Below are 58,446 nucleotides of genomic sequence, written 5' to 3'. Positions count from 1 at the left end.
CACGTACGTTTACGAAATTCGGTACATACATGTAAGGACCTAATACCTACAAAAAAGTCTCTTGGAGCGTAGCCCTAAACACAACAGGAAGTCAGCCATTTTCAACTTCCTCTCAGATTTTTGTGCAGTTTTTGCCATTTTCATGCCTCGTACTTTAACGAACTCCTCCTACAGTTTTAATCTGATCATCTTCAAATTTGGTGAGTGTAATCTTAAGGCCTTTGCGACGTTAAATTGCGAAGATCTTGAGTTTTCGTCGAAGGGCGGGTCCTCGGCGGCCTGACAAATTTCGATGTTTCGCCATGAAACAGGAAGTTGCTGAAACTCAGGCATGGAATGTCCAATCTGCCCCAAACTTCACACGTTTGATAAGTGTTCTGTCCTGAACACACGACCATGCTCATATTCAGTTACAGTCATAGCGCCACCTGCTGGCAACAGGAAGTGACATGTTTAACACTGTTGTGAACTCCTGATAACATATAAAAAAGTGCCAGCAAGTGCTAAGCATGCTAACAACATACTAGACACATGCTAAAACATGCTAGCAAACACTTAGCTAATTGCTAAAGCATGCTATTACTGCAATTAAATAGGAATTTGCTGTAACTCAGGCACGGAATGTCCAATCTGCCCCAAACTTCACACGTTTGATAAGAGTCATGGCCTGAACACATCTACATGAGAATATTCAGTTATAGTAATAGCGCCACCTACTGGTAACAGGAAGTGTCATGTTTAACACGTTGATGCCGTTCTAGCAACATGTTAAAAATGCCATTGACTTCTAAACATGCTAGAAACATGTTAAAACATGCTAGCAAAACTTAGCTAACTGCTAAAGCATGTTAATTCAATGAAACAGGATGTTGTTGTTACTCAAGAAGGCAATGTCCAATCTGCGCCAAACTTCACACTTTTGATAAGCGTTCTGTCCTGAACACATGACCATGCTCATATTCAGTTACAGTCATAGCGCCACCTGCTGGCAACAGGAAGTGACATGTTAAACACTGTTGTGGACTCCTAATAACATATAAAAAAGTTCCAGCATGTGCTAAACATGCTAACAACATACTAGAAACATGTCAAAACATGCTAGCAAACACTTAGCTTAGTGCTAAAGCATGCTAATACTGCAATTAAATAGGAATTTGCTGTAACACAGGCACGGAATGTCCAGTCTGCCCCAAACTTCACACGTTTGATAAGAGTCATGGCCTGAACACATCTACATGAGAATATTCAGTTATAGTAATAGCGCCACCTACTGGTAACAGGAAGTGTCATGTTTAACACGTTAATGCCGTTCTAGCAACATGTTAAAAATACCATTGACTTCTAAACATGCTAGAAACATGTTAAAACATGCTAGCAATACTAAGCTAAGTGCTAAAGCATGCTAATATAATGAAACAGGATGTTGTTGTTACTCAAGAAGGCAATGTCCAATCTGCGCCAAACGTCACACTTTTGATAAGCGTTCTGTCTTGAACACATGACAATGCTCATATTCAGTTACAGTCAAAGCGCCACCTGCTGGCAACAGGAAGTGACATGTTAAACACTGTTGTGGATTCCTAATAACATATAAAAAAGTGCCAGCAAGTGCTAAACATGCTAACAACATTCTAGAAACATGTTAAAACATGCTAGCAACACATAGCTAAGTTCTAAAGCATGTTAGAAATGCTAAAGGAAGTTGTTGTAACTCAAACATACAATATCCAATATGCCCCAAACTTCACATACTTCATAAAAGTCCTGCACTGAACACATCTACAAAGCAATATTCAGATATATAACCCCACCTACTGCCAACAGAAACTGAACTGGTTAACACAGTAATGCAGTACTAACTACATACCTATTGTGTACTAAGCATGCTAAAAACATACTAAACATGCTAGCAACTACTATATACTGTATACCTCCTTAAATGCACATTGCCCAACCATGCTCTGTCTTCCTAAAGCCAACGAGTGACGATGGCACGGGTGCGAGGGCCCTTTCATCGCTGCTTGCAGCTTTAATTTTTTTATTTTTTTTGCAACATGGATAATTTTTATCATTGACAGCTATATATAAGGACAGAGGAAAAGGCCTCAGGACATTTGAATAAATTAGTTAAAACAACAAACCAGAAAAGTGACTCTACCTTTAGACTAAACACGTGATATGCATGTGTACGGCGTCACTGTTTTCACAGATTCACGTTTTTGAAGTTTACACGAAGATGATAACGTTTTCAAATTTTCTCAAAACTTGCACCTTGGAACCTATTTCATAGTTTGCGTTCTCGAGCCACCAAACACTGTTGTCGTGCAAATGAACGGCCAAAACGCATTAAAAGTTTTCTGTTTTCAGTTAAAACAGTGTCATGTAAGTGGCCCCTAACTTAATAACTAATGATCTTTGCAACGAAAGTGAATCAATCAAAAACATACTTTAGCTGGACAATAACTTCATTCTAGACCTGTTGTAAAGCCAAAACAATCTCTGTTACTTTAATTTCCTATTATCACTGTAAAGCTGCTTTGAAACAATCATTGTTAAAATCGCTTTATAAATGACTTGACTTTTTATATATATTAATTACCCCAAAAGTATCATTCATTTACAGCGTTACTGTCTCTTGAGAGTTTGTGTATAATTGAGGGTTATCACATAATTTCAGGATAAAAATGTCTATTTACATCTCCACTCGTCTCCACCGAACAATCTCACACAATAAAGAAACTTTAGCATATTCCCGGTAGATGTCAATCAATTGCTTAATTCAGAACCACATACTAGCATATTACTCTTACTAGTTCTGCCATAGAAAAATTTAGCAAAATTAGTAAGAGTAATATACTTGTATGCAGTTTCTATTTAGTTCAATGTTCTTGAACAACACCAGGTCAGGCAAAGATATAGACTCTTTTCCAGGGCATGAAAAATCCATCTTTAATAAGTTGAGGAAATGTGAAACAACTGTGAATCTGTACTAATGTCCCGATTCCAAATTCGATTCCATGAACACCAAATTCTGGGACCATAGATAGACCACCAGTTAGCATGTGCACACTTGGCAGACAGTAAGAAAGTTTTGCTAAAAACTGTGAAAAAAAAGTGAGAATCATGCTTTTATTGAAAGGCCACAAGCAGAGTGAAATGAGATTAATAGAAAAAATAGTTACATCATGAGTCATGTTGAGTTTTGAATCAAAGTATGCTTTTTTTTTCACATTTAAGTTATTGTTGAATTATTCTTTATATTGTATGATTAGACTTTGATTTTTTTTTTATTCTTACGCTTACAATAGACACTTTTCATTCAATTCATTGCAGATCGGTTTGCGTTGGTCTGCATGGCTGGACTCTTCCAGGTCCTGTCGATGATACGCTTTTCATTTGATTATCTTGGTAGCGTATCAACGTTTCTTCACCTCCGTTTGTTATGTCTCTTGTTAGTGATGTCTAGAAAGCTTGAGGATCTGGTTCAGTTTTTCAGTCTGTGAGATTTGATGTTTGATGTTGTAGCAGCCAAACTGGAAATGCACTGTATAGGGGAGAGCGGGGCACAAAGTAACGCTTTTTGACTTTCTCAGTTTGTGTAAATCTACTTATGGTTCAGAGTATTTATTTTTTCCCACATTAATTTCCCACATGTCTAGTACAATTATGTGTTTTTGTTTTATTAATACAGTATATACTTTTTTCTTGACATACCCCGGAAGAATGGAAGTGAAATGTGACAACATGCCCCATAGGTTGGGTACATTGTAACATGTGTGGGGCACATTGAAACATAACATATGACAGCTTAAAATGTTATCTGATCTAATAAAAAAAATATACAAAACAAACTAAAATATTTTCTAAATAAAATACAATTAAAAAAACTTTTTCATATAAAATAATGGCAATTTTTAATAATTAAATATAAACTCATTTTTGAGTTTTGACTACGAACACATGAACACACAGCTATACAACATAGTTCAAAACAAATAAATAATTAGTAATTTCTGAACATTGACTCTCAGTCTTTATTCACCTTTTTCTCACGTTTTCTCAATAAAATTAATAAAAGTATAGAATATAATAGCATATTTCTAATAGGGGCACATTGTAACGCAGTGTTACAACATGCCCCCGCCTGCACAACGGGGGTTTAAACCCTGCTAGTGTCTTCTGCTAGTTAGCGAAGCATTAAATAACTATCTCAACTGTTAAATAACATCTTGGAGATTAAAATAATATCAGATTTGTCTTATTTTAAATAAACACAAAAAATAGAGATGAAAAAATAACTTAAGTAAGAAATTTACTTTTGCTATGGTTTAATAAATGTCTATGGATATCTTCCAATCAAAAATTTTTTTTTTCTATATAGTGTTGATATGGCAACTAGTAAATACACAAAGTTTTGTCATCCAAGCATGTGCGGAAGTATTTAAAACAAGCGTGTTACAACTAGCCCCGCGTTAGGTTGTGCCCCGCGCTCCCCTACTCTTTGTTCCCTGATCTCTGAGAGCATGTGATCATTATCTAATATCTCTAATGCTTCTTCAGTCAGATAGAAGCAGATTTGTTGCAGGCAATACTGTTACAGTTTGTGTTTAATTTAAGATTCATTCTGTTAACTTCCCTTACAATTGGATTATTTAATTCATCATCAAACTCATAAAACAAACTAGTCCTTCTATCCCCTCAGTTTTTAATGCAAAAGTGTGTAAAGTGTTACATAAAAAGTAACAATGTTTTTAAAATGAGTTATTTGTATCAGCAGTAAAACAGTAATGTAACGAGTAAGATTCCTCATGACAATAAAAAGTAAAACATTAAATATTCATCAGAACTTTGTTCACAGTTAACTAACAGGTCAATTTATCCCAAATGTTATGTGACTAAAGTAGATTTATTTTTATTTTACTAAAATGTTTTATTTTGTTTCAGATTTCCCACGTGTCAATGTTTTGTACCTGTTTGGAGCAGTAGTTCTTGTTCTAGTGAATTCTACTGGACTGATGACAGAACTGATCCTTCAAGCAGGTGATGAGATGATTTACCCGTGGATCAGAATAGAAAGAGAGTAATGTCACAAGACCGGGAGTGACACGGATTCTACTACAGGCCCTTGTTTGATTTTTAGGTTTCTTAGCTGTAAAAGAATCAGACTGAATACAGTATGTTCCAACATAGCAGTCAAGTTGATGAAGCCTAAATATGGTTGTTTTCACTGTTATTGTATGTCTGTTCTTAGTAAACGGTAAACGTGCAATTGAAGATCTGAGGATGGTCGTTTTCCCCTCTGAATGCCTCTTTATCTTAATTGGCATGGCTGTAGAGATATTCACTTTCTGTGAGTATAAACTGGCTTTGTCACTTCAGTTTTATTTGAATGACACTTGTATGTGTTCATTTGCTGTTGCGCCTTTCAAGTTAGAAAGCTTTTTACTCCAGCTTTATGTATGTGGCCATTAGCATGTAAGTGTCCCCAGGAAATAACATGAAGAAACATTAAATTCTGTTATTCTGAATGACAACTTGCAGAGGAATTAAATGATGCACTGAACTATCAATCTAAACATATTAAAGCAACACTAAAGACAATTTTTTACCTTAAAATAATTTTTCCAAAATCGTGTCAGTGGTTCATCAAGTCGTAACAGGGTGAAAGGCACTTCTGGATTCGCTTTGCGTCCCTATATCTGCTATAACCACACCATACAAGTTTGCCAAACCGGGTCGCGTTTCTGTAGTTCCAATGAGACATAAGAAAATTACAAATTTGACTTGCTTTACGTCAAGCGTTACAATAGTCATTATTTCGTTTTCCTTCGTTTCTGATGTCGCAATACATCATACTTTCATGAAATCATGCAAGTATCTACCTTGTCTGTGGACATCGATCATTCCAAAGCTGGTGTTAGATAAACGGCGAGCGTGCGTGCGACAGTAGGCTGCGGGTGGCAAAATTATTTACGACAGCGTTAATGGACAATTCCGCTTCCAACCTGTAGGGCGACCGAAGAGGAAAAGTTCCTTAGTGTTGCTTTAAATGACTACAACCACAGAATGTATCACATGACCACAGAGTTAAAAGTGAGTTTAGTCCCATTCTGACTGATTATCTAAATCACATTTTCTCTCTTTCTGCTCCTGTCACACAGTGAGGTCTATCAGCAAACAGTAAGTCCTAATATTCAAGATGTTCTTCTGTAATTCTTGCACTAAACACTTGATTGCATTAATTTGGTTGTTAATAGTTACATCATTCATGTCTTTAAACAATCTTGCGGTAATACTTGTGGTAAATTGTGTGTATAAAAAGTCTTTATTTTTCTTAAATTGTTACTTTTGTTCTCAACACAGAATGAAGCAAAAGAAAAACAAAGATGAGAAATACAGAAATAAACTAGAACCTCAGGTAAGACGTCACATGGATTTAAAAATTACGACACTGAAACAAATGTTTTTTTTCTGTCTTTGTGTAATTACAGTCATTTAAAATGTTAAATGATGTCTTAAACAGAAAACAACAGAGTTTTGTGAAATGGACACTCTGCGTGTATGTGACTGTGACGCGTCACAAAACTACCAGTAATATCAGAGACAGCCTCTGTTAGATTCATCTCATACAGCTTTATTTGTTGTAAATGTGTAATTAGTATTCAGAAGCATTCAGAATAAGTGTCTTTTGCATAACAGAAAACGTTCATCTGTCTCTGATCATGGACAGATTCCAGCTGAGAAAATCTTTGAATGTCATAAATCTGATTCTATATAGCCTATATCATAATTTATAGTGTCATATTTCTATCCAGTAATTTGCTGTGAAATTATGAGCTAACAGCAGACAGGACTAATACTTACCTTTGAGTATGAGGTGTCATTTACATAAATCATGCACTTGCAAAGAGATTTTATTTTGACCAGATGCTCTGTTTTTGTTTATGTGCTGTAGTTGTATATATATATATATTTTTTTTGTTCGACAGAAACAATATTTTGATATTCTGTGTTACCATTTTAATTTTTTTGTTGTTGCTTTTTTAATGAATGTTATGTAATGTGTGACAACATGCCCCACTAAAAAAATGTATAGCCAAGGCTTCCAGGCATGCACAGAAATGAGATTTTTAAGAATAAACTCACCTTAAGAAATATGTACTGAACTAGCCCAAGTTCTGTTGTATTAATACAGCTTATCTGGTATGGAAGAAAAATAATGTCAAATGTTTTTGAAATAAAAAGCCTGTTGAATTTCACTACTTGAAAAAAAATATATAGGCCTTTTATTAACCATGCTTGCATTTTAATGCATTGTATTTTTAGGGCTTGCACTTTTATGGGCTGAAATTCAACATGGCTGAATATTTAAGCTGTGAATATTTTAATTAAAAACATTTCAAACACATTTTCATGATTAAAAAATCAATAATCCATATTCACCTTTCATATTTCACTTCCAAAATATTCAAACTCTTTAAAAATACAACCTATTCAACAGGCATTTTTCGGTCCATTTTATTTAAATAAAATAAAATGGACCGATAAAAGTGCAAGCCCTAAAAATACAATGCATCAACATGCAAGCATGGTTAATGTAAGGCCTATTTTTTTTCAAGTAGTGCAATTCAACAGGCTTTTTATTTCAAAAAACATTTGACATAATTTTTCTTCCATAATCTGGGAATTGTTCCGTTTTGTATGTCTTTGAAGTTTAAAACAAATAAAATGATTAAATTATTGAAATGTATTTAGTTGTGTCCAATGAGAGGTAAGCAAAAATGGAAAAATAACAGATGAGCTGCAGAGAGATTTAACTTTCGTTGCTTTAGAAATATGAGGAAATACACACAATAACCCCCAATGAAACCTGCATCTGTTTACATTTCTGACAGTCATTCAACTGAGTCAAAAATCCAGAGCAGCTTGATGCCTTTAACCAATTTCTTTTTAGAAACAAAGTGTATGTTGTAGATAAAACATGTCTTTACACAGGTTTTTTTTTTTTTTTTTTTTTTTTTTTGTGCAGTTTCATATAACTCCCATTAGAGATGCTTTTTTCCCCCCCTCCATGGTGATGTTTTTTTGGCTTAATCAGAACTGGTAGCTGGATAGCTGCTGCTCAACAGCACTCTTTCTCAAAGGAAGAAAATAAAACATATTTTAAACATATTGCTTTCAAGCACCAGATCTTTCATAGCACAGATTCTTCAGCCAAAACCTTTACATCCTTTGTTTGTACTTTCTCTCTCTTTAAACACACAGTTGTGATCAGCCGGGCCCAATGGAGGTAGTGGAAGTGATTTGTAAGCGTTGTTCACTGACCCATAACACGAATCTAGTTTTTTTATTCCATCTGGTTGGGCAGGTGACGTATTGATAATAGTGTGTAAGTGCTTTTTTCAGCGACACGTTAAAATCGCCCAATATAAAACTCGGTGCTTCAGGTGAAATCAACTGTAGTTTTTGCACCACTTCAAAAATGGTACTAGCAACAGAAATGGCACCTGCCTTTCAGTCCAAATGAAACAGTGTTCCAAATCCTTCAATGCAGTCCTTACCCCTGCAGTTCATCCATTTTGTTCCTCAGGGAACAAAGGATCACCGAGGGCAGAGGAATCTGGGTCACCCGCTGTTTTCCCCGCTTCCTTCTCCTTCCCCTTGTTTTTTCAGATTTTTCGTAATGTTGTCTCAAAATAAAGCCCGGGAGCTGTGAGACAAAATCCACCAAATGCGTGGGCGCGTGGTTCAGCAGCCAGAGAGAGGCAAGAGACGAGGTCAAGTGCAAAATGACAAAAACACCTGTGTCTCGTTGCAGTAATCGGCGTGGGGAGACCCGATAAAGCCACCTTGAAACGGGAAGCGAGGGAGAGAAAGAGTTGAGGACTCGTGTGTGTGTGTGGATTGCCATGGACTGAGAACACTGAGTTTATTTTTGATCTGAGAAAAGAGTCTGATGCGCGCAGAGCACAAGTGCCTTGCATTATTATTGTTGAATAAAACACAGTCTAGCAAGCCGAACCTGTCTTCTTTCTTCCAAATACTTTGAACATTTTTGTTTTGTTTTGTTTTTTTGGACGGTTTGGACAACTTGCATGTTTTTTTCTTTTTTTTTTCTTTCAGGTTTCTTTGCTCAACACAAAAGTGTTGATTCTCTGTTTTGCAGCATGTGTATCTCTACTTTCACTCTGCATTATGATCAACGGTAATTCATAAAATACAGGTATGTTCAAAAGGTACTTATTCAATGTATGATCCTCATAAATAGAGTTTTTTATTGAGCTTTGACAATATAAATCAACCATAAAACCATCAACAGTTGAGCCTGCGCATTTGGGATTTGAACCCAAGACCTTGGCGTTGCTAGCGTTGTGCTGTTTGAGCTACATGAAATGATAAAACAAAAAAAGTTTCTGAATGCAGTACATCACTTCGGACAAAAGCATCTGCCAAATGTGTAAATGTAAACAAACAAGTGTCACAAAAATCCTTTAACATTACAACGTTGGATGAGTGAAAATATCTATGTGATGACTCGATATTTGTGAACAAGAACAACAAACACAATAAAATAAAATAATGTTTGCATGGTAATGAAATAAATAGATAAATATATATATTTTTTAAATAGTCAAGACAACAGTTATTACTAAAAATAATTGATCAAAGGTGTCTCAGGACTCTTGGGTTTATTCATGTTTCTTCCAAATATTTGGATTTTTCATTTGGGGTCTTACAGAAGGTGTGTGATTCAAATCTATTGATCTCACAGTTATAAATATTAAATATAGAAATTATTAAACGGGTTCAGGGCTGCCCATGTTGTGTGTCTCAGTGTATTGTGTCTTGATTAGTCAGATTGATAAATCAGAATTATTTTCTCTGGTTATTTTCTTAATAATCAGATTTTGTTTCAGGATTTTTTTTTTTTAAATGAGATGGCCTTTGCTGTTCTCTTTATAGTGCGATGTATCTGATGTTGATTTATTTTGCACCATCTTTACTTTACCATACTTTAGTTGTTAAGTATGGATTTTTATTGTTATTATTATTTTTATTTTATACATAGCTTTGTATAAATGAATCCAGGTCATAATTCTTTGATATTTAAAACACATATGAAAACATTTCTATTTACAAAGTCACATCTTCTGTCTGAATTTGGCTTTTTAATGATAACTTATTTTTCAGTTTAATTTAATGTAAACATTCCACCATAGTCAGCGATCATGTGGATTATCATGCTGTCAATTATGCTCATTAATAGTTGGCTAACATTATCAAAAATGTTAGATTAATATCTGAATCTTCCGATTGTTACAGATCAGCCAGGCTCTCCCACCAGCCAATCACAGCGCACTCCCTCACCTGAGTACTAATCACACCTGCACCTCATCATCACTACCACTATAAACACACACTCCTCACCTCTGCTCACCGTCTGATCTCGTTCATTCGAAGGTTTAACCTGATCTCTCTCCCCGACAAGTCTCCAGTCTCCAGTCTCCAGTCTCGTTCCTTCCCCAACGTTTCGTCTCCAGTTCTCAATCTCCAGCGTCTTCTGTGTTCCACGTTCCAAATATTGTACATTATGCAGAGTCTGACAGAGCTGCAATAATGTTTGTGATCATGTGCTCTTTGTCATGGAGATCATGGTCTGTAAGCGTTTCTGTCTGTTTTTATTTGTAGAGAGTGCTGTACCAGGTTTGCAATCTTGCTAAGTATCCATTTGGCAGGCAGGCTTTCTGAATTTAAGAGATTTCTTGGATCTCGACCAGGGTCAGATAAGCTAAACATTTGAAATGCGCTTGCAAGATGAGGTTTGCGATATACAAACCCAATCTCTTGAATAGTCATCTGGCTGTGAGCGACTGACTTGATCTTCTCTCGTTGTTCCAGCTGAACTCCTGGGAAATAACAAAAAGAAAACTGAGTTTGACAACAGTATTCTCAGGTAAGTTTGTAGTTATCCCTCTGGGGTCTAAGGGGTTTTTGGGGTCCTTGAGATGTTTTGACATGCCCTGACATTTGTTCTTTTTTCAGTTGCTTATAAACATATGAATGGCAAAGGTGTCATTACACTCTATTCAGCACAAACAGGGCTACCATAATATAGAATAGAATAAAATAGAATAGAATATACTTTATTTGTCATGGACTCAAAAGTGCATGGTGCATAGAAGCATCTGCCATTACAGACAATAGATACACATTTAAAAAGTACAAATAACAGCTGAAAAAAACGTACACATAGGCTACATACACACAGAAAAAATACAGAACGCCGAGTTATTGCACACTTCTCAGGCCTATCTATTACAAATCGTACAAATCTATTTAAAATTTTGATTTAGAATTTTGATGGAGACTGGTACGAAGGAGTATTTAAAATGGTTCAGTTTAATTTTAGGGATTCATACCTTCTGCCAGAAGGCAAGAGCTCATATTCCGTTTGAAGAATGTGGGACGGGTCTAACAATACTCTCCGCGCCTGCCTAAGTACAGATTGCTCATAGATGGCCTGAAGGGAGAGCTTTTCAGTCCTCCCCATCACCTTCATAGCAGTCTGTACCAGGCGCTGCAACTTTGACTTGGACTGCGTGGAGAGATTGCCGAACCACACCGTCATCCCATACCTGATAATACTCTCCATCACTGCCTGATAAAATAAAAACATGATGTTCTGGCTGACGCCAAACACAAAGCAGCTTGTTGACCGGGTTGTCCACCCAGGTTGTGATCCTCAGACATCATAGATTTAATTTTTATATGACAACCTTTTACAGCAGTCTTTGCTGTAAACGGGAACATACATAATCTACATGGTCACTCCAGCTTATGCAAAGGGGGTTTAGCAGACATGGGCTGCTATAAAAGGTGGTCATATAAAAATGAAATGATGTCTGAGGATCACAACCTGGGTGGACAACCCGGTCAACAAGCTGCTGGAAACTTGTAATTAGGGTCAAAACAATGCTACCTCAAATTCTGCTTTAACCCCTTAAACCCTGAAGGCATTTTTAGAGTTGTTTTGTCTGAGTGACACACACAAAACTAAAGACTCATAACTCCAAAACTATAACAAGGAGAGTCAAAAGGTGGGTATCGTTTGATAGAACTCTTTTCAAATTTTTTGAAAATATAAATTACATTACATTTGGAAATTCTCCTACCGAGAAACTGCTGATAAATACAAACATATATATATAATTTTTATTATGATTTTGCATATCTCTCTTGTTTGACATGCAATAACTTGGGAAGGAAATACGGTGGTGGAAAAATTATTTTTGGGGAAGTACCCCTAAATGTGAGCTGCATCTGGATACAATTTTGTGGTGATCAGATAAAGTAATCAAAAGTTACAGCATTTGGAACCAATATAGCCTTTTTGTTGAGACCTTGACGCCCCCTCATGGGCATTTTTTAAATTGTTTCACCATGAAGAATATCTTGTCATAAAAGCAATAGATTAAGTTCATTTTGGGCTAATTTTAATTGTATTAATATGCTGTAAAAAATGAAGTGCCATTTTCAACGATTTTTGAATGTTTCATGAGATGTATGATGTTTTTAACACATTGCAGTACATAGTACAAAAAAGTATTTTATAGATTATAAAAAAAAAATATATTCTATCTATCAGCAAATAACTCGGCAATACTTAGGAGTTTTTCAAATTGGCTACATTCACTGTAAAGTTCAGACTCTAAGCTTTCAAATGACACCAATTTTGTTTGAATCAAGGCAATATTTTTGAACAATATGATAATGAATATTTTCGCAGAATATTTTAGAGAGACTAGTCAGCACTCGTTCAGAGTTGATCGAAGTGGTTGGATGCTTTAAAAAGCTGAGATTCTAAGCTTTAAGATGATACATATTTTGTGTTATTCCACGTTTGAAAACGAGCACGGATGGTTCCGGGAAAATTGGAAAACACTTTTCACCCCGGAAGGATGATAATTGTTTTTTAGCCAAGTATGCATCACTTCGTGAGGAATATCTCGTGATAAACGCAATGGATTATGTTGTGTTTGGGCTCTTTGTAATCGTGAGAATCTACTGTCAATAAAGATGTTTGATTTTTCACAATCCATGCATGTTTCATTGAGTTATGAGCTGAAACGTCACATCAAAACAATATAGCATCACTGCTATTGCTACTTCATTGCTGCATCTGTGGTATTTTTTTTGTGTTAGAACGCCATGAGGAATATATTTAGATCTGAGTGATGGATTATGGTGAGTTTGGGCTCTTTTTAATCTTAACAATCTGCTGTAAATAATGATATGCCATTTTCCACAATCGATGCATGCTTCATTGAGTTATGAGTTAAAACGCGACATAAGTGCTACATCTATAATGAATACTCTATGTGCGCCTTTGGGGGTTCGTGTGTTACAACTCCATGAGTAATATCTTTAGATCTGAGTCATGGATTTCGCTGAGTTTGGGCTCTTTTGAGATAAAATAATGATGTGCAGTTTTCTACAATCTGTGCATGCTTCGTGAAGTTATAACTGAAAACCAAACACGAGTGCTTCATGAGTATATACTTGGCTAGGGTGCGTCTGAGGTATTTTTTTGTGTTAGAACGCCATGAGGAATATCTTTAAATCTGATTGATGGAATATATTGAGTTTGGGCTCTTTTTAATTGTGAGCTCCTGCTGTAAATAACGATGTGTCATTTTTCATGATCGATGTATGTTTCATGAAGATACGAGTAAAAAGGCCAAGTCTAAGCTACCTTGCTGGCTACGTGTGTCTGTGGATTTTTTGTGTGTTAGAACTCCATGAGGAATATCTTTAGTTCTGAGTGATGGATTATGTTGAGTTTGGACTCATTTTAATTGTAAGCATCTGCTGTAAATAATATTGTGTCATTTTCCACAATCGGAGCATGTTTCATGAGGTTACAAGCGGAAATGTGTCTAAAATTCAGCATCCATATATGGTTTACACATGGGTCTCTTGAGGGCTTATTTTACAAAAACCTTGCTCGAGTTTAGTAAAAAGCCTGAAACAATTATGCTTGTTGTATTCTACTCATTGAGACCTTTCAAATGACATATGACACAGGACTATCTGAGCTGTATGATATATTTGACATATTGCAGTATGTAGTACAAAAAAGTAGTTTATAAATTATGATTTTTTTTTCTATTTATCAGCAAATAACTCAGCACTACTTAGGAGTTTATGAAATTGGCTACATTCATTGTAAATTTCAGACTCTAAGCTTTCAAATGACATCTATTTTAAAGGTGCATTGCGCAACATTTCATGTTAAAAATACCCGTTTTTCTAACCCATACATGCTTAAACAATTGCCTGATGGGCTGAATGAGCCCTTCTCTGATCACTGCGATTGCCTCTATAATCCTGTACAGTAAAATAAATAAGAGGGATCCGGGACGGAATTTGAGACTGGGCGTGACGTCATGTGCGTTCACGCTCACCTGGCTATGTCTGGCAGGTTTGTGTATTCGCCGCCATTCTCCGTATCAGCGAAGACAACTCGAGCGACAAAACTTTAGTCAACTTTCGACAAAAGTAGAAGATGGATTCAAAGAGACCGGCTTGTAGTTCATTCCAAACCCCAACGCAAACTCCACGTAAGAAAAAGAAAAGAAAACTTTTGTCTAGTGCCACCAAAAGGGCCAAATTGGAGTCAGACAGGCGTCGGAATAAGACGAGAGTCAACACCAGGAAGGCTTTCAACAAATGGAGAGATCTCCGGTCTGCTCTAGGGCTCAAACGGGATCCTCAGTTGGCTTTTAGTTGGCTAAATGTATTTTTGCTAGGTATTGTGTTGTATTATTGGGTGAAGTGCGATACGGGGCGAATCCAATGTAAAATGCTAGAGTTATCAGCTGGGGAGCACGCGGTTTGCATGCAAATCGTTCATGTGTGTATGTAACGGTAGGGTGATTAAATGTATACGGTTGAATTTATTTAAATTGCCCTGTTTAGTTAAAGGTCGATGTATGATCTGTGTTGTCACGTGTTTTATGTGAGATTGGGGCTTGTGAATATAGAGAGTGTCGCTGTTTTAGGATGCGCACTACTTTAAGTGCACTCATTTATTCACGGTGAACATGGGATGCGTTGATTTAAAGGGGAAGTACATATGAGCTCATGCACTTGTGTATAACATTATATAAATGAGAGAGCTCATGCATTGTTGAGTGTAATAATTGTTCATTTATTGCCACAATTCATTCCAAGTAAAAACTCTGGATATGAAGCATCTCGTCTGACTGTTTATTGATAAACGTGCTCCCTTACAGGAGTGCTACATAAAAAGTTTATCAGTTGCTCGTGCAAGCGTGCGTGTGTGTGGGCCATGAGCGTGCACACCTCTGGTTGCAGTTTCGCTTGTTGCCAGAGGGGGCATAGTTCTGCAAAAACTCAGAGACTTGCGCATTGCACCTTTAAGTTGATCAAGGTAATATTTTTTTTAAATATTATGATTATTAATTTTGCAGCTAGGTGGCGCCTACGGGGTGTACACTCGTTTTTAGAGGAATAACTCAGCACTCATTAGGAGTTGATCAAAGTGATTAGATGCATTAAAAAGCTGAGATTCTAAGCTTTAAAATGATGCCTATTTGTGCTGTTCCATTCAGTGGTTGCTTAGTAATTTGATTATTACTTTTTACCCGCCGGCGGGACATTTCTGGTTAACTCCCCAGTATCACCCAATGAATTAAGAGGCATTGTTAACTCTTACATTCTAATTACATGTACAATCAATGCATCAGATGGAAGCTTATCTTCCACTCTTTTGAAAGGTGTGCTCAGTTTGTTTCTAGCATAAAGTATCAGGGAGATATGGCTCAGGATTCATGAATATAATTAAACCTTTTTAGCATGTTTGGGTGATTCCGGGGAGTTAAAGCAGAATTTGAGGTAGCATTGTTTTGACCCTAATTACAAGTTTCCAGCAGCTTGTTGACCGGGTTGTCCACCCAGGTTGTGATCCTCAGACATCATAGATTTAATTTTTATATGACAACCTTTTACAGCAGCCCATGTCTGATTTCCTAAAAAACAGGTGTTTTGCCCCCTGGGTATTAAGAGGTTATCCAGGTGGATACCCAGATACCTGTATGAAGTGACCTGTTTGATCTCCTCCCTATGAATGGACAAGGGGGTATGATCCCCCACCAACCGAGGGTCAAACACCATCTCCTCAGTTTTTTTTTATGTTAATGGTGAGATAGTTCTTGTCACACCACACAACAAATTGTTTAACCTCTGAGAAATACAGTGATGGGTCTGAGTTCTGGTGAAGCAGACTAAGAATGGCAGAGTCGTCAGAGAATTTAAAAAACAGGTTGCCCGGGAGACTATTAGTACAGTCATTAGTATAGTATAATACTATAATAATATGTGAGCAACATGTATGCACATGTTTGTATTTTTGAGAGAATAATGTTTATGCATGGTTATTGAGAAAATCTGAAATAAGGCCACAAAACACATACTAAATATGTGTCTACAAGACTTTTGACTAATGGATGTTGCCACCTAGAGTTTTTCCTTCAAAATGATCTGAAAATCATCCTGCCTAATCATTCACATAAAACAATACATTGATTTGCACGAAGCACTGCTACTTCTGCGGAGAGATTTACTCCAACTCTGAGCGAACTCTGCTCCTCACCACGGGGCTTCTCAGGTGCTGTGAGCAAATCACTCCGCCCAAGTAGCAAGTTTGCCTTCTGAGAATATAGTTCCCAGTATGTATACGGTTGGAAGATGGCTGTGTCTCATGTGACCTTGTTATTTGTACACGCTATGACTATACAAATCACAACATGTAAATAGGAAAATGTTGGCGTTATTTTGCTACTTATTGGGAGCAGTATGCTAGCTGGAGCCGTTTACCTCCAGTCTTTGTGCTAAGCTAGGCTAGCGGTGGGTGTGTCAGACAGAGTTACGCCACGCACAGAGATGAAAAGGGTATGTATGGACTTATCCAACTCTGGGGGATACGGTGAATAAGCTAAAGTCCCAAAAAGTTGGCGTGTTCCTTTAAAGTAAAAGGTAAAACAATTATATGAAACTGTTTTGTGTTGGTAAGCACATGATGTGCAAAGCTATGTACATTCTTATTGCAGTGATATGTTTTGTATTTGTTAAACCCTGTTGTGCTTGTCTTCCAGCCTCTGTTCATCACTAGAGATCTACTAGATCATCTGGGGGGATTTTATTAAAATCAAGATGCTGCTGATCATTGAAGCTCTTCTTCTCATTTTAGCTGCTCTAGGACAGGTAAGCTTGTGTTCTAGTATGAATATTACAGACATGAATACTGATGATGTGATCATTATGATTCCTGTTGCTGCAGGATCACAGAGCTGCTACTGCGCCTGCAGGACATATTTTTCCATTGGATATTGCACTGGATTCTGTTGAGCAATATGGGATGCAGCACACCATCAACTGCAGCAGGCAGTGCGCCGGCACAGGATGACAGCCGACCTTCGACGCTCTGAAACTCCCTTTTTCCAACCTGGTCAGACATCAGGATGCGCCTGCCATGCAAGAAGCTCAGTCTCAGATTTATTGGCCCCTTCAACAACATCAGGCAGATCAACCCGGTCACGTACCTCCTCCAACTCACAGCACACTACAGAATTCATCCAGTTTACCATGTTTCACTCCTCAAGCCTCACCTTCCTTCTGTTTCAGTTCCCACAGAGCCTGCCCAAGCAGTGGTACCCCCGTACCCCCGTAATCTTGTTTTGAAATCTACACTTGTGAAGGTGCTGATGTAACAGAATTCTCAAAGTATCCTGATGAGAAAGAGGTGCTGATTCCTCCATATGAGAAGTTTAAAGTCACTGTTGTCAAAAACAGAACAATTCAGCCTGATCTCTGGTGTGAGACTGTGTTCGTGTTGAATAGCACTGGAAAAATAAGTGAAACCGAATTGTGCATTGTTTAACGGTGGAATGCTGCTTTCTTTAATGTTTTACTATGTTTGCAAATATTGTTTTGCGAAGTGTTTAGCAGGTAAACACTTGCAGATTTTACATGGTAGGCTACTGATATTTTTTGTCATGACTGATTAAAGTGTCAAGAAATGCAAAGTTATTGAGAGATTTAATGTCTTTTATCTTCTCTAGATAACAGTCTGTGCTTGCAAAGATACCATGGCTGTATTAGTTTATTTTTTGTTTAGTCATTTTGCTTCCACAATGCTTGAAAGGTAAGACATATCATATGTGAGACATGATATGTGAGATGTGAGATGTGAGATATGAGACTATGGCAAGCCGTTTTAACTTTGATCAATTTCCAGGATATGAATTCTTGATATCAACAATTCAATTTTCACTAGTTCAAATTATAGTTATTGATATCAGGAATTAGATTTATACTAGTAACAATGGCAATTTTTGATATCAGAAATTACATTTCCACTAGTAACAATGCTAATTCTTGATATCAACAATTACATTTTTACTAGTTAAAATGCTCATTCTAGATATCAAGAATTGAATTTCAACTAGTAAAAACTATAATTCTTTATCTGTAATTGTATTTTCACTAGTGAAATGTCACCATAGGCTGCCATTCAAAATCAATTGTTGATATCAAGAATTGATTTCTTACTAGTTGAAATTCCAATTTCACATATCAGAAATACAATTCTTACTACACTGTAATCCCAAACAGTTGTACTAGCTCATAACTATTAAGGTCATAACAGTCAAATGTCGTTGTGCAGTTGACCAAACTATAAAGTGTTGAGCTCTGTTGAGATTTATGCCACTTTAATTGAATAGGGCTCAATATTTTACAGCTAATTTGTGTGGAACGCTCAAAAAGTTTAGGAACCATACAGTAGTGTCATGACGTTATCGACGTCATGACGTTCTGGTGGGTGGGTCTGATCTCTCCCTCAGGAAAGCGGAGTCAGCCATCTTGAATTTGCCTTGATGCGGGGAAGTTTTGGCCAGCCCATGTGGATGTGGAACACAGTTTAATTTGTTTTTATTTGTTTGGAATGCGCACTTTTATCCCCCCGCTTCAAACCACCACCACCTCAGTTATTTTCATTAGTCTTATTGCCCTCGTTTTCTTAAGCGCCGTCTTATCATCAGCCCTGATTTGGTAAGTAACTCTAACGTTTTTTTATATTTTATATATATATAAACGGTTCTAAAAATATGTGAATATGTGTTGTAAATAGTTTACAAATCCAAGTAATTATAATTTTAGAAGTTGTTGAATGTGACAAATACGTTGACGTTAAGTTAACGTTACCTTACTTCATCTTACAACGGTGTAAGTTAACGTTAACGTTATCAGCGGTTTCCTGGATGAACTACATCTCCTATAATGCATGTTTGCCCGGGACATTGATGGTGGAGGAAGGTCCATGAGTTTGAACTCTCACTGTCTATGGAACTCTCTGGCGCGGAGGCCGAAAGCATAACGTTATCCCTGCTTCCCAGTTTCTGCCGGTGGTTGTTTTCGCTGTTCGCCGTTAATGCATGTGCGTACTTTGAGTAACGTTATACTTATTTCAATAAGTGTCCGCGTTACACAGTCAATATTTTACGTTGTCGAGCTGTGTGTATGTGTGTGCTAGCGTGAAACGAACAATGCTAAACAACATAATGTGAGTGTGTTATGATGCTAATCAGGCCTGTGTTTTTATTTCTTCGTAGGCTCAAGTATGTGGTTGTGAGATCATCTCGAAATCCTTTTAACAGTTCAGGTAGGATGTATTATGAAATAGTGTTAATAACAATTGGTTTTATTTTATGTGTTTCCATAGTCATTCTTTTGCTATTTCTCTAAATGTTTTTATCTCAACTGTGGGATCCACAGTTGATCACTTGAACCCTTTATTAATACTTTGTTAAAAACAACAACAACATAAATAGCAGATCTTATTGTGCCAGATTTGGAAACTTTTTTTTATCTGTATATTCACTTTTTTAAATTTCATTTATCATTATGTATTATTTTTAAAATCATCTTTGTGCGTATGTTGTGTACAGATATCGGACTACAAAGAGTGCTACAGAGAGTCAGCGTTTCACCATCAGACAGATGCCAATAGGTGAGTTTTGTAAAATTGTGTACTAATTTGAATAAAAAAAATAAAAATAAACGAAAGATTTTCGCCCTGAATTATTCACAATGTTTAGGTTTTTTGCAGCAGAACAGACTTAATCAAATTACTGATGTGTTGTCGACTGGTTGGCATACTCATTCCCCCCCTCATTCAAAATTGTACACACATTTTAACTTAAAAAATAATAATAATAATAATTTTTGCAGAGTTCCACCGAATTAACGCTAACCTGCGCATTCAATTCTACAAGGAGCTGGACAGACACACGCCTAAACGCATCACCTTGTTCAGAGACAAGGCCACCAAGACTGGCAAGATAGCAGAGGAGCCAAGCTCATGAGGATTTATGACCTTCAGGTGAATTTTTAACTTGGCATGATTCAGAAACAGATTATTAACATATTGTTTGCAGAGAACTGTAAGAAGCCATAGTGTGAATTGCCTCGACTGTGCCCCGAGGTTAAGTGATTATGCCATGAACACAACATTGTCATCTCATCAGAGATAAACATCTTGACAAGATGTATTCTATCAGAAAGAGGAACCTTCAATTTGAAGAAGTCCAAATAACTACTGTTTTCGTAAAATTTGAATTACAATTTTAAGTTTTTTCCTTTGTGAGTTATTAAAGTATTTACAATAGAAAGTTATTAATTTGAAAAATGTTTTACTGAAGAAATGGTGACCCAAAATACTGAATCTACCATCTATAGCAATTACCACCATCAGAATATGGAGCTATTTAACACTTTGATTTTTTTTTAAAGTGTTTGCTCTGCATTTGTGTAATTACTATTGTAATGGATATTTTTTTTTGGTCCATCTAGGAACAACGTGATGTAAATATGAGACGGGCCCTCGTCCTTCGTGCACTTCCTGTGTACCTTCGTGAAGATGCCTTCAAGCTCTTCAGGACCTGTAATGTAAGTGTACTGGCCTCACTATCAATCCCTTTGTCTAGCTATTCAATCAGCTTAAACATATGACATCACTCAAAGAACTCTAGGAGAACCAGTGGGGTATTCCAGAAAGCAGGTTATGTGAAAACTCAGAGTGAATTCTGAGATGAGGGAAACTCTGAGTTATCCATTCCAGAGGGAAACCCTAACACTAACCCAGGACCAGCTCCTCTGCCTCTGTCGGACGTGGCAGAAAATGTCTGCTTCCTGTTTTCTCCCCTGTTGCCATGGTGAATCACAGCTCCATTGATGATGGCTTTTTACTAGTCGTCAGGCACGAACTCAACTCAGAGTTAACATACTCAGAGTCGACTTACCTAACTCAGATCAGCTGTTCTGGAACTGAAAACTCAAGAGTTTCACTTCACAGGGTAAGTCAACTCAGAGTTCAGGGTTAGGCTCAGAGTTTGTTGAACCTCCTTTCTGGAATACCCCCCAGGACCTGTTTATGAAGTTTACTTGAGTTGTTATTCTGTAAACTGACATGTAGAAATTACATAAATGAAAGGGTAAGTATAAAGCATTCCACTAAACACAAAGTATGCTAACAGATAGGTGTGAAACTAACATAAGATATAAGCATATGTACAGAAAATAGTTTAAACATATGGCTTAGTTGCAGTCTAAGTGCTAAGTGACAGTAATGTTTAGACATCTTTAGCATGATTTGTATCCTTGAGGGGCTGAACTCATTCTTGTATTATTTGTGTTTTATAGTCAGCAGATGGTCCAGACCTCACCGACACTCCGGTGGCTCTCCTGACAGTCGTCACGGATGACCCTACTGATGCGGCCCTCTTCAGCCCTGAGAGCATCTGTATTGTCGTGGAGGATGAAATACTTGTGAGTGGTCCCACAAATCTGGCTGACTCATTTCTCCTGCTCTTTGGGTACGTCTATGCACTAGACCTACAGTACCCAAAGAACCTCGAGCTTACATTCACATTTATCCAAAAAGTTGTGATGTGTCTTGAGGACAACAAACCACTGAAAGGGCGTCTACTGACGCTGAAGAATGAATTGTTCAATGAGTGAATCACTGTAGAGAATTGAGGAAGTTTTTGTTTTTTTCCCCCTCTTTACAAATGTAATCATTTGCCTCTTCTACCTCAGATTTAAGATGTGACACTGTTTGCCTCTTCTACCTCAGATTTAATACATTGATTGTTAATAGATAAATATCACAACATTGATGTATTGCCCAGCCCACGTTGTGGGAAACGACTGTTCAATTCATGCACTATACATTTTTAATGTTCTGTTGCCTAATACCTACCTTGATGCACTAACTTGATGTTGCCAGTGAAGTACGGCACAGTAGAAACCAGTACTTTATTTAAATGTTTTATTTTTAAAAAGTGAGTTGCAGCCTTCAAGGTACAGTAAGTGCCAAAATGTTTTTAAACAGTGTTAAATGGCTCCACATTCTAATAGTTGTCATTGCTGTTGAGGATGGATTATACTTAGAATCTTATTGAATTTTATCATGAATCCTTTGTGAGTTTTAATCATAATGTTTACTGAATAATGTGAGATGGAGACCCAAAATACTGAATCTACCCTCTGTAGCAATGACCACTATCAGAATATGTAACTATTAACACTTAATGTACTTTAAAACACATTTTGTTTTTATGGATTCATTTCCTTTTCCTTTTGTTTTAATTTATCACAAGCACTTTGTTTTGACTGAGCTCCTTTGATTCGTGCCTTTTAAAAAGCGCATTTTGTTAAATAAAAAAAAATTGTTAAATTGTCACTGTGGTGTCACTTTCATGTTTTCTAACATTATTAGCTGATTATAATTGTGTAGTGGGCCGACATCAGTATTTCAGTTTAGAATTAATTTTGAGTGCATGTCCCACATTATGAGTTGAAAATTGAGTGTATTTCCCACATTATATGAGTTGAAAAATATTGAAAATTTTGAGTGAATTACTCCCTAATTATAAGTTGAGGAATATCAATATTTATAAGGTAACATTGAGATAATTTAAGGCAACTGGAAATGTAATTTTTATTTTATGTAAACTTAAAACTTTTAAAAACATCACTAAAATATTTTTGTGTAATCTGTTACAAAATAATTTTTGAGTTCTGTGAACTTATTAGGGTTTACAGTGTAGTAAAAACCTTTGTAAAGACCACCCATTGGCCCAATGACGGAGTCCAACGGCCTGGGCGAAGGGATAATGTGTGTATGTCTTTTCAGCGCTCCGGTGAAGTTCACTTAATTTATTAGAATTTTTGTTTAAATATTACTTTAGCTCTACGCTTAATCTGACTCCAATTTCAAATGATAATCAAATTTAGATCTTGTTTATTAGAAAATAGTCATACTATAAATTATGAATTAATTTAGATCTTTGATTATTCTGAGTATCTAAGGACCCGGTGTCGCTTTGAGACACACGTCGCGAATGTGCGCTCACGATCACAAACTAGCCAGTCCTGAAATAGTCAGAGGGTGCAGTGCAACTATTTTACCCTAAGCGGCCACTCACTGCTGACTCATAATAAAGGTGTAATTTTTTTGATAGTTGCGAGCTTGCAACATGCTAATTGAGTGATAGTCAGAAATCGGAAGGTCTCCTTAATGATGTGCCCCATGCTCCATTCATAGTGCCTTCGGTTTGATCTATCCTGGACAGAGATTTGCGGAAACACCAGACTGCACGTTAATCTACTAGTAATAATGATTTCTGAAAAATGCAGAATAAATCAAGATGTAACATTTTATTTGTCAGGTAAAATGAATCATGCCAATTACACAAGTGATTAAAAGCCAATTCAGAAATAATAAATGCATGACATCAATTACTCAAAGATGGCTCTAAAAGTAAGCAATGCATTCCTGACAGAGACATTCAGTGGTGTGTGAGTGTTTTCCAATGGGAAAACACTGAAACGGCACTGTATGGGGGTTGTTCCTGGTAACAGGCTTCCCAAAGACTTCTGTCACCTAGCCTTAAAAACCCAGACCAGAACAAAAGGGTTATACAAATATTGTTTAGAGTTGTTTTGGTTCAATTCATGTACCCCAGGTGGTAACACCTGGTTTTGGGGGAGAGGGGAGAATGATCAGATATCTTGAAGAGACATCACCCAAAGAGGAGAACAGAATTTTCCCAAGGTTTCAATCTTTCTCATACTACGAATGACTGCAATGAAATTAAGACCATTTTACCAATTGCACTGAGACATTTAAAATGATACCAAACATGAAAAGGAAAAACAATAGATTCACAAGATACATCATGTGATATATAGACAATCTCAGTGAACTTTTAGTGACTTGAGGAGGGAGAGGGGGGATGCATATAAACAAGGAGATAAGTTTGGACAAGACAATGTCCTGTGCTCTCGATCTTCTGTCCAGGGTGCGTTTTATTGCTTTATTGCAGGGTGAGTTTTGTCTTAGCAGGAAAATCAGGTCTTACACCTTTATTTTTTATATCAAGAATTCAGTTGTCACTATACTCTAAAAACTCCTGGGTCAAAAAATAACCCATAATGGGTTATTTTTGACCCAACTCCTGGGTTAAAAAGGGACCAACTAATTTATGGGTTATTTCAACTCAGAAAATTGTGTTATGCTTTTTGACCCAAATTATGGGTTAAATACCTGACCCAAATACTGGGTTTAAAAAAACCAACATCTGGGTAGAAATAACCCAAAAATTAGTTGATCCTTTTTTAACCCAGGAGTTGGGTCACTATCCCAGTATGCCTTATTTCAGAAAATAAAACTTTGTTTTACATTATATTACACACTTCAAGCACTTTTACATTTTTATTGCATTAAATAAAAATCTATAAGAAAAAACACACACTTGGACATGTTTATTTTCATATTTATTTTAAGTCACACTGTAATAACAATATTAGAAATAAAAAAATAGAAAAATAAACAACAATTCTCAGAAGAGCCTCAGGAATTTAAGCCTGGGGCCAACTTTGGGGACAAGATTTTTGATAGTGTCCTCATCAAAGAGAAGAAATGCCTCCTCATCTATCTGAAAGACAGAAAACAAGACAACATGAGTATTGTTAATAAGTCGAGACAATTGTGAACCACTCACCAGACACTCTTTCATTATCAAGCTAACAAATAATCACTTTTAAAACCCCTTCCTCATCACCCCCAATTTTGGCAAGTGCTGCATACATGAAATGCCCAAAATAAAAAGGTTACTGCTCATAAGTAATTCTGAATAGAAACATAACACACATACATTTAGAAAGCCAACACTTGAGAGTTTATAGTTCAAGACTCAAAATTAACCAGACTGTTATTAATATTGAGATATATAAGCTCAAACATATTTTGAACTAAAATAATCTGGGATCACCAGTGATCCCTGACAGGTAAGGGGTTGGTAATGCAGTGGCTTTTTTTTTTTTTTTTTACGTGGCCCAAATTGCTAGTTAACTAATGTGGTTCTTTTGCAGCATTAACATTACCCATTTTGTGTGAATGACATATTTTCTTTCATTAAAAAGTGTAATGACAGCCCATTCTTATGCATAACAGCTTAAAGACAAGGCACAATAATCTTTTAGGGTTGTACATACCCCACTGTCGAAGAAGTTGTGACTTTCACAAAATCTTGCACAGACACATTTAAGTCTTATTAAAAAAAAAATGTAGGTATAGAGAGATGATATAAGGGCAATAAGAGTAAAATGCTCACCTCTAAAATTCTCTGTCAGCTCAGACAGCTGCCACTCAGTTAGCTTATCAGCGACAAAACTGTCCATTCAAAATGACCTGGAGAAAACATAGCAATATAGAGGTTAGCAACAATTTGAAGACTTGACCCGCTTCTTTAACTCTCACTACTTCAGCCAGTAGAGCACTGTATAATATGATAAGCACGGCACAGCTGGTAAACATAACCAGAGACAAACATAACTCAACTATTGTGTTGCCTCGTCGCTCTGTAGCCGCGGCTATGGGGCTCGCACACCGGACGAGAAGCGCCGCGTTGCGTCTAGGACAACTCGAGGTATCGCTCACCGGACGTGCACTCTCTCAAGGGGCTCGCACACCGGACGCGAAGCGCAGCGCCGCGTCTTTAAAATTCGAACACATTATTCTCTATGAGTGTAACGGACACACACACACACACACACACCGGCGGTCTGTCCGCGGCACCCAGCAACGGCTCAGGACCGTGTTCAAAATCGCGTCCGGTGTGCGATAACGTTACCTCGAGTTGTCCTAGACCTAGATGTTGTCGTGATAGCCGTGGCTACATGCCAACCACAGAATTACCACGGCTAACGCTAGTCTCAACGTAGCAACGTATTTTTTTTTTAGCAAATGGTGCTAAACTAGCAACAGGGACATGGACACAGAAAAGTTAACATTACATCAACACTGAAAATACTCTCTTACCTTGAATATAGATGAAGTTGCACCGATGAAGCACAGGCCAAAACGGACCGAGCGCGAAGCGACGGTTATTTCAAACAACTGTTGTGAGAAAATTCCAGAACAACTGCGAGAGAGAGAGAGAGAGAGAGAGAGAAAGCCAACCCTATAACCCAGAACATGGGTTACTCTTTGAAAAATAACCCAGAAACCCAAACAACCTATGAATTGGGTCAAAATATTAGCCCTATAACCCAGAAAATGGTTACTCTCTGAAAAAATAACCCATAATTTTAACCCAACACAAATAACCCAGAAAATGGGTTGAAGAAATAACCGAGGAGTTTTTAGAGTGTAGTTGAAATGTCTATTCTTGATATCAACAATTGAATTGCTACTAGTAACAATGTTCTTTTTTTATATCAATAATTCCATTTTCACTAGTGACAATGTTCATTTCTGATATCATGAATGTGATTGTTACTATAGTAAGAAAGCCATTTTAGATATCTGAAATTATATTGGTATCAGAAATACATTTTCAGATTATCAAACATTAACATTTTTACTAGTAGCAATTCAGTTGTTGATATAGACATTTTTACTAGTAAACACGTAATTCTTGATATCAGGAATTCACATTTTTACTAGTAACAATGTAATTATTGATATCAAAAATTATATTTCTACTAGTAAGAAATACAAAGCTGATATGTGTATTCGGAATTTCAACTAGTAAGAAATCAATTCTTGATATCAACAATTGAATTTGAATGGCAGCCTATGGTGACATTTCACTAATGAAAATACAATTACAGATATCAAGAATTATAGTTTTTACTAGTTGAAATTAAATTCTTGATAGGCCTATCTATAATGAGCATTTTAATTAGTAAAAATTTAATTTTTGATATCAAAAATGGCCATTGTTACTAGTATAAATCTAATTCCTGATATCAATAACTATAATTTGAACTAGTGAAAACTGAATTGTTTATATCAAGAATTAATATCCTGGAAATGAATAAAAGTTAAAACGGCTTGCCATTTAAACAAACATTCGGAAATATTGTACATTATGCAGAGTCTGACAGAGCTGCAATAATGTTTGTGATCATGTGCTCTTTGTCATGGAGATCATGGTCTGTAAGCGTTTCTGTCTGTTTTTATTTGTAGAGAGTGCTGTACCAGGTTTGCAATCTTGCTAAGTATCCATTTGACAGGCAGGCTTTCTGAATTTAAGAGATTTCTTGGATCTCGACCAGGGTCAGATAAGCTAAACATTTGAAATGCGCTTGCAAGATGAGGATTGCGATATATAACCCAATCTCTTAGTCTGAATAGTCATCTGGCTGTGAGCGGCTGACTTGATCTTCTCTCGTTGTTCTAGCTGAACTCCTGGGAAATAACAAAAAGAAAACCAAATTTGACAACAAGAGACAACAGCATTCTCAGGTAAGTTTGTAGTTAAAGTAAAAGGTAAAAATTGACATGAAACTGTTTTGTGTTGGTGAGCACATGATGTGCAAAGCTATGTACATATTCTTATTTGCAGTGATATGTTTTGTATTTGTTAAACCCTGTTGTGCTCCTTGTCTTCCAGCATCTTTTCTTCACTAGATCTACTAGATCATCTGGGGCTATTTTATTAAAATCAAGATGCTGCTGATCATTGAAGCTCTTCTTCTCATTTTAGCTGATTTAGGACAGGTAAGCTTGTTCTAGTATGAATATTACAGACATGAATACTGATGATGTGATCATTATGATTCCTGTTGCTGCAGGATCACAGAGCTGCTACTGCGCCTGCAGGACATATTTTTCCATTGGATATGGCACTGCATTCTGTTGATGATCAATATGACGGCTGTAAAGGGAATATGACAGACCTGGTAAAAAGAGTTCAAAAGGATGAAATGTCTGACTTACCTGAATTGAATAAGGCTTGGCAAGAAGGTGAAGAGAATGCAAAGAAAGCAGAGGATAACTTGCAACAGAATCATTCAGTTGCCATTCATGTGTACACTAACAAAGACTCTGAAGTATATAGTAATTTTAATAGTGCCACTCGTACTGACAAAGAAAAATACAAAGCAAAGACATTCAAGTGGTATTCACTTCACTTTCTGTTAACAGAAGCGATACAGATTCTGAAGGAAACACAAAAAAGATGCTATGTAACTTATCGTGGTACAGATGTTGAATTTTATGTTCAGAGCAACGAGGTTCGTTTGAGCTCATTTTCATCCTCATCTCTTGATCGTAAAGTAGCTCAAGGTTTTGGAACTAAATTTTGTTTTGAAATTAAAACTTGTGAAGGTGCTGATGTAACAGAATACTCAAAGTATCCCGATGAGAAAGAGGTGCTGATTCCTCCATATGAGAAGTTTAAAGTCACTGATGTCAAGAACAGAACAGATCAGCCAGATCTCTGGTGTGAGACTGTGTTCGTGTTGAATAGCACTGGAAAAATAAGTGAACCAAATTGTGTATTGTTTAGCAGTGGAAACCATGCTGCTTTCTTTAATGTTTTACTAATTTTTCAAATATTGTTTTGCAAAGTGTTTAGCAGGTAAACACTTGCAGATTTTACATGTTACTGAACTTTCTTGTCATGATTAAAGTGTCATGAAATGCAAAGATATTGAGAGATTTAATGTCTTTTATCTTCTCTAGATAACAGTCTGTGCTTGCAAAGATACCATGGCTGTATATGTTCATTTTTTTGATTAGTCAGTTTGATTCCACTTTGCTTGAAAGGTAAGACATATCATATGTGAGATGTGAGACGTGAGATGTGATACGTGATGTGTGAGATATGATATGTGAGATATGATATATGAGATACGCTGTAAAAAATAAAATCGTAAAAAAACGGTCAATGACTGTCAGCTACGGCTGCCAAACAAAAACCGTAAAAATAAAGTAAAATATCCTAATTTAAATGAAGTGCAAAAAATGTTTACAGATATTTTCCTTAAACGTTTTACAGAAAAACAGTTATTTTACAGCTATTTCCTGAATTATTACGATCAAACACCTTCATTGTAAAAAAAAAAAAAAACATAAAATAACAGTCAAATGACTGTCAGCAACGGCTGCCATACAAAAGTCGTAAAATTTATGTAAAATATCCTAATTTAAATAAGTGCAAAAGACTTTTACAGAAATCTTCATTAATCTTTTTGAACAGAAACACACAGTTAAAACACAGTTATTTCACATTTATTTTCAGATTTTTTTTACTGAAAAACACAGTTAATTATATGCATGATTTGTTGTGACTATACGTCACTGCATCAGCAACTACACAGTTACTGTCTGTTAAATAAAGCAACATGCAGCATAACATCTGTGTTTCTCTGCTCATTCTGAACTGAAGCTCAGGCTCTACTCTTCAACACAATGGTGACACACGAAACGTACTCGGTTACTAACGTAACCTCGGTTCTCTCTAGAAGAGGTCTCTCGTACTTGCGTAAGATATCTTACGCTAGGGGAAAACCTCTTTTCCTCGAGATATTGAAGCCAAAAATTATCCTTAATTTTGCAATAATGTAAAACGCATTGCAGCAGCATGCAGACATGGGCGAGACAGCTCGCGCGCCCATTGGCTGCTCTGCGGCAACTGCACCAGCCTATCGATAGAGGCTCCTCATGACGTCAGAACCAATGAGGGCGCTTCGCGCCCACCACGTCATGTCCCGCCGAAATCAGGTGGGGCCAGGGCTATAAATACGGCCCAGAGAGGCTGGTTTGGTCAGTTTTTCATCGCTGAAGCGAATCAGAACATGACGCATGCACGGCAAGATACGCAAGTACTCGTTCCCTCTTCTAGAGAGAACCGAGGTTACGTTAGTAACCGAGTACGTTCTCTTACGAGAGGTCTCTCGTACTTGCGTAAGATATCTTACGCTAGGGGAACACAATGTAAAACGCCGTGCGTGCTTGAGACATAACACTAAAGTCCCAAGGGCAGGTGCCCGGGGCTCATACAGTGCCTAATCACAAGGGACTCACAGATAATCCGGGAAGAGGGGCTAGAATAGCATCATTCCTGTAATATGGAGCTCTGATAAGAGCATGATATATCAAGTGTTCCACACAGCCAGGGCGAACTCGGCCTAGACTGGTAAATATGGGGGACTTACGCACTGCCCACAGGAGTATACAGACGATCCGTGATCGACGCTCTAGCAGTTTCAGCATCCCGAGCCGATAGCATCGGGCGGGCAATACTGAAAAATTAAACCGAGAGCAACCTAGCTTGCAAAGCGGGAACCTCGAGGTTATAAAACCTTATAAATGTAGACGGGGAGGCCCAGCCTGCCGCCATACAGATATCTTGCAAGGCAATCCCACTGGACCAAGCCCACGACGAGGCCATGCCTCTTGTGGAGTGCGCTTTGACACCTATCGGGCATTGCAGGCCCCTGGATGTGTAAGCTAGCGCTATAGCATCAACTATCCATCTGGATAGACTCTGTTTTGACGCAGCTAGTCCCTTAGAACGTCCGCTGAACAAAACAAAGAGCTGCTCTGTCTGTCTGAAAACAGATGAGCGAGACACATAGGCCCTTAACGCCCTGACCGGGCAAAGGAAGCCTGCGTCCCCTTCCTCTTCAGATACCGGCAGGGCCGACAGGGAGATCACCTGTGCCCTAAACGGTGTATTGAGGGATTTAGGAACATATCCGTGCTTTGGTTTGAGTATGACTCTCGAGTCATTCGGCCCAAACTCCATACACGTCGCGCTCACTGAGAGCGCTTGCAAATCCCCTATGCGCTTCACTGAAGCGAGAGCCAGAAGAAACACTGTTTTGAAAGACAAGAGTTTCAGGTCTATTGACTGTATTGGCTCGAATGGGGCACCTTTCATGGCTTCCAGAACCGTGGAAAGGTCCCAAACGGGAACTGAGGGTGGTCTGGGAGGGTTCAGCCTCTTAGCTCCTCTAAGGAAGCGAATGACCAGATCGTTCCTTCCTAATGACTGGCCAAGCGGTGGTTCAGCGAACGCTGCTTATGGCCGCCACATAAACTTTGAGCGTGGATGGGGTTCTGCCCTTATCCAGAAGCTCTAGTAAAAAGGAGAGAACCTCTGGCACCCCACAGCGTGAGGGTGAAGTGCCACTCGCTGTACACCAGCTAGTGAACACAGACCATTTGAGGAATAGAGCCGCCTCGTAGATGGAGCTCTAGCCTGCGTGATCGTGTTTAACACTCCCGCTGGGAGGTTAACAGGTACCCGTTGATGGCCCACGCATGTAGGGACCAAAGCTCCGGGCGAGGATGCCAGATCGAGCCGTTCGCCTGCGAGAGGAGATCCCTCCTCACCGGTATCGGCCACGGGGCGGTACTCGTCAGCTGCATCAGGACTGGAAACCAGACTTGGTTTGTCCAAAATGGGGCGACGAGTAGCACTGGGCATCCGCTCTCCCTGATTCGCTCTAACACCTGGGGTAGGAGCGTGACAGGGGGAAACGCATAGAGCGGGCAGCGGGGCCAGACGTGAGCCAGCGCATCCCTGCTCTTGGAGAAGAATTCCTGACAATGAGCGTTCTCTTGAGACGCAAATAGGTCTATTTCCGCTCTGCCAAATGTCCTCCATAGCATTTTGACTGTCTGTGGATGTAAAGACCATTCTCCTGTCGGCAGATTGTTTCTGGACAGTCTGTCTGGTCCCACATTCAGATGGCCGGGCACATGCGCTGCCCTGAGCGAGCGCAGATTGTGCTGAGCCCAGACCAGGAGGCGTTCCGTCAGCCTGTGAAGGATTCTGGATCTGATACCTCCTTGGTGATTTATATAAGCCACCACTGACATGTTGTCCGAACGGACCAAGACGTGGTGTCTTTTTATCTAGGGACAAAAGCGCCTCAGCGCGTTGTCGGCTGCCATCATTTCCAGGCAGTTTATATGCAGAAGCTTTTCCCGTTCCGACCACGGGCCGAATAACGGTCTGCCCTCGAGCAGCGCTCCCCATCCCGAGGTTGAGGCGTCCGTAGACACCACCTTCACACTCGAGCTGCAATACTGCAGCGGGCGCATGCGAAGCAGACCCAGCTGAAGCACTGAGGATGCTGAAGCCATGAGACCCAGCATCCTTTGAAACTTTTTGAGCGGGGCTAAAGCGCCGTGGCGAAAAATCTCTGTCATGCGCTGAATACTTAGTCTGCGCTGCGGCGACAGCTGTGCTGTCATAGACAGCGAGTCCAGATCTGTGCCCAGAAAAGATATAACTCTTTGCCCAATTGACTGTGAGACCTAAATTCTCGAGGTGATCGAGTAATATGGTCCTGTGTTCTATGAGCTCCGACTGTGATCGAGCTAGAACCAGCCAATCGTCCAAATAATTCAGCACTCGTATGCCTCGGAGCCTGAGGGGTGCGAGCGCTGCATCCATGCACATCGTGAATACGCGAGGTGCCAGGGATAGGCCGAATGGCAGGACTGTGTACTGATATGCCTGGCCCTCGAAGGCGAATCTCAAAAATCGCCTGTGACGTGACGCTATTTTTATTTGAAAATAAGCGTCTTTCAGATCTATCGACATGAACCAGTCCCCTTGGCAAATTTGCGAGAGGATTTTCTTGGTCGTGAGCCTTCTGAACCGTCGTTTCAGAAGTGCTTTGTTTAGTCGTCTTAGATCTAAAATGGGTCTAAGACCCCCGTCTTTTTTTTTGGGTACCAGAAAATATCTGCTGTACATGCCCCCTTCGCTCTGAGCTTGTGATAGGGGTTCTATAGCCCCTTTGCTCAGTAACTTCGCTATTTCGGCCCGAAGTAGGTGTGCTACTTCCTTTTTCACCGTAGTATCGATTCGCGCCGCTTTGCGTTGCGGGCGTCGACCGAACTGTAGCGAATAGCCTCTTTCTATAATGTCTAGCACCCACTTCGAAACCCCGGGTAGCCTTGCCCATGCGTTTGCACGAATGGCTAGGGGTTGAATGCGAAGCGCGCTCTGGTCGCTCAGCGACAGAGGGGCTTCAGTGTGCTGCAACATAAGCGTCGCGCTTATGACATTTGAGGCAGGGGGCGCGCTGATAACAGCGGGCAGATTGCCCGAGCTCGACTCCTCTGCGGTGGTCAACCGAGAGGGGGAGGGCTGGGCGAGTCCCGTAAGACCTGTCATGTCTATGTGTGAATGTGGGCGTGGGATAGCGGGCACATTTACAACACTGAGAGCATTGTCTGCCTGAGCAGAGCGAATGCATGTTGGTTTCGTTTTACAGAATCCTTGAGACATGCAGAACGTAGTGTTTGTGGGCACTGGGCAGTGGGCACATTTACCACATTTAATGCGCAATCGATCTGGGTCGATTTCATGTGCGCGAGCCCTGTGCGACGGGCTGTGTTTCTGTGTAGGAATGAGCACTGGGCAGTGGACATTTTGTCTACACTCATAACACCATCGGCCGTGGCTGGAACACCAGAAAATACACTCTATGGGATTTATCTGGGTAGCCGTAAAGCGGCGTTTGTGTGCAGGCAAGCAAGGTTGGGGATGTAATCGTCTTCACTGAAGTGAGCACTGCACACACAAAAATCCTTGATTCTGGATATTTTAGCTCCCGCAGAGTAGCCGATGGCAACCAGCCAAAGCTGTCTCATAGCTATATCCGAAACAGGAAAACGATGGAATCTGAACGGTGATCCCGGCACATTCTTGTGGTCACAACCTGGGAATTTACAAGTTCGCACCATTGTTAATTTTCTACTTTTTACGTCCTTGTCATTCGATTGTGTAAACACTATGGAACAGCTGATCGGAGCGTGCACACTGTTGACGTTGACAGCAGCGTGGATTGATAGAAATGGAAAGAAAATAGTGCCGATTAAAACTGAGGTATGAATTTTGTCTGGAGTGTTTTTTGTGATGTAAATTAATCAAGCTTTGAAACGCATATAATTTTTTCACGTAAAAACGCACAGTTTTGAGGCCCCGGAAACTAACCGAGACTACTTTCTTGAAAAACTTCCAGCGGCCAGAACTCTGACCAGGGAGGTGACCACAGAGTGGGTCAGTGTGTATGCACTATAGTGCTGGTAAGGATTGCATACAACTTCATGTCTTAAATGGGCGAACTATCCCTTTAATTTTAGGGTTTTTGTTTGGCAGCCGCAGCTGCCAGTCATTTGACCCTTTTTTTAAGATTTTTTAACAATGAAGGTATTTGATCATAATAATGCAGGAAATACCTGTGAAATAACAGTGTGTTTTCGTTTTTTTTTAATTAGCATATTTTACTTTAATTTTAAGGTTTTTGTTTGGCAGCCGCAGCTGCCAGTCATTTGTACGGTGACCGGGAGGGAACATGTTCGGTTCACTTATTTTTGTCGTGGCCACAACATATAAACTCGTGGGAACGTGATATTAAGTCGTGGGAACGTCATATTAAGTCGTGGCCACGAGATCATTTTGTTGAGGTAATGACATCATTATATCGTGGCCACGCGATGCAAAGTCGTAGCCTCGAGATCATATGTTGAGGGAACGATATATTTTTCTTGTGGCCACGACTTCATATTTTGAGAGAACGACATCTATTTGTCGTGGCCACGAGTTATGTTGAGGGAGCCACAGCGGCCAATACTGTAACAGTACCATAGCATAGACTGGGCTACAGCAGAGATGGAGATGACAGAAGAAATTACATTTTACTTTAAATTAGGAATGTCATATAAAGATATAGTGCGGTCTTTGGCATTAAGACATGGGTACGTTATAAGTGAAAGACACCTGAAGCGCATTCTTAAATTGAATGGGCTTTTTTGTCGCACGTTTTGCACTGGCATGAAGTTGGTTTGACGTTGGACGTTCGATATTCGCATATTTAGGGACCGTCTCAAAATTACATGTGACATTGGCATAAACGTTTCTAACTTCAATAGCATTTTAAGACAATGACTTACAGTGGTTACATAAAACCAACTGTACATTGTTCATATAGGTCTCATGTATGATGCACACCTTTAATATTTTTGATATTTATGACATTTAACTGCTAAATCATGTGCAAATAATGCTATGTATTTCACTACTGTATGGGATCATATACAAAATATGACAATATTTAAAGGTCCCATGACATGCTACTTTTTGTAGGCTTTAATATAGGCCTAAGTGGTCCTATCCACTGTATCTGAAATCTCTTTCCAAAAATTCAGCCTCGGTGCAGAATTATAGCCACTACAAGCCAGTCCCAGAATGAGCTTCCTTCAGACGGGCCGTTTCGGTGTCTGTAGCTTTAAATACTAATGAGGAGGAGAAAGGCGGCGCAAGGTGGAGGGTGGGTGTGGCCTTGACCATCTTGCGCAACGGTACCATGCATGTTTGTTTATGTTGGATATATTGCAATGGCACGAAGACACGCAGTCGTTCAAGCATTTCAGTTTGACCCAGAATCTGATCCAGATGGAGAAGCAACGGATGACGAAGTTGCAACTCAGCGGCTCCAGAAGGACGTTTCCGAATGGTTAGTTTAAAATATTATGTCTGGATACGGTACTTTATTCGGATGGTTTACAGTTATCATCATGTAGCTAACGCGAACCTACTGTTGCCTTTTCATGAGAGATCTGTAACGTCTGTAATTTATCTTATTACAATTACATCAAGCTCTGCGATCTTGAAATGCGGATATCGCGCGCGCCATATAACCAACAGGAAAACGGTTATCCAAATAACAAAGAAATGTACAACACTCGCGTTACAGTATGTGTAACTTGATGCTGTCTACCTTTACATTAGCGCAAGTAACTGCATAGCTGCATAGCTAATGTGACAGCCACATTCTACGTGTAAGAAGCTAGGTAACCATAAACAGTAAAGCAACACACTTATATATAATTTGTTGACTTACTTAAAGGAACACTCCACCGTTTTTTGAAATAGGGCTTATTCACTTTCTTTCCTACATTTAGATAGGTGGGCAAATGCATTTTTGTCTCAGTGCATGCATTGTTTTAGTTTGACAGGGTCGGCGCTAGCTTAGCTTAGCACAATGAATGGAATCCTTTGTTGCCAGCTAGCATGTCCTGAGTAAAAGTGATATACATTTTTTTTTAAAACCCACCTAATTACTTCTTGTGGCCTGCGTATTCACAACAAGTACAAATAGTGATGCAGATTAACACTAGGCGATTTCCTAGGCAGATATTGACTTATATATTAAGGACTATATTAGGGGGAAGCACAGGCGAAGCACTGCTACTTGGGCGTGATATCTCTGCGCCCAAGTAGCAGTGCTTCACCTGTGCTTCCCCCTAATATAGTCCCAAGTCAATATCTGCATAGGAAATCGTCTAGTGTTAATCTGCATCGCTATTTGTACTTGTTGTGAATACGCAGGCCACAAGAAGTAATTAGGTGGGGTTTTTTATTTTTTTTTATCACTTTTACTCAGGACATGCTAGCTGGCAACAAAGGATTCCATTCATTATGCTAAGCTAAGCTAGCGCCGACCCTGTCAAACTAAAACAATGCATGCACTGAGACAAAAATGCATTTGCCCACCTATCTAAATGTAGGAAAGAAGGTGAATAAGCCCTATTTCAAAAAACGGTGGAGTGTTCCTTTAATTGTCCGACGTTCAGCAAGCCCAGCTCTGTATTGACCATTCGATGTTCATTTGTACATCCAATTATTGAGCAATTATTATGCTTTGCTCGCTCAAAAGCCATGATATCTCTCGTGGACAAACTAAAATCGCGCGCGCGCGTTCTACTTCCTAGCTCATTTTCTCATGGGCGAGAAATGTTCTCTGGGCGGGCAAAGCAGAGAAAGGGGAGGTAACATTTCTCCTTATGACGTCATAAGGAGGAGATTCAAGATCAGCCCGGTTGAGCTTCCATTTTCTCAAAGGCAGAGAAAAATAGCAAAAGCTCGATTTACACCGATTAAAATTTTTAGAAACTTTGGGACCATATACAGGCTAGGGGAACTCATATTAATGTTAAAAAACCTCAGAAAGTGGAAATTTCATGTCATGGGACCTTTAAAGCTCAATAGCATTTGAAGACAATGACTTACAGTCATAAAAACAACTGTACATTGTTCATCTAGGTGTCAGGTGACTTACAGTCACAATTTTACATACATTTTTTATGTAATTTAAGAAAACAGAAAAATACTGTATGAAAAATACAATCAATTTTCTGTATAAAAAATGTGAATTACTGTAATTTGTCATTAATGTCACAATACCTAAAATAACAGCTGAATTTTTATTTTACAGTTATTATTTGTAATTTTACAGTGTTTTGAGTACAATTTAAAATTAAAGAAAATGATAGTCAAAAAATCACAGTTATTTTCTGTAAAATTAGGATTTTATTTTTTTTACAGTGTGTGAGATAGGAGATGTGATATGTGAGATTTGAGACATGATATGTGACCCTGGACCACAAAACCAGTCTTATGTTTTGTTTTGTTTTTTTTTAAATTGAGATTTCTACATCACCTGAAAGCTGAATACATAATCTTTCCATTGATGTTTGGTTTGTTAAGATGGGACAATATTTGGGCAAGATACAACTATTTGAAAATCTGGAATCTGAGGGTGCAGAAAAATCTAAATATTAAAAAAATTGCATTTAAAGTTGTCCATTTCTATTGGCGATTGTGCTGCATCCACCCACAAAAATATTTTTTATATATATTTAAGGTGGGAAATTTACAAAATATATTTATGGAACATGATCTTTACTTAATATCCTAATGATTTTTGGCATAAAAGAAAAATGGATAATTTTGACCCATACAATGTTTAGTTGGCTATTGCCACAAATATCCCCATGCAACTTAAGACTGGTTTTGTGATCCAGGGTCACATATGTAAGAAATAATATGTGAGTTGTGAGATGTGAAATGTGAGACGTGAGACGTGATGTGTGAGATATGATATGAGATATGAGATATGAAATGTGAGATATATGTGAGAGATATGACATGTGAGATATGAGATATTATATGTGAGAAGTGAGATATGAGATATGATATATGAGATGTATGATTTGTGAGATATGATATGTGAGATTTGGGATATGATATGTGAGATGTGAGATATGAGATATAATATGTGAAATATGAGATATGATATGAGATATTATATGTCAGAAATGAGATATGATATGTGAGATATGAGATATGATATGAGATATTATATGTCAGATGTGAGATCATATGTGAGAAATTAGATGATATGTGAGAAATGAGATGATATGTGAGATATGAGATATGATATATGATATGTGAGATATGAGATATCATATGGTATATGAGATATGAGATATATGACATATTATATATGATATATGATATATGATATATCATGAGATATTATCAAATATGATATGACATATATCATATATGACATGTCATATCATATATGAAATATGATATATATCATATATGATATATGATTTATCATATCATAATGTTATAGAAATACATTATAGCATAGCAAATGTCCTGTTGCAAAAATAATAAAACGTCTGCATGCAGGTGTGAGATGAGAATTATATAGCTATATATTATAATAACATTAACATAACCTTGTTTTAAAAGCACTTTATATATCAATATAACTATTAGGACACATATGCGCTGAACACCTCTGAAGTAAACTAACACTGAACAGAAGCTGCTCTGGACAATCTGACACCTGAAGTTGAGGGGAAATACACATGTAAAGTTTACAGACAGCAGGATTCTGGAGAGACTGTGGCTCAATTAAAAAATGTTGGTGAGTCTGAACTTGAAAGTGATTCTCCTTTAACTGAACTTCATGCAATAGATTTCATGCTGTGATATTGTAACTTTATTCTTTCAGAGCGTTTGGTGGTATCAGGCTTAGATGAGTCCATATCTGCATATGCAACCCATTCTCAATCCCAAGGCGTCAAAAACTGAAGCATGATCAAGCGCCCCCGGCGTCACAATGAAGACGCCAATATGGTGCCCCTCGGCGTCATTCTACATGGCGAATTTGGAACTCCGTTGCTTTCAATGGGAAACCTGTGGCGTCAACAAAAGACGCAAATTTTATCAGTACTAAATCGCGCTGAAGTCTCATTCCGAACACATCGCGATATTTGGCATCAGTTCACTTATGCCAGATGTTGGTAAGTAGTCGGAAATACTCTGTCCTAATTATGTTTGTAGAACATTTTAGAACATATTTGTAGAGGACGCACAGTAAAAACAACATTAGTTTTACTGTGATAAGTGTAGTAAAAATAATAATAATAATAATAATAATACAGTGGGAGGAGAGACCGAGAACGGGAGAAGGGCCGCCATTATTGGGAAGCTGAAAAAACACATTAACACACACATTCACACACGCACCGTCACTGAATTTCGCCTTTATGCTGCGAGAAGTGCTTTTTTCCGCTGGAGACCTGCGCTGTTCTCCACAGACCGCGTGTTGACGACTGAAAGGTGTGATAAACATGGACAACTCGAGATGTTTTGGACACAACAAAGGAAATTATAAGTGCTCAAAAACAACGTGGTGAACCCAAGGGAAGACACAACGATACAAAGCTGTTTTTCCCCCTCTCTCTAACTCTCTCTCCCTCTCCTTCAACGCCCCCATCCTTTCCAACAAGAAACAGTGATCTGATGTTTCAGTCTGGTTTTTCCTCGATGCTTTTTCTTGTCTTTTTGTGCTGCATTTGGGAAGAGGAACGCAAATCAGATTGTTGAAAACTTTCAGAATACGATCAGTCATTGAACGAAGAGATTGTGCTGCGATCGGACAGCTGAAGAAGGGAAACGCCGAAGTTTTTGGGACTACTGCTGGACTATTTTTATTGTTATTCCTCATCTTGATGAATTTCTGAGCCGGTTTCTGCTGCTGCAGATAAAGGAGTGAAAGAGAAGAGAGAGGGAGGCATGCTGTGGAAGCCTAGGTGAACATGGAACATGGTGGACTTCCCCACAAGCTACCAGCAACAGTGTTTACATCTGTTATTCATCTGGAGAAAGATTTAATCAGCAGAACCAAAACAAGACATTAGCATTGCAAAGGAATGGTCGAAGAGAGTTTCTGGGAGGAACATCAGAAGCAGAGAGGCACTCACCGGGAATTACGACATTTCCAATACGACAATTCCAGCTCCATCAAGTCGTTCTGGTCTACCACTCGCCGGCCTCTGAAGAACACCGGACGCCGTGCTGATCATTCGCTGTTAGCCCGTGTCCCGAGCTCGGCTAATGCTAACGCGGCTGCCAGTCTCTGCAGCACTGCGGTCAACATCGGCCTTTTAAACATCCGCTCTCTCACGAGCAAGGCCCACCTCGTCCAGGATCTCCTGACGGACCGTAAGTTTGACATCTTTTGTCTGACTGAGACCTGGCAGCAGCCAAACGACTTCGCTCCCCTCAATGAAACCACTCCACCGGGAGTGTTAGACTGTAAAATTTGTTTACCAATCTGCACCTCGTGTGTCTGGGAGAGGGGGCGGTCTCGCGGTAATATACCGTGAGAACTGGAAAGTTGTTCCCGTGAATGTGACTGCCTGCCTCTCCTTTGAGGCCACTGTCTGTCAGCTCTCTGGACCTACTCCCACTGTTATTGCGACTCTCTATAGACCACCAAAACCAAACAAGGATTTTATCTCTGACTTTTCTACATTTTTGTCTCATTTGGCTACACTTTCATCTAATGTAATAATACTGGGAGATTTCAATATCCACATGGACAACTTCAATAACACTTTCACTAAAGATTTTACCTCATGTATCGATAGTCTTGGATTTCAACAGTTTGTCAACTTTCCCACACACAATAAAGGACATATTCTGGACTTAATCTGCTGCTCAGGAATAACACCTACGGACTGCAAAACCGACCACCTCCCTTATACTGATCATCTGCTTCTTTCATTTAATGTCAATCTGTCTTTCAGTAAATCCAACCCACCACGTACTATTCATTTCCGTAAAATTAAGGACATCAACCTGGACAATCTCATAACTCATATCAATAACCTTCCCAGTGCAGATAGCCTTTCTACAACAGATGAGTTTCTCACACATTACAACACACACCTCCAAAACACTCTCAACACTCTGGCTCCACTCAAAACTCGGTCTGTCACCTTCACTAACACAGCACCCTGGTTTACTTCCACCCTCAGAAAACAAAAAGCAATAGGCCGCCGGCTGGAAAGACTCTACAGGAAAACTGGACTCACCATACACAAAAACATGTACACAACTCACATCCTACAATACAAAGACTCCATCTCCAAAGCCAAATCTACCTACTACTCCCGGTTAATCAGTTCCAATGAAGGCAATTCCAAGGCTCTTTTCTCCCTCATTTCTAACATCTCAAAACCTCCTGATTCACTTCCATCCCATCTCTATTCTTCTGACTTTTGCAATAAACTGTCATCTTTTTTCACCACAAAAATCCAACACATTCACCAGCAACTTACTCCGTCAGTCATAAGCCCACCCATTCCACCCTCATTTACTCCAACCCATCCATTTTCAACATTTACCCCTCCCTCTGTTAACCAAATTTCCACTCTTATCCAGAAATCAAATACCTCCTATTGTCAACTAGACCCTCTCCCCACTTCTCTTGTCAAAGCTTCCATTCCTGTTCTTTCCCCCCTCATCACTAATATTATTCATGCCTCCCTCACTTCTGGTACTGTACCCCCCTCTCTGAAAACTGCTGCTGTCACTCCCATACTCAAGAAACCCGGTTCCGATCCCACTGACCTCAATAACTTCCGCCCCATCTCAAACCTTCCATTCATCTCCAAACTTCTTGAAAAAACTGTCGCTGCTCAACTCCAAACCCACCTTTCCTCCAATGACCTTTATGAACAATTTCAATCTGGCTTTCGCTCCCTCCATAGTACTGAAACGGCCCTTCTCAAAATCACCAATGACCTCCTCCTTTCTGCTGACTCCGGTTCACTATCCATCCTCCTTCTGCTTGATCTCAGTGCAGCCTTTGACACCATCTCGCATTCCATCCTTCTGGACAGACTCTTCTCTATCGGCATCACTGGCATTCCCCTCACCTGGTTCCGTTCCTACCTTTCCGACCGCTCCCAGTTTATTCAGCTAAAGTCCTTCACCTCTCATCCTTTTCCGGTCACTTCTGGTGTTCCTCAGGGTTCTGTCCTTGGTCCCTTGCTTTTTCTGATCTATCTTCTCCCCCTTGGTCACATCTTCAGGAAACACAATATTCATTTTCATTGCTACGCGGATGACACCCAGCTCTACATCTCCAGTAAACCCAACAGCACACTCCCACCCTCCTCCCTAACCAACTGCCTTCATGAAATAAAGTCTTGGTTCACCTCAAACTTCCTCAAACTTAACAGCAATAAAACTGAACTTCTACTCACTGGCACAAAGTCCACCTTAAGTAAAATAAAAACTTTTCAATTTTCATCGACGGCTCCTCCATCTCCCCCTCCCCTCAGGTAAAGAGTCTGGGTGTCATCCTAGACAGCACCCTCAGCTTCACTGCACACATCAATAACATCACCCGCTCAGCCTACTTCCACCTTAGGAACATTCACCGCCTCCGCCCTTCTCTCACTCCTCTTTCCACTGCCGTTCTTGTCCATAGCCTTGTCACTTCTCGAATCGACTACTGCAACTCCCTCCTGTTTGGTCTCCCTCAAAAAACCCTCCATAAACTTCAACTTGTTCAGAATTCTGCTGCACGCATCATCACTCACACACCCTCTATCAAGCACATCACCCCAGTCCTCCAACAGCTCCACTGGCTCCCCATCACACACCGCATCCACTACAAAATACTGCTCCTCACTTTCAAAGCCATCCATAACCTCGCCCCTCCATACCTGACTGACCTCATTCATATTGCCACACCTGTCCGCTCTCTCCGCTCCTCCTCCTCTCTCCATCTCATTGTCCCGCCAGCCCGCCTCGTCACCATGGGGAGTAGGGCCTTCAGCCGCTCTGCTCCCCAGCTCTGGAACACTCTCCACCCTGACCTCCGCAACTCTGACTCACTCCCACACTTCAAATCCACACTCAAAACTCATCTGTTTAGACAAGCCTACTTACTCTGACAACTACTGCATTATCCTCCTGTACTGTTTTTAATTGATGTATTTTAACCTGTTGTTATGCTAGTTTTTACCCTAGTTAGTTTTTAGTTTGTTCTAATGCACCTTTTTGTAAGGCGACCTTGAGTGTCCAGAAAGGCGCCAAATAAATAAAATGTATTATTAAAAAGACAGTAATCACAAAACTTACCATGCTTTTACCTCAGTATTGGCAATTTTAAAGTGATATTTGTTGTAAATGCATAATAACCACAACACTTATCATGCTTTTAATGCCTAATAATGTAAAATCCAATATTTGTAAGGTAAATCAGTACTTTTTCCTTTAAATAATCCTATATATTATACTTAATGATATTTTATTTTCTCTTTTTTCAGCTGAAAAGACCAAAAGGGCCTTTTCGGACTCAGTCAGTCCATTATTGTTTGAGGAGAAGTAAACGGAGGAGACGGACAGCTGCAAAGGCAAATATTCACAATGGTATGAATGTGTTGGTTTTAACCCTAAATCAAACATTTTATCAAGCATTTGTTGTTTCTTAAACCTTTTCTTACAAAACCCATAGCCCAATCAGTACGAACATAGTCTCAAAGTCTTAATAATTCACAAGGTTTAACAAGTTGTCAAATTCGTACGATACTCATTCATATTTGTATACTCGTACATAATCCTGCAGCTTTTACTCCTAGTGCTGTCATTGGCTACTGCCTGTACATATTTATCGCCAGTTGCGCACCTTCTTGGAAAGTAGTCGGATGTACCACACACTGTCAGAAAGTTTATATTAATTGCATTGTATTCATCAAAATTACAAATTGGACCCTGTCTGCTCATGTTCATGACAGGGAGCTCAGACTTACGCAGGGCACTGAAAGACAGCCGAGGTGGCGTAATTAGACTGGGGACCCCATTCATCTTCACGACGTAACTTGTAGTGACCACGAAAGGGAACGTCTCGGTTACGTGTGTAACCCTCGTTCCCTGAGTAGGGAACTCAGCCACTACTTGCGTTACGTCTCCCTGCCACTTACGCTGTACCGCTGGAACACCGGAGTTCAGTCTCGGCTCCTCAGCGAGAAAACATAACTACATGTTGCCAGAGTACTTCCTTATATACCCACGCGGTGGGGCGGAGTTACTTATGCAAATTCTGCAGATCCATGGCATTTTCTTGCTATTGGCTCGTTTTGTATTCTCGAAGGTGAGAGGCTTTCTAAGTGAACATGGACATGACAGATATAATGCAGTGACTGAACAGAGCTAATCTGATTAATATTGACAAACAGAAAATACATTACATCAAACATTATTATGAAAGCGTATTTACGACTACTTACCAACATCTGGCACACGTGAACTGATGCCAAATATGATTTCCTACTGATAAAATTTGCGTCTGCTGTTGAAGCCGCAGGTTTCCCATTGAAAGCAAGTTCCAAATTCTTCATAAAGTGACGCCGGGGGCTCTTGACCATGGTTCAGTTTTTGACGCCTTGGGAGTGAGAATGGGTTGGCATTTGATGAAGAGGATGTAATTCTGAACTGCTCTGTATTTGAGTTCTTCGCTGATGAAATCCCCAAAGGAAACTTCTCTCTCTGAAGAGAACCAGGTGAGTAACAAATAAATTATACTGTAAATGTCTTATTTTATAAAATGGAACTTTTAATGGCAGCAGTTATAATTGTGATTGTCTCTTTTAGTTTATTTGTACAATACATTTTATAATATATAGTTTAAAAACATCTTAAAAGTATCTTACAACCCCAATAGCCAAAATAGTAGTTTCATTTTCTTTCCTTTTTTCCATATATTATTTGCATGTTAAAAACATTCAATATTTTTACACACACACACACACACACACACACACACACACACACACACACACACACACACACACACACACACACACACACACACACACACACACACACACACACACACACACACACACACACACACTTTTTACATTTCATGTGGGGTCAGTGTTATGTGACTCAGTGAGTTAAACACTTCAATTACTAATTGAACTATGTGTAAAACTGACAGGCCTAATTTCAATATCTGATCACATTTTCTTATCATTGTTTGCGGATCAAAAATACAGAGAAATCAACAATATTCACTGAACCTGGATATAAAGTTTTTTCCATCATTGCTTCAATAAATGTTTTGGTGCAATTTGGTTAGTTTCAGTGGTGTAGTCTAGTTTTTTGTAGTGAGTATACTGTAATATACCCCCCCCCCCCCCCCCCGCACCACCACATAAGCACCACCACACTCACTAATGCATACATATGCATCGACATGTAATTGAGAGCATTATGAAATATTAATTGTTATCAACATGTCAATTTATTATAAGCAACACAAGACTTTAACAGCCAATGACATTTACAGCTGGGGAGACTTGACTGATTTTATACTGTTTAGTGTTAATCGCCATCTAACTCAGCCAGTTAAAGGTGGTATCAGTGATTTCAGGCCCAAAAATATTTTACTCAAAACCAAAACAAATAGTGTTCCAACCAATCACCGACAGGGGGAGGGTGTTGTGAGGTTTTGTGCTCGTGCACGGCTGCACGCGAAGTCAGAGCTGAAGAAAAAGCTGGCTCAAAACCTCACAACACCCTCCCCCTGTCGGTGATTGGTTGGAACACTATTTGTTTTGGTTTTGAGTGTTTGGCTAAACCATTTGTTTTTGTGTGCAGATCTCAGAGCCTAGGCTGCCTACAGAGACGCGGTTTTTTGACGGCATGCTTATGGGGCGGGCAGCTAGCGGATTGTTAGGAGAGATTAGATGAATGTGATAAAAATATTTTTGGGCCTGAAATCACTGATACCACCTTTAAGAGCTACATTTAGCCTTAGATGTTATATGAATATGGTCCCTGAAGCACAGGTTTTATCAGCTGACAATTAAAAAAAAATGTTAAAAAAAATTGTAAACATTATAGGCACAAATACAAATTTACTTTTAGAAATGGTGTTTTTGAATAAAAATGGTGTTATTGTTTGGGCAAGTTTACTGTTTAAATTAAAACATGTATGAAAACTTGTGTGATATTCCCTTAAAATAACGTTTTAATAGATTTTATTATTATTATTATTATTTAAAAATTCATTTTACTGTGCAATTTCTTTCTAATTTCTTTGAGTTAGACCGAACTTTTATTTTGGTGGGTTGTAGACATTTGAGTTTCTGTGTGTTTTAATAAACTATTATTATTATTAGGCCTACTTGAAGTATACTCTACTGTGCAATAGTAATATATTTCTGTTATAATTTCTTCAAGTTATACCGAACTTATATTATGACAGGTTGTCGTAAAGACATTACAGTTTCTGTCTGTATATGATACGAATGAATGACGATAGTTTTATCAAATGAAATGGTGAAATTCTCGTGAAGTGACTCTCATAGCAGCTCTGTGATGAAGTGCACATGTGTAGCCTACATCATGTCTCAATACAGTGAAACGCTGAAAACACCACGAGCGTGAGTCACGCGTGCTTCAGTGTGTGTGTGTGTGTGTGTGTGTGTGTGTGTGTGTGTGTGTGTAGTGGAGCACACATTGAGCCCTCATTCCCAGAGACACGTAGAACAATTGCAGTCTCTTTTTACTTTAATATTCACAGACACTAGTCTAGATTTGATTCATTGTACAGACCTACTTTTGATTTATTCATTCAAAAATAGCCAAATTCCGTGACGTTCCGCTTAGCAAGCTCCATTTGTGACTGGATTCCGCGATTCGATCCGTATCGCTTCGCAAACACAGACGGGGTGAATTTATGAATGAAAGTGAAAGTTCTGACACAAAACGAAGTTGTTACGTATCCTCACGATTTTTTAAGTGGGTATACGGAAATCCTTGGCCTTTTCTAGTGGGTATACGGCGTATACCTGCGTATCACGTAGACTACACCACTGGTTAGTTTGTCTGGTTGCATGTCTCATGATTGCACATTTTTAAACTTCTTTATAAAAAATAAATTCACTCTAAAACACCCTTTTACCTCCAAATAATTTGAGTGGTTTAATTTTGTAGATGTGCACAAAACAGAGTAGTCGTTTGGTAACTTTTATGATGAACTCACTTTAATATTTGCATATGATTTAGCAGTTTATTGTCATAAATATCAAAAATCTAAAAGGTGTGCATCATACATGAGACCTGGGTGAACAATGTACAGTTGGTTTTATGAATGTAAGTCATTGTCTTCAAATGCTATTGAAGTTAGAAACGTTTATGCCAATGTCGCATGTAATTTTGAGACGGTCCCTAAATATGCGTGCGACAAAAAAGAATAAGAATGCGCTTCATGTGTCTTTCACTTACAACGTACCCATGTCTTAATGCCAAAGACCGCACTATATCTTTATATGACATTCCTAATTTAAAGTAAAATGTTATTTCTTCTGTCATCTCCATCTCTGCTGTAGCCCAGTCTATGCTATGGTACGGTTACAGTATTGGCAGCTGTGGCTCCCTCATCTCGTGGCCACGACAAATAGATGTCGTTCTCTCACAATATGAAGTCGTGGCCACGAGAAAAATATATCGTTCCCTCAACATATGATCTCGAGGCCACGACTTTGCATCGCGTGGCCACGACATAATGATGTCGTTACCTCAACAAAATGATCTCGTGGCCACGACTTAATATGACGTTCCCACGAGATATTATGACGTTCCCACGACTTAATATCACGTTCCCACGAGTTAATATGTTGTGGCCACGACAAAAATAAGTGAACCGAACATGTCCCCTCGTTGTGGCCACGACAAAAATAAGTGAACCGAACATGTCCCCTCCCGGTCACCGTACCGTAGAAAACAGATGAAGATGAAGATATTCTGGTTCTGCTCTACCAAAACGAGGCTTTACCAGATTCATCAGATGAGCGGTACAGAGACAGAGTTGAGTTCTTCACTGATGAAATCCCCAAAGGAAACTTCTCTCTCAGACTAAAGAGTGTCAGAACTGAGGACAAAGGAGTTTACATGTGTCAAGTGTTTGCTGGAGGACTTTCAGCCAATGCAACTGTAGTACTGGAGAGACTGGGTGAGTTTTAAAAAAGAAAATTGAGTTTAATATGTCAGTGAAAGTGAGTTTCATGATTGTTTTGGTTGTTGTTTTGTATGTTTTGTTTGTTTTTGGCGCAGGTTCTGGTATGTATACAGTTCTATAAATCTAAACTTTTGTGCGTACATAAAATTGGCCTTGTACTCATTCTTATAGGATAAAATCTACTTTGGTCCCTGGTGTTTAACCTGCTTTCACTGTGAACACTTTTGTATGTGTTACCAGTCACTTAGAACCACAAAACCTGTAAAAAAAAAATATGTTTGTTAATTAATATACAGGGACTTTTCCACAATGCTGTTCCTCTTTGTTCAGAAGCTGATGTCCTGTGTTTTTGCAGGTTTCTCTGTTTCACACATAATGGTGTTTATTCTCTGCATTGCTGCGTCTGTATCTGCACTCCTGCCCTGCTGTTTAATCTACTGCAGATGTTGCAATTTCTCAAATGCTAAGTGTCAAGTGATTCAATACAACTGTGGTGAGTAGTCCCGGCAATACACAAATGGTATTCTAAAGAATATTAATGCTTGCATTTTAATGCATTGTATTTTTAGGGCTTGCATTTTTATGGGCTGAAATTCAACATGGTTGAATATTTAAGCTGTGAATATTTAAATTCAAAACATTTCACACACATTTTCATTTAAAAAAATTGAATAATCCATATTCACCTTGCAGATTTCACTTCCAAAATGTTCATTCTGTTTAAAATACAACCTATAATATTTGACAGGCAATTTTCAGTCCATTTTATTTCGCCTTACAAATTTGCTTCCACAAATTCAGTGGTTCAGATTCGACAGCAAATTCGACATGTGACATCTGGGAATGGCAGGAATAGCAGTAGATTACCGATTAATAATCTCCATAGCTGTTCGTCGACCTCACCAGCAGGAGGTGCAAGCGGCTGTTGACGAAGACCAGAGCAACGGGTGATGGAGTCATTCATTCATAAAAACAGATTTACAGGAATGGAGCAAGCGGACAGTATGTGTGATGTTTATCAGGGCCAGTATATATATATATATATTGTGGCCGGGCGGGGAACGACACGACAAAACAAAGACTGCAGTGAGCCCCGGAGGGTGAGTTTATTTGACAATGTGATGGAAAAACAACAATACGGGTGAGTGAGGCGACGACGTCGTCAGTGCTCGGTGCTGGGTGAGTCCTTCCTTCTCAGGTGCTTTCCTAGTGACAGTTGCCAGAGAGGGGTGGGTGCGGGAATGCGCGATCACCCCGGCGAGTGGGTCCAGGAAGTGGATAACCAATCGGTCACGGCGAGTCTGGGGAAAGAGCGATACAGAGATTCGGTAAGTCTTACACCTCATTGGAGATACTTCTCTCCCGTCTGTGCTGAGCTGTCTGCTTATATTGGGGTTTGTGCCGTGAGCGATTGGTCCGAGGTGAGTGACTCCAGGTGCTGCTTGTGTGTTGCCAGGGCGACGCTGATTGTTCCTCGGGACTCCCGCCACACCCCCCCCTCCCAAGCGACGTCCTGGTCCTGGAGGTGGACACAAAAAGGGGAGACAGGGGGTGGGAGGGGAGTGACCCCTGACAGACCTGAATACGCTGCCCAGGACCGAGAGAGTCCGTCTGCGTTGGTGTTGCTGGAGCCGGCCCGATGGCGCACATCAAAGTGGAAGTCCTGGAGCGAGAGGAACCACCTTGTGACCCGAGCATTCGTATCCTTAGCACGGGCCATCCACTGCAGAGGAGCATGGTCTGTAAAGAGAGTGAAATATCGGCCCAACAAATAATACCTCAGCTCCAGGACTGCCCACTTGATGGCGAGAGCTTCCTTTTCTACGGCTGCGTATTTTCTCTCGGCCTGGGACAGCTTACGGCTGATATATACCACCGGATGCTCCTCTCCCTCCTGTATTTGGGAGAGCACGGCCCCCAGACCCGTGTCCGAAGCATCCGTTTGGAGCAGGAAGGGACAGCTGAAGTCCGGAGCACGTAACACGGGTTCTGTTGTCAGGGCCTGTTTGATGTGTTGAAAGGCTTGTTCGGCCTCCTTAGTCCAGCGGACCCGTTCCGGCTGTCCCTTCCTGGTCAGGTCCGTCAGGGGGGCTGCTATAGAGGAGAAACTGGGGATAAAGCACCGGTAATACCCCGCCAACCCCAAGAACGCACGTACCTGGGTTTTGTTGAGGGGTTTTGGGGCGTCCAGGATTGCTTTGACTTTGTTTTCCTGCGGCTTGACAAGTCCTCTTCCTACTGAGAAACCCAGGTACCTTGCTTCGTTCATGGCTAGGTGGCATTTTCGGGGGTTGGCGGTTAGTCCAGCCCGACGGAGCTCGGACAGCACCCTCCGGAGCCGCTCCAAATGGTCCTCCCATGCCTCCGAGTGGATTACCACGTCGTCGATGTAGGCAGCTGCGTAGGTTTGGTGAGGGCGGAGAACCACGTCCATTAGACGTTGAAACGTTGCTGGGGCTCCGTGCAGGCCAAAGGGAAGGGTCCGGTACTGCCAGTGGCCAGAGGGTGTCGAGAAGGCCGTTTTGGGCCTGGCTTCTGTGGAGAGGGGAACTTGCCAATAGCCTTTAGTAAGGTCGAGCGTTGTGATGTACCGGGCCCTTCCCAGGCGTTCCAGGAGTTCATCCACTCGGGGCATGGGGTAGCTGTCGAAATCGGAGATCTCATTTAGGCGCCGGTAGTCATTACAGAAGCGTAGGGTGCCGTCCGGCTTAGGCACCAGAACTATCGGGCTGGACCATGGGCTCCGGGACGGTTCAATTACCCCCAGTTTGAGCATCTTCTGTATCTCCTCCTCTATAGCCTGCCGGCGGGCCTCTGGGATTCGATAGGGCCGTTGCCGGATGACGACGCCCGGAGGAGTGTGGATGTCATGGGAAAGGACGTTAGTCTGGCCGGGGGTGTCAGAGAAGATGTCCTGGAACTGACCGACCAGGTGCCGTAGCTCTGCCTTTTGGGCGGCGGAGAGGTTAGGGTTGGTGTCCACAACCGCGGGCTCTTGGACGGTGAGGGCGGCTGTTCGGTCCTGGTCCCCGACCCACCTCTTCAATAAGTTGACATGATATAGCTGTACTGTTTGTCGACGGCCAGGCTGTCTTACCCTGTAATTAACTGGGCCGACTCGTTCTTCTATGGTGTAGGGGCCTTGCCACTGAGCCAGGAACTTGCATGCTGCATTGGGGACCAGGACCATCACTCTGTCTCCTGGTTGAAATTCCCGCGGTTGGGCCGCCCGGTTGTAGAGGCGTTGCTGGGCTTGTTGGGACTTCACCAGGTGTTCCCGGACTAATGGCATGACCCGGTCGATCTTACCCCTCATGTCCTGAACATGTTCGATGACGGTTCGGAATACTGCCGGCTGCTGTTCCCAGGCTTCTCGGGCTACGTCGAGGAGACCGCGGGGTTGTCGTCCAAACAGAAGTTCGAATGGGGTGAAGCCCGTGGATGCTTGTGGTACCTCTCGGATGCCAAACAGGACATAGGGAAGGAGTAGGTCCCAGTCCTTTTTGTCTTCTGCAGTCACCCTTCGTAACATCTGCTTCAACGTCTGATTAAACCTCTCGACGAGCCCGTCGGTCTGAGGGTGGTAGACTGATGTTCTCACTTGTTTTACCTTCAGCAGCCGGCAGAGGTCAGCCATTAGCCGGGACATAAATGGGGTTCCCTGGTCGGTCAGTATCTCTGACGGTAGACCCACCCGGCTGAAGAGCAGGAACAGCTCACGAGCGATGGCTTTGGCGGTGGCTTGGCGAAGGGGAACTGCTTCCGGGTACCGGGTGGCATAATCAACGATGACCAGAATGTGTTCGTGCCCCCGGCCAGACCTCGGCAACGGCCCCACGAGGTCCATCCCAATCCGCTCAAAGGGCACCCCAATGATGGGTAAGGGAATTAACGGGCTGGGGGGAGGTTTCCGGGGAGACGTCCGTTGGCACATGGGACAGGCTTGGCAGAACCTCTTTACTTCTGCTTCGAGCCCCGGCCAGTGGAACCTGTCTCGAATGCGTTGGGTTGTATTCTGGGCCCCTAGGTGGCCGGCCATGGGGTGAGAGTGAGCTAACTCGAGGACCGTATCCGTCTTGCTCTTTGGGACCACCAGAAGATGTTTAACCTCCCCCCGCCGTTCCGCGACACAGTACAGCAGACCGTTTTGGACAACGAAATAAGGGAGAGGATGAGGAGCTGGAAGGACCTCCTGGCCCTCTAGGAGGCGTACTTGTCGCCAGCAGTGTTTTAGTCTGTCATCCTCCTTTTGGGCTTTCCCAAAATCTCCCCCTCCTGTAACCTGCTGGAATACATTATGGAAGAGATTAGTGTTATGAGCGGGGGACTCACCGTCTCTTCCACTGTCGGACGTCAGCAGGCTGGAACGGCTCTCCGACCCCCCCCCCGGTTGGTGACGTGGACGCCGACGCGGACGAGCGGGCTGTGTGGCCACGGCTAAAGCGGCTTCCAACCCCGGCCAGTCTCGTCCCAATAGCAGAGGCACGGGTAGGTCTTTCAGGACACCAACTTCGAGAGTCCAGGCTTTCCCCCCTTTATGGAAGGTAAGCATGTTAGTAAATACCTGGCGGGTGTCCCCGTGGACACAGGTAATGGGCATCTTTGACTTGAAGTTTGGCTGGGGTTCTAGCGTGCTGGGCCTGGCGAGGGAGACCGCGCTTCCTGAGTCCAGCAGGGCTCGATATCGTCGGCCCTGGACCTTCACGGTGGTCGTGGGTGCTCCTCGGGGGGTCTTTCGGTGAAGCACACAACCTGCCATCCACGCTTTGGTCGGCAGGGAGGGCGGATCGGTGGGCATCGGCACGTCGTGAGGGCTGGACGGTCTGTGCACTGGTCGAGGGGGGCCCTCCGGCGGCCGTCGCTCTTGGATCACCCTCCGGGGAAAAGGCGACGCTCGCTCCCCAGCCTCTCGGTGGTAAGTAGCGTCCGCCAGTTCGACAGCTTCAATGAGTTCACCGATGTTCTTGGGACCCCTCATGCCGGCAGCCTGTCTCATCGAGCGCGGCAGCGTTCTCAGCATTCGGTCGACTACTACCCGTTCGGCGACTTGAGCAGGTGATGGCGAGTCCTCTAAGAGCCAGTGTTCGGCCAACCGCATCAGATCGGCGGCCTGGGCGCGCACGGGCAACCGGGCTTTAAACTCCCAGTCATGGAAACGCTGGGCTGCGGTGGTCGCTGATAGTCCAAGCCGACCTAAAATCTCTCTTTTTAATTCATTATAGTTATTTTGAGAGGCGGCTGGTAATGAAAAATACGCCCGTTGGGCCTCACCCGTGAGCAACGGTGCCAGTGCTGTAGCCCAATTACCTCTCGCCCAGCCCTCTGTGCGGGCGACCGACTCAAACATTTTGAGGTAGGCCTCGATGTCATCGTCGGCGGTTAGTTTGGGTAGCAGTCGAGCGGCGGTAACGCGTGGATCCGGTAAGGGAATGTTTTGAGCGGGCGGCAGGCGTAAGTCTGCTAAATATCCTTGAATTTGTCCATGTTGTTCCGTCAGAAGCTCAAAACATTGTTGCTGGCGGACACTAACCTGTGTTAGTTGTGTAACTAGATCCTCCATGCTGCTGGGGAGGAGCGTGCCTGAAAAGAAACAAAACCGAAAGTAAACAGTGGGGAACAAAGGATCGTCTTGTTCGGCGGCGTTCTCAGGCCCGTTTCATGCCCGCATTCTCCACCACCTTGTGGCCGGGCGGGGAACGACACGACAAAACAAAGACTGCAGTGAGCCCCGGAGGGTGAGTTTATTTGACAATGTGATGGAAAAACAACAATACGGGTGAGTGAGGCGACGACGTCGTCAGTGCTCGGTGCTGGGTGAGTCCTTCCTTCTCAGGTGCTTTCCTAGTGACAGTTGCCAGAGAGGGGTGGGTGCGGGAATGCGCGATCACCCCGGCGAGTGGGTCCAGGAAGTGGATAACCAATCGGTCACGGCGAGTCTGGGGAAAGAGCGATACAGAGATTCGGTAAGTCTTACACCTCATTGGAGATACTTCTCTCCCGTCTGTGCTGAGCTGTCTGCTTATATTGGGGTTTGTGCCGTGAGCGATTGGTCCGAGGTGAGTGACTCCAGGTGCTGCTTGTGTGTTGCCAGGGCGACGCTGATTGTTCCTCGGGACTCCCGCCACAATATATATATGGAAAAGCTGATAAAGACACAAAGGGCCCTATTTGAACAATCTGAAATGCAAGTATCAAACGCGAAATGCAAGTAACTTTGTAGGCGGATCTCACTATTATACCGGCGGGAAAAATGACTTAAACGCAAATCTAAAATGGGTTGGTCTGAAGTAGCTACATTACTCATAGGTGTGGTTTGGGCGTAACGTGAAATAAACCAATCAGATCATCATCTCACATTCCTTTTAAGAGCAGGCGCGCTAGTTCCATGGCGGCTTGCTATTATAACGGCGGATTTGCCAGGCGCACGCCAGGAGCGGTTCACAGCCGAGGAGACCGACGTTCTCGTCAGGGCTGTAAAAGACAGAGAAGTGACATTGTATGGGGATGGGAGAAACGCATCCAAATTAGCTTCGGTTAAACAGGTGTATAATAATTTTGGTAAATGTGTAAGCTAGATTTATGCCTATTTTTTCACATCTTCATGGACACCGCAATGATTTCCCTCGTGTGGAATATTTTTCCTTGTAATGTGTGGTTTGCAAATGTGTGGTTTGCAATTGCAAAAATGTCAACTGCTGCTTTTGTGTATATGAGAGAAGCAAAGTGTATGCGCATTGTGCTAATTTACCGACGTGCGTCTGTCGAGGGAAAAGTCAGCTGTACGTCGGGTGCAAAATAGGAATGATACATGCGTCGGTGTACAAAGACAATTGCACTGGGTGCAAGATAGGGCCCAAAAGCTGTGTTTGAAAATTGCCTGTCGAATATCATAGGTTGTATTTTAAACAGAATGAACATTTTGGATGCAAAATCTGCAATGTGAATATGAATTATTGAATTTTTGATAATGAAAATATGTGTGAAATGTTTTGAATTGAAATATTCACAGCTTAAATATTCAACCATGTTGAATTTCAGCCCATACAAATGCAAGCCCTAAAAATACAATGCATTAAAATGCAAGTACGGCTAAGGAAATACCTATTTTTTTCAATAAGTGCAATTCAACGAGCTTTTTGTTTCAAAAACATTTGTCATTATTTTACTTCCATATTGGAGCCCCCTACACTTAAGTGAGTGGAATGCACTGTCTCAAATATTTCCCTGTCCTAATTACAGTGGAACGTACATGCGCATGTGTGTTGCTGCCATAAAGCAGTCTGCCCTTTTCGCGGAATTTCGTACCCTCTCAACAAACTTGCATACTCCCAGAACAGACATTTGAGGGGAAGTATAAGGAAAAGAAACAGAAACCATTCTCCTTATTCATCAGAATGATTTTGAAACTGATATTTCAAAGTTAACTTATAGTACACACAGTTGCTTTAAGTACATTAGACAAGAGGTCTTAATGCAAATGAAAACTGTTTAGATTTGTTAGTGTTATGTAATGTATACAAGTTTGTTGTACTTGATAATGTTATTTTTGAAAAAAAAATTTTTAAATGCATCCACATGCCCAGGTCCCAACATGCATCTCGGTTCAAATGGGCAATTATATATTTTTTACTTTTTTGTATTAAGGAATGATTCTAGATGCTTTTCCCTTGCATGGAACAAATCGTTACAAACCAAAGTGATGATGTTATGTAGTACATTACGCTAGCTAACTCATTAAAAGTCATACATCAATATATAATACTATGTCAATAAATGTACTTTTGCAGCTAGTCTGGGAGCTTTTACCATTCTGTTTTTGTCTTTGTGTACATAACCTCTCACCATATTATGGTAAACCTATTATCTTCTGCTTTCTTACATCACAGGCTGAATTATTTTTGTTTCATTAATTTAAAAAAATTGTCCTAAAAACTGAAATAGCTGATCATCCACCATAGCTTACTTGCTCCACAGCATCATCAAGGCAACAACTGACGTATTTGTTGCAACTAGACTCAGACTAAGACAGTAAACTGATACCCCGTTCTGTTTCTGACATACTTTCGCTTCAACGTGTGCAATGTAGAAACGCAAGCTGCATCCGGAATTACATACTGAGTATGTACTACATTTGAACTTACTTCACGACATTTAAAAAGTATGTTATACAATAGTATGAATATGGATAGTGTGAATGAAATTCGGACGTACTACATCCGCCATGATGTTACTGTCATGTGACCTACCAGCGTCAGTTGCGTTGCTTCACTTTCATTCCTAAATCCTCTTCCATGGCTTCATGGGATAGTAAAGTGTCCATAGAATGCGCACTTCAGAATCTCAGCGGAAGTAGTAGGTAATCTGGGTACTTTTTGCCTACTGTTTTTTGAATACTGTGAATTTGTTGGGACCAGGGCCCTTGGTCCTCACCACCTCTGCATGGAGGAAATGTGTAATGTAATTGTAGTGATTCTGACAGATCAATTTAGCTCAAAAGGAATTATTGATTAATTTACAGGAAATTCGAAAGAATCACTTATTACGACTGAGCAAATGATCATTACCGGCCGTAACTATCAGCTCTGCAGCGGATATAAATATCCAAACTAATAGTGAAACACTATTTATTAGCAAGGTAACTTAGATCAGCAGTTTAAGACATTAAATTCGTAAGCACATAACACAAGTAACACTTCTCTTTAAAATACAAACAAGACTTTATTGATTATTCTAACACATAAAACTAATATCTAACACAAACACACACACACACACACACACACACACACACACACACACACATTCATACGAGTTGCAGAAAGAAAGAGAGTGAGGAAAGAATGAGTTTTAAGAGTGAAATGATGAAATCTAAAGATTCTATATAAGACATGACCTGAGCGAACCATCAATCATTAATTTAACCCTTCTATCATTTCTTAGGTGGGTTATTAAATCTATATCAATACACCAGTTCAGCTTAAGAGTCTGGAGGCTACTTGCTTGTTTCCTTTTTGGGGATTCCCTTTTGTCTGCGAAAAAAGGGGTTTCCTGGGTTCATTGGCTCAGCCAACTTGGCTGGCGTCTGTTCGTGCCTGGATAGATGTCTGGGGCGGCCAATCACGTGGTGTGATGGCGGATGGATGGAAAGTCTTTGAAGCAGGCTTTGCAATCGAATCGTGGACCGAAACTTTGCCGCAAAACTTAACTTAGAACCGAGACTCACAACGGAAAAAAAAAGAAAACTAAGAAAAGAAAGAAAATTGAGACGAGAGTCGTAAGATGGCTTGAATGAGGCTGTTTAACCCATTTTCTTCTGATCTTAATTTGGGTTCTTTCGTCTCTGCTCGTCTACATGGTTACTTGTCTGTCTGGTTACTCCGTCATGGCTTCTCCATGATCGTTTTTGACTCTACTCTTCTTTTCTTCTCTTCCCCCAAAACTTTGTTCGGGTCCTAAGATTTTAAACTCAAATGTTTGTCCAGCCTCCTGGATGAGTTCTGACCAATTAGACACTCTTTATTTGAGAGGTGGCATTTTCTTCACTTCTCATCGTAAATCATGCGTTATCTGTGATCTCCTTACTCTCTAGCTCTAGGAGAGAGAAAAGAGGCCACAGTTTAGACATCATTACACTGTAAAAAATGAATCATGAGTCTTGTAATTTTCATTAAAAAAATTGAGGTGATCATTAAAAATATTATGTATATTTCATTAAGAAAATTGTGGTTCCGTGTTTATTAGAAAATATTGAGAACATTTCACTAATAAAACCAAGAGATGCATTTTCCTATTTTTTTTTAAGGAAACATACACAATTTTAAGGCTTGAATTGAGGAACTGACAAACCTCATA

General features: G+C 40.4%; 1 protein-coding gene and 1 long non-coding RNA gene across 2 annotated transcripts; both read left to right on the top strand.

Moving 5' to 3' along the window:
• Positions 1–18,678: 18,678 nt before the first annotated feature.
• Positions 18,679–22,823, top strand: LOC309505654. Its single transcript, XR_014208528.1, has 5 exons — positions 18,679–19,744; positions 20,031–20,092; positions 20,314–20,464; positions 20,935–21,030; positions 21,784–22,823. It is a non-coding gene; the product is annotated as an uncharacterized lncRNA (long non-coding RNA).
• Positions 22,824–28,275: 5,452 nt separating this feature from the next.
• Positions 28,276–40,364, top strand: LOC309474698 (ecto-ADP-ribosyltransferase 5-like; the record flags this gene model as incomplete). The annotated part of the gene is made up of 2 exons (XM_082137276.1): positions 28,276–28,918; positions 40,312–40,364. 2 exons carry the CDS (start codon positions 28,276–28,278, stop codon positions 40,362–40,364), a joined length of 696 nt encoding a protein of 231 aa, XP_081993402.1.
• Between the last annotated feature and the right edge of the window lie 18,082 nt (positions 40,365–58,446).

The sequence above is a fragment of the Leuciscus leuciscus genome, assembly GCF_965113295.1.
Source record: "Leuciscus leuciscus genome assembly, chromosome: 1".
NCBI lineage: Eukaryota > Metazoa > Chordata > Actinopteri > Cypriniformes > Leuciscidae > Leuciscus > Leuciscus leuciscus.
Note: the sequence above shows the minus strand (reverse complement) of the source record. Positions and strands in the feature narration are given on the sequence as shown.